At 42.0% G+C, this 72089-nt stretch overlaps 1 long non-coding RNA gene across 1 annotated transcript; it reads right to left on the bottom strand.

Moving 5' to 3' along the window:
* Nucleotides 1-48477: 48477 nt before the first annotated feature.
* On the bottom strand, nucleotides 48478-63134 carry LOC110146823 (uncharacterized). Its single transcript, XR_002316655.2, has 3 exons — nucleotides 63043-63134; nucleotides 54706-54739; nucleotides 48478-48681 (listed from the first exon to the last, which is right to left on the bottom strand). It is a non-coding gene; the product is annotated as an uncharacterized lncRNA (long non-coding RNA).
* Nucleotides 63135-72089: the final 8955 nt, after the last annotated feature.

The following is a 72089-nucleotide window of genomic DNA, read 5'->3' as shown; positions in this document are numbered from 1 at the left end:
GCTAGTGTGTGAGATGAATGCAATTTGTGGTAGTTTGAACATTATTTGGCATTGCGTTTGTTTGGGATTGGAATGAAAACTGACCTTTTCAGTCCTGTGGCCACTTCTGAGTTTTCCAGATTTGCTGGCATATTGAGTGCAGCACTTTCATAGTATCATCTTTTAGGATTTGAAATAGCTCAACTGGAATTCCATCAATTCCACTAGCTTTGCTTGTAGTGATGCTTCCTAAGGCCTACTTGACTTCACATTCCAGGATGTCTGGCTCTAGGTGAGTGATCACACCATCATGGTTATCTGGGTCATGAAGATCTTTTTTATACAGTTCTTCTGTGTATTCTTGCCACCTCTTCTTAATATCTTCTGCTTCTGTTAGGTTCATACCATTTCTGTCCTTTATTGTGCTCATCTTTGGATGAAATTTCCCCTTGGTATGTCTAATTTTCTTGAAGAGATCTCTAGTCTTTCCCAATCTGTTGTTTTCCTCTATTTCTTTGCATTGATTGCTGGGGAAGGCTTTCTTATCTCTCCTTGCTATTCTTTGGGACTCTGCATTCAAATGGGTATGTCTTTCCTTTTCTCCTTTGCCTTTCCCTTCTCTTCTTTTCTCAGTGATTTGTAAGTCCTCATCAGACAACCATTTTGCTTTTTTGCCTTTCTTTTTCTTGGGGATGGTCCTGCTTCCTGTCTCCTGTACAATGTCATGAACTTCTGTCCATAGTTCCTCTATCAGATCTAATCCCTTGAATCTATTTGTCACTTCCACTGTATAATTGTAAGGGATTTGAATTAGGTCATACCTGAAAGGTCTAATGGTTTTTTGCCATGTGGGGCCACCCAAGATGGAAGGGTCGTGGCAGAGAGTTCTGACAAAACATGGTCCACTGGAGAAGGGAATGGCAAACCACTGAAGTATTCTTGCCTTGAGAGCCCAATGAACAGGGTGAAAAGGAAAAAAGGTATTACACTGAAAGATGAACTTCCCAGGCCAGTAGGTGCCCAATATGCTACTGGAGAAGAGTGGAGAAATAACTCCAAAAAGAATGACGAGATGGAGCCAAAGCAAAGACAACACCCAGTTGTGGATGTGACTGGTGATGGAAATAAAGTCTGATGCTGTAAAGGATAATATTGCATAGGAACCTGGAATGTTTGGGCCATGAATCAAAGCAAATTGGAAGTGGTCAAATAGGAGATAGCAAAAGTGAACATCAGCATTTTAGGAATCAGTGAACTAAAATGGACTGGAATGGGTGAATTTAACTCATGATCATTATGTCTACTACTGTGGGCAATAATCCCTTAGAAGAAATGGAGTAGCCCTCAAAATCAACAAAAGAGTTCAAAATGAAGCACTTGGATGCAATCTCACAAATAACAGAGTGATCTCTGTTTGTTTCCAAGGCAAACCATTCAATATCATAGTAATCCAAGTCTATGCCCTGACTAGTAATGCTGAAGAAGCTCAAGTTAAACAATTGTATGAAGACCTATAAGACATTCTAGAACTAACACCCCCAAAAGATGTCCTTTTCATTATAGGGAACTGGAATGCAAAAGAAGGAAGTCAAGAGCTACCTGGAGTAAGAGGCAAATTTGGCCTTGCAGTACAATGAAGCAGGTCAAAGGCTAACAGAGTTTTGCCAAGAGAACACACTGATCATAGCAAACACCCTCTTCCAACAACACAGGAGAAGACTCTACACATGGACATCACCAGATGGTCAATACTGAAATCAGATTGATTATATTCTTTGCAGCCAAAGATGGAGAAGCTCTATACAATCAGCAAAAATAAGACTGGGCACTGACTGTGGCTCAGATCATGAACTCCTTATTGCCAGATTCTTCTAACTTAAAGTCATGCCTATGAAATATTGAAATGGGGAAATCCAAGATACTATAAAGGACAGGAATAGTTCATAATCCTGCTATTCTGAAATAACTTATGTTACCATAATATTTTAATGTATTTACTTACACAAGCATGTGTGTATTTACCCATAGTTACACACATACATTTTGGGAGGAAAATGTTTGTAGTATTATAAAAAAAATACTTTGTTTAAATTTTTAATTTAATTATATATTGTGAGTGTTGTTTTATAACCCAAAATGGTCTCTGAGAATGTTTTCTTAATGGCTGTAGAGACTTCTATGGAAATGATGTTCCACAATTTCCTTAGTGATTCTCATTTTGTTAGGCAATTTTGTTACTTTCAAATATTTGTTAATATGGATAACTCAGTGATAAACACTCTGGAATATGATATTTATTTTCATCTCACTTCCTTAGGATAAATTTCTAGAAGTATAAATTACTGGGTGAAGCAGTATAAATACATTCTGGGCTTCTGGCTCACCATATCAAATTGGCAGGGCCCACTGTAGACCTCCTGGTTCTTAGATGGGAGAAAGCATTTCATTTGGTGAGCTTGCTTCTGTCCCTGGGGCACCATTTTTGTGTCCTTCTTCCAATTTTCCAAACGAAGAATGGATTTCCCTGCCCCAAAATGTGTGTCCGTTTACACAGTTAACAGATCATAGAAGAGAACCACCTGGTGTGATGGATAAAGTAAATGTGGTCTATGCACCCATGGAATATTATTCAGCCATAAAAAGGGAGTTCTGACACTTACTGCTACATGGGTGAACTTGCAAATTATTCTGAGTAAAAGAAGCCAGACATAAAGGGTCACACATTTCATAATTCCATTTATATGGAATATCCAGAATTGGCAAATTTATACAGAGACAGAAAGTAGGTTAGTGGTTGTTAAGGGCTTTGGGGCCAAGGAGGGGAATGGGCAGGGTAGGTTAATGAGGATGGAGTTTCCTTTAGGGATGGTGAAAATGCTCTGGAACCAGGTGGATTTAATGGTGGCAGTGTTGTATGTATACTGAATGCCACTGAATTATATGTTTAAAAATAGTTAAGTTGATAAATATCATGTTATGTGCATTTTACCTCAATGGAAAAAAGCAAACAAACAGACAGACATGCCTGGTGTGTTTGATAGTTCAGGGATCCAGATAACAGAACTTACTTGGGACCCCAGGAACCCACTTCATCTGTTTCAGTGTTTTTAATTCAGGCCATTAGAGAAGCAAAGCACATTCCTTTCAGAAAGAGAAGAAACCATATCAAAACTTTGATTTTGGTAGATGACAATTACTTTTCTAATAACTATCCAGGTTGACTCATTGGAAAAGACCCTGACGCTGGGAGGGATTGAGGGCAGGAGGAGAAGGGGACGACAGAGGAAGAGACGGCTGGATGGCATCACGACTCGATGGACATGAATTTGAGTAAACTCTGGGAGCTGGTGATGGACAGGGAGGCCTGGCGTGCTGCGATTCATGGGGTCACAAAGAGTGAGACACGACTGAGTGACTGAACTGAAATTGAGATATGTTGCATTTCTCATAGCATTTGTTGTTTTCTTCGAAGAGTCTTCCTAAAAGGGCAAGATTTAATTTTGTCAAAATTAAATTAAAAAGACAGCTGGAAGTGTCAGCACGTTAATATGGTGGTAGGGTGCTATTTGATGTGAAGATTACCCCCAGAGCCCATGTTACCGACCAACTTGTAGAAGTTCATCTTTGTAAAACCTTTTCCTGGTTCTTTAATTACTCATTTTGTGAGGGAATGAGTTATTGACTATAAAGTTGGCCAGAGAGAGTCTCTGGGAGTTAAAACCTGAATGTAAATTAATAATTAGTTCACCTGGCCTCAATTTTTAGAAGTAAAATATATTCCCATATCTCTATAAAAGTTGTCAAATAGCTAACTCGTTGGAAATCTCCTAATTACAGGGAAATGGCATTAAATTTCTTTCTCTCACTATCCCCGAGATTTAAAATTTTTTAAATGACAGTTTTGGCTGTGGTTATGCATTAGAATCAGTGTTTCTGGAAGTTTAAAGATATTGATATAAAATAAAAATAGTCTTTTGTCTGAAAAAGTGAGGAAAAGTACCTTTAGAAATTTCCATTAGAAGGTAGTCATGGTGGAAATGAAATTTCCATTAGTCTTATTAACAAAGCCTAAGGGACTTTTGAAAGGTATTTTAATAGAAAAACCTAGCTCAAGAGACTTACAATTAAATCCTAAAGATGAAAAAAAAAATTAACTTCCTCATCTTCATAGTTACTAGATCTGTGATGGAGGAAAACCTGTGTCAAAGATGAGCCCTCCCAGTGACTCATTAATTAACTAATTAATTAACTCTTTCAATTAATTAGACCATCAATTAATTAGTTAATCCTTTAACTAATTATTCATTAATTAACTGTCTACCTTCCTTGCATCATGCTAAACTCCATTGAAACAAAGATTATAGGAGATCATTTTTGACATCTCAGTTCTTATTGATAATTCAAGGCATGTAGATTTAGTAATATCGATACAAAGTAGGATAGGAACATGCCATGTAATTAGCACAATAAAGTTCTACACAAGGAAAAAACATGCTTACTTAAACTGGGGGAGATTTGAGATTTCACAGAGAAAATGACTGTGGCATTGACTCTTGAAAGGGAGATGGCCTTTCAACAGGCAAAACGAGAGAGATGTGGGGCAAATTTGTGTGGGGCGAATAGCGTGCAGGTAGCAAGGTGAGTGGGCAGAGAGATTATTGGCTGTTTGAGGCACAACACGGAGGACGCAATGGCACCCCACTCCAGCACTCTTGCCTGGAAAATCCCATGGACGGAGGAGCCTGGTAGGCTGCAGTCCATGGGGTCACTGAGAGTCGGACACGACTGAGCAACTTCACTTTCACTTTTCACTTTCATGCATTGGAGAAGGAAATGGTAACCCACTCCAGTGTTCTTGCCTGGAGAATCCCAGGGACGGAGGAGCCTGGTGGGCTGCCGTCTATGGGGTCGCACAGAGTCGGACACGACTGAAGCGACTTAGCAGCAGCAGTGGCAGAGACACAACTGCTTTCATTTGGCTTAAGTGGAGTTCTCGAAAAAGTAGAGTGAGTTCTGGGACTGGGTGAGTAGAGATACAATGGTACCTGGGAACAGAAAGCAAAGTGAGGCTGGACCACAGATGGTCATGAGACAGAAGTGGAAACTGAGCATTGCTTTGGAAGAGGCTGTCAGATTGGGCATTCTGGGTCTTTTCCTCTTGCGGGGTCTGATGAGGACACTGGTTGTTCTCACGATCAAGTCACTTTATTATACTTGCCTCTCCTTTTCCTCTAACAAAAGTCCTTACAAGGAGGGAGAAATATTGTGTGTTCTAAGAGCACTTAGAAATCTTGGACTTAAAAGGCACTTCTTTTATTTAAAAATAAAACAAAGCACTTCTTATTTTGTTTGGGGCTGTGATGTTGTGATGAGTTGAAAGAAGTAAACTATTCTCAGGCAGGGAATTCTTCAGCATCTGATGATTTAAAGCCAAGTTGGGGAGAGCTACATTGACACCCAGGATATTTTATCTCAAACACCTTTTTTGGGGAAGATAACTCAAAGTGCCCAGGGTGGTGAAAATGTTCATTGGATACTACAGAATGTCTTGGGGTGGAGGAAGGAGGACCTCTTGAGACAAAGGAGCTGGAAAGAGCAGCCAGAAGACATGCTGAAGGCCCCAGTGAGCCTGGGCAGGGAGGAGGGTTGCCATGAGTAGTGGCAGCAGGGAGACCAAGAAAGCAGGCAGCCACCAAGTCGGGGGCCCAGTCCTTTGTTTCCAGAAAGGCTTTTGTATGAATTGTGAGTCTTTAAAGGCAGCGCTGTAAATAGTGTTAGTAATTGCCAGTGAGGTGCATGTGAAGACCCAGATTTAAAGTTTAGTTTCTCTGGGCCCATAGAGGATTACTAGATAGGTCCTTTTTAATATCCCTCCATCCTTCCTTCCATCCCTCCATCTACCCATCCATACTTGTCTGTCTCTCCATTTACTCTTCCCTCTATCCCTTCGTCCATCTATCCATCCATTTGTTCATCCATCCATCCGTCTCTGAACACAGTATATAATAATGCCATCCTCAAATCAAGGTATCACTGTGTGCTTGCTTATTTATTATTTTTATCTACTTCCCACACATCTCCTAGACTAACTTCCGTGGGAGTTCACATTTTCTCTGTCTTATTCACCCCTGTCTTCAATATCTAGGAAACTACCTGGCTCAGAGTAAGTGCTAAATAAATACTTATCAAAAATTCATTAGCTCATTATCATTCTTTAATTCACTCATCCAACATTATGTGCCTACCATATTCCAGGCTTTATGCTAGATTCTGGGCATACAATGAACAAAAGACACGTTCCTTGCACCCAAGAAACTAATATTGGGAAACAGGTAAAAAGAACATGATAAAGCATATTTGATAGTAGTGGTATAGATAGACAAGAGGAAACCACCTTATTAAATAGCTTGTATATACTCATTACTGTATTTGTTGTTTTCCATGTGATATAGTTTTCTTACCTCTGCAAGGCAGAATCTCTATCTTACTGATGAAAAAACTGAGACTTTGAGAGATAAAGCCACTTAACTTACTGCTAACAAAAAATGCTTTAAATTTTTAAAAATTTTATGTTGGAATACAGTTGATGAACACTGTTGTGTTTCAGGTGGACAGGAAAAATACTTTGAGAGTACAGAGAGGGTGTGGTTTATTCTGTTGGTGAAGGGATATAGAACTAGCCAAGGAAGACCCCTCAAAGTAGGTAGCGCCGGCACTGAGACTTGAAGAAATAAGCAAGACTGCACTCAGTGGAGAGAGGGGAGCTGGAGGAAGAAAGACTTTTTGGTATTTCTTCCCAGCAGAGACACATAAGAGCAACTCTCAAATAGGAAAGTCAGTAAACTTACGTGAATTATCAACAAATATGGCCCATGAACCAGTGCACCTGGAAATGAAAAATAGGATACCCATTCCCTGAGCGCCTAACATTTCTGTTTTCCATGGTGTTGTCTCCCACAAAACCAAGAAATGATTGACTTGCTGTTTGGCTTCTTTTTAAGGACAATAGTGATCGCGGGGAAGGGAAGATGTGTTTGTCTTCCCAGAAACAGATTACGGTCTTAAATTTAGCAGGCTGAGTCAACATTCTCAAGTGCTGATTCCTCCCATCAACAGATTCCATTTTCCTTAATGAAATCATTATCTTTCAGAATAGGAGGATGCACAAAATGTCCTTAATTCATTAGTTTCTTGTGGTTCCATCCTGCCTTAGATGGTAGTCTGTGTTTGGTGTTTAGCCATAAAATATACATTCAAACCATCTTTTCCCTCCCCCACCATCTCTAAATTATATGGGTCATTGCCTTGCCCTCAACTCCAATTTGACAATCCCACTCTGGTGTGAGAAGCAACTAACAGTATCAGGTTCCTTTGCCCTAAACAGTTAATTCATCTCACATGGTTGAGCAGTTCATTCCCAGGAAGTGCCTGCCCAGGCTCTGAACAGGGTCAGCCCCAACTGTCGCTGGGAGTGAAGGCTTGCGGTGGCAACAGATGCCTGCATCCAACCCCCCAACCCCCAACTTCTTCTCCGGAGAACACCAACTATGGTGGTAATTAAAAATAAATGTCTGTTTCACGTGTTTATCTTCCACAGTTCAAATACCTGATGCACTGTACTGTTATTTGTTAAAAATGCGAAGCTAATACTAAGAATCTGGACAGGCTTGAAGAAGTTATCTGGGCTGGATGATTCCCCCAAATTTAAAAGAGACAAATCCATGTAGAATTTTAAAAAAATGTGTTGTTGGTGTCAGATTGATGCCCCCCCCCCCCCCCCCCCCATATAAAACCATCTTTATAGTGTGCTCGGCAGATTCCAGCTTGCTACATAGACGGAGATCCTCAGATATCTCTCCGCTCTGGGCAGTGGCTCAAATTTTACAATTGTTTTACTGAGGTGTCCACTGGTATTAGGCCCTCCTGCTTTTGATCATTCTGACTAGCTTTCTCCTTCTGAACTGTGTTTCTGTAACCAATTTACAGGACTGCATATTCAATTTCAGCTGCCCCATGGCAGCTGATGCGGACAGCTCAGTTCGGGCGCTCCCTCTCCCCAACCACCTAGCTGGCTTTTGTGCCATCAACTGGCCTCTGGGGTCATTCGTAGGCTAGCTGATTGCAGGCAGCTGAAGGGCCAGATAAAAGGCCCCTGGGGGTCTTTCACAAACTCCTGTCTATTCACTTCTCAGGAAACCCCTCAGAGTCACCCCAGTGTCATTCTCTGGAGGTTTGCCCAAAACAAAGAAATGGGTTGGTAATACTTGAAAACTCTCAGGCCAGGGGAGTCAGCTGGCCTTGGATCAGTACTACAGTGAGCTCTCCCCTTGCCCATCAATCTTCTGGGTAATTGGACAAAGAAAATAAACTATTTTTCTTCTAGAATCAGCAGGAATTTTGTAACTTGATAAGTGATAAATATATATATATTTCTTTCTGATAAATACTTCTTTGCCAGGAGAGAAACTCTAGAGAACCAGTAAAGCATTTATTCCTAGTTAACAGTGGGGAGTTAGAAGGCTTTCAGGACCCATCTCTATTTCCAACTGTAATGTTTGTAAAATAGCAACCCAGCTGCCAACATCTGTGTCATACTCAACATTAACCTTCAAAAAGTCTTGTCCAAGAAGACTCCTAAACATGCCCCCTTTTAATGCTCTGTGCCCCTAAAGAAAGGTTTAATAGTTTTGCAATGATTTGTCTCCCATTCATAGGCTGGGTCCTCATTCCCACCACCCACCCCCGCCATTCAAATTCCTCTCCCGCTTTCTCTCATAAACCTCGAAATGGCAATAGGAGACAAAGTAGATTTCTGCTGCCTCCTCCAGTTGCCTGTCTCCACTGTCAGGACTTGTGGTTCTGGGCAAGACGGGAGGGAGAGGGTATCAATGTCTGTGTCCCCTCCCCGCTTCCCTCTAAGCTGCCACCTGGGAAAGCATGAAGCAAATAATAAAGACACCACTAATGTTTCGCCCATTTGACTGAACTGCATCCAAAGGGATGCAGACACCCGAGAACTTTATTTAAGAGCCTGCCACCAGGGCGAGGGCTTCAGGACAGTCTGGTTCTTTTCTTGTCTGATGTTCAGTCCTGCAGAGAGGGCGTTGAGCTGCCTGGACCTTTGTCTCCGAGAACCTAAATATCCCTCCCACGACATTATGCGGAGCGGATGCCTGAGCTTTTCAAAGACTGAGGGGCGTGCAAAGGGCATTGGGGGTCCTGCCACTTCAGAGAGAGCAGAGAGGGAGCTGCTGCTGGGAACAATGGGAGCCTGGGGCTTTGTAATTCAGAACCCCGGGCCCCTCTCAACTCTCCTCCTCTGACCTTCCCAAATTGGACCAAACAATGGAATTGTGGGAATGCCAACACCTAAGCAGCTTTGCCAGGGTTTTTGCGTTTCTGCTTGAAGTCTTGTTTCCAGATGGAAGAAAGTCACTGGAGGGAGGGGGCAGTCTTCATGTAGATTAATCCATGTTAGGCTGCGTGAAATGGGGCGACGGCTTTGTCAGGGAGCAGTGATCGCGATCCTAGAGTTTCTGAATTTCTTTGAAAGACTGGGGAGAGGACTGCCTGTTGTACCCAATGGCCCCAGCAGGCTAGGAAAGACATTGCTTTGAAGCTGTCTGCAGATCAGAAATACTTTCAGTCATCACTCCATGTTAGCAAAATTTGAGGAGTACTGGGTAGCCCCCAAATCATTCTTGTTATTAAAGAGCTGACACTCAAACTTCTCCGTACCAAAGTATTCGGGAGGGTGGAGGGATCCTACCGGGTTATCACTGTTTGATTTTCAGGGAGTTTAACTTTTCTCTTTTCACATCCATTTCTGATTGCAGAAATGTAGAGAACTGAAGTTTCAGATTAATTCCACTCATGCATCATACCGGTTAGCAAGGGAAGAGCCTCAGAGGTCTAACTTTATTTGGAGAAGTACACCCCAAAACTTTAAAGGTCTCTGCCTGCATAAAAGTACCCGACCACAGTGGAAATTGGGATGACACATATAGCCTTGCTTCTGATGTGTTTCCATTGCTTTTTGGTTTGGATTGAACAGAAAACCCAGAGCAAATAGTCTTTCTGAGGACATAAACTTCCACTTTTCAAATTTTTTTTTTTCCGAGCTAGAGAAATGCCAAATTTTTCCAACCTCTAAAGAATATTCTGATTTCATATCTGCTCAAAATTTGCTTGAGGACTATCAAAATTTCCTATCTTGGAGGACTTTCCTATTCCTGATGAGTAGCAAGAAGTCTATTTCAAATCCATGGGGATCACACTGATTGTGGGTTACCTATAGCAAGATGTTTAACCTCAGTGATAGTTTTTCTGCTTCTAGGCAGCACACATCAGCCAGTGCATGCTCCAAGACAAGAGATAGAAATTTGTTTCTCCTGATAGCCTGAATCTGGTGGGGATCAGAGGCTAAAACAAGAAGAAACCAGAGACTACACTCTGCCCTCTCCCATTGCTGATCTTTTTTGATGATTCACTATTCTCAATTTCTTTCTACTCTTATTCTTTAGCTCTCTTATTAACATTTGATTTAAAATTTCAGTTGCCTTTTCTGAAAGAAAGTAGTTGTGTTTTGGAGGAAAATTGGTAAACAAACCCAACTGGGTCTTGGGTTGAATATATTTGCCAGTGGTGAGACATAGTTGCCAACCGCATCCCCCCCCCCCCCCCCAAAAAAAAACAAACCAGGAGGATACTGCATGTGGGGAGGAAAGAATGTCTCCTCCGGGCTTGCCAGACACCATCTGGCTCAGCAGGTACCACACTGGGAACTGCATTTGAAGACGAGCCTGGCCAAGGTGGAGATGGTGGCAGAGAGTGCTTTCAGATGCCTGATGTGTTTTGTTTGACCTGCAGCATGATTTCAATATTGAATGCTTTTCATGGACCATGGACTCATAGAAGTGCACATTCTTCATTTTAGCTTTTTATCTAGTGCTCATCATTCATTGCTGTCACTTGTCTGACTTCTGAAGGCATCTGAGATTCTGCCAGGTATGATCGCAGGCACTGGGAATGTCCACCTGTGGACAGGGCAGGGGAAGTTCTGCCCTCTTGAAGCTTTTGCTCTAGGAGGGGAGATTGAAACAGAACAAACCCCTCCCCCAAATAACTTCCAAGATCCCTTTTGATAGTGATGTGTGACCTGTAGAAAATGGTAGAAGGTAACAGGGCAGAGGGTGCTAGAAGAGGAACATTACATGGAGTGGTGGGGACGGTCACTGTGAGGGTGACATTGAGCTGAGTCCTGTGACACTTTGAGGGAGTGGCAGTCCAGGCGCAGGGAATAACAAGCTCAAACTCAGGAGGCAGGTATAAGATGGCAGAGGTCCAGCGTGGGGGAGTGGAGTGAGGGATGGCCCGGGGATGACAGGGGAACAGCGGTCTTCGCAGGGGGAGTCAAAGTATGGAAGCCGTTGTCTCCAAGACATAAGTCGAGTTGCAGATGTGGAAAACAATCTTATGGTTGCTAGGAGGTAAGTGGAGAGAAGGTTAAGCTGGGAGAATGGGATTGACATGTATACAGTACTATATATAAAATAGATAACTAATAAAGACCTGCTGTATAGCACAGAGACTTTGTTGTTTAGTCGCTAAGTTGTGTCTGACTCTTTTATAGCCTGCTAGGCTCCTCTGTCCATGGATTTACCAGGCAAAAATACTGGAGTGAGTAGCCATTTCCTTCTCCAGGGGATCTTCCTGACCCAAACCAATGTCTCCTGCATTGGGAGGCAGATTCTTTACCACTGAGGTACCAGGGAAACCCATAGCATAGGGAACTTGAGTCAATACCCTGTAATGGCCTATAAGGGAAAAGAATCTACAAAAGAGCAGAGATATATGTATGTATGTATATATGTATATATATATGTGTGTGTATACACACACACATGCTGTGCTATGCTTAGTCGCTCAGTTGTGTCTGACTCTTTGTGACCCCATGGACTGTAGCCAGTCAGTCGCCTCTGTCCATGGGGATTTCCCAAGCAAGATTACTGGAGTAGGTTGCCATGCCCTTCTCCAGGAGATCTTCCCAACCTAGGGATCGAACCCAGGTCTTCCACATTGCAGGCAGATTCTTCATCATCTGAGCCACCAGGAAAACCCATGTATATGTATATGTATACATGTATATGTATATATGTGTATACGTGTATATATATATACGTATACGTGAGGAACAGGGAAGCCTGGTGTGCTGCAGTCCATGGGGTCGCAAAGAGTCAGACATGACTTGGCGACTGAACAACAAAATGTATATGTATAACTGATTCACTTACTGTACATCTGAAACTAACACAGTATACATCAACTATACTCCAACAAAAAATTAAAAAAAGATAACAAAGTTGTGGAAGCCGTTGGAGGAGCCTGGAATTGGCTATGGGTGTGGTTCCTAAGTTGGACAAGGCCCCTATTCAGATCCCTTCAATATATGATTCTGAACTCTGGTTGGTGCCTCCACGGGCTGTATGGAGACTGGTCGCCAAGCTTGTCATCCAATGAGAGTTCAGGCCTTCTAATAGAGTTCTTATGAGATGTGCACAAGTACTGCTGTACAAGCAAGCGCTCAGCCCTATTTTGCAGAGAAAAGGGGATGGGGAGGTTAAATGAATTGGCCACAGTGACGCAACAGGGCATGAGCAGCACCTGAAATAAAGCCCCACTGTGCTGCTTCCCTTTGCTCTAAGCTCGGTACCACGATTTCTCCCCTGTATCGCCTCATTATTATTCACTTACTCGGGTGTGATCTGAAAGAGAGCATTGTTTCAGAATCAATGAGGGGCTGAGTTCGCGTAGCACAGTGAGTGTCTGAGCTTCAAGTACCTCCTTATCACCAGCGCACAGCAGAGGACAGGTCCAAATAAAACACATTATCAGGCCCTGTTGAGAGTCCAAGCCCAGCAGCTGTATTAGTGGAGCTCTTTATATCCATTCCCTTTATGAACTGAGTTTTCTCACTTTCATTTCTCTGGGAACTTCTAAATAGAGCTCTTGCCGAAGAATGACAAGGGTGTTTGAGTTGGAGAGTTGAACAGAAACCATTTGCTCAATGGAGCTCATACTTGCAAAGTGGGGAAAAAATAGGTAAGAAAAGACCACCCCCATTCTAAGAAAGCAGGGAGGGATTCAATTGCCTGCTTTGTGGCATTCCATATTATGCTTAAATTTATGATGCTGGACTGATAGATTTAGCACTAACTTCATAAGTTTTTTTCTGAATCTACATGTCTGCAGCTAGACACTGAAAAAAAATTAACATGTTTTTGCACTTACAATCCTAATAATTGTCTATTGAATTTAGCCTGTGCATAGATATGATACTATAGTAATTTTGAAAAGACCTAGATTATCAGTATTATGCCTTCATTGAAAAATTATAGTAAAACTCTTTCTTGTTACCTACCTTCTAATATTGAATAACTTATTGTTATATCTGCTTGGTGGGCACTTTCAAGATAAGTGATAGGTTAGAATAATATCAATTCTATCAAATTCAAAATGAGTGTCCTTAGAGTTGGGTTTTTTTGTTTTTTTTTTTTTGTATCCCATTTTATAGACCCATCAGCCTGATCCTCCCTGTGAGTGTGTCTGGCTTGGTCTCTATACTGTTTAAATATTTTCTGAGTCAATATAGAGGAGATTTTAAAAATAAAATCTGGATTTCCAGCTTCTCTGAAAATAGCAAAAGATCTATCACACAGGGTTTATCCAGCACCAGTGCTTACCCCGAATTCACAGTCCCCACCACTTCCTATTATTCCTGCCCCTGAGGCTGAATGTCACTCTGTAATTTGTTATTACACTCTTTTTTTTTTCTTAAGAGTAGAGAAATATTGAATTGCCTAAAAAATTTCATTTGGGTTTTCTGTACAATGGCATGGAAATACCCGAATGAACTTTTTGGCCAACCCAATGTTTCTCTGTATTTGTGTCTGTATCCAAAATGGAAATTTAGAAAATTTACCCTTGGGAATTCCCTGGCAGTACGGTGGCTAGCCGGCTTCCCAGGTGGCTCAGTGGTAAAGAATCTGCCTGCCAATGTAGGAGACACAGGAGAAGCGGGTTTGCTCCTGGAGTGGGGAAGATCCCCTGGAGCAGGAAATGGCAACCCACTCCAGTATTCTTGCCTTGATAATCCCGTAGACAGAGGAGGCTGGCGGGCTGCAGTTCATAGGGAGGCGAAGGAGTTGGATGCGGCTTAGCCACTGAGCACACAGATGCACATAGTGGTTAGCAAGCTGCTTTTCCACTGCAAGGGGCACAGGTTTGATCCCTGGGCAGGGAACTAAAAACCCACGTGCTGCACAGAGTGGCCAAAAAAAAAAAAAAAAAAGAAAAAAAATTACCCAGATGGCTGTATGCCTGATGAAATGTGGAGTGCTTTGCATTTCTTATGTCGATAGATGTCTGGTGACCAGGCTCATCTACAGGGCTTGCTGAACCTTCAATTCATTTGTCAACTTCACACTTTTATTTCCTCTACAAGGAAAAGGCAACCTTCTCGACCTTTTCCTTGAGTTCTCAATTCAAATGTCACCTCTCCTTCCCCACCTTCCCTGATTCCTGTGTCAGATTAGGTGGCCCTGCTCCATGTCTGGTATGGGTTGACCAAAAAGTTTGAATGAACTTTCTAGCCAACCCAATCCTTTCCCCAACCTTTGCCAGGCTTTCTTGTAATTATAGTTTAGACATCATACTTTAAGTTTTATGAGGTTGAGAATTGTCTTTTCATTGTCAAAACCCCAATTCTAGGACATAGTAGGCATGCAAAAAATAAAAATATTTTTTAAAGTATGAATGATGTCACTACCGTCTGCAGTTTGAATAAAAATGAAATGTAGCCTCATTTCATTTGAGTCCTTGTCACAAGCTTTTAAACCTATTCATCATAGTTTCAACATACAGAGTCTGCTTCTGAGAAGAGAATTTTTTCCTCTTCTAAGTCTACAGCAGAAAGTTATTTAAACAACTGTTATAGCAATAATGCTATTCATGTGATAAGTATTAATTGATCACCTATTATGTACCTTGTGCTATTCTCATTGTTGCAGATTCCTGGATCTCTTGTGAAACTTTTATTCTTGTAGAGGTGGTGATGTGCATGCAATAAACATGTAAAACAGATGAGATAAGCTCAGAACTGCAGTTGATAAACACTGCAAAGAAGTTAAAATAGGCAAGTGGACTAGACAGCGACTGAGGTGGGGACAACTGGAAATGAAGCTCCGGCTGCTGATACTGTCAGGGAATGGCTTTTCCTTCATTTATGTTTGAACACAATTTGAATAACAAGAAAACGCCAGCTTTAGGAAGACCTGGGAAAAGAGTGCTCTAGTTGCAGTAGGGAGCAAGTGCAAAGGCCCTGGGGATGGGGAGCAAGCTTTGTGTGTCTGAGGGATGCATAGGGCTAATGAGGCTGGAGCTTGAATGAGGAGCTTGGTGTGAGATGAGGTCAGAAAAGAAGGCAGGATCTTATAGACACATTGTTTTTGTTCAGTCACTAAGTCATGTCCAACTCTTTGCATAAGAGCATGAATTTTAATTCTAAAGATTGGTGAGCCTCTCATAGACTTGCAGACTCCAGATTTCTCTTGGCAGACAGACTGGTGACCTGGAGACACTGTGGGCTTGAGAATGAAATGGACTTTGGTTTGAATCTCCTCTCCGCCTTTTACCAAACGTGACCTTCAACAGGTCTTTCCTTTCTCTGAGCTCAGATTCTAGCTGTGAAAAAAGATGAATGCTTTCAGTATAATTGATTCATGTCTTTGTCCATTCATCCCACAAACACTTACTGTACTTCTGCTGTGTGTTAGGCCCTGGAGGGGTGTGGTGTGTGTGTGTGTGAGCTGCTCAGTCGTGTCTGACTCTTTGCAACCCCACGAACTATTGTCCACCAGGCTTCTCTGCCTGTGAGATTTCCCAGGCAAGAATGTTGGAATGGATGGCCATTTCTCCTCCAGGAGATCTCCTGACCCAGGGATCAAACCTGCTTATCCTCTGTCTCCTGAATTGGCAGGTGGATTGAGCACGTGGGAAGCTCATCAAGCCCAGAAGGTAGATCCATTAATAGAACAGGTGGGGTTTTCCTATCTTCATGGAACTTATGATGTACTTAGAAGTGAAACTAGATTGATAATAAGCAGTATAAGTCAACTTGAGGTAGTGGCCAGTACGATGAAGGAAGGACACAGAACAATAATAAACAAGACTGGGGAGGAGTTACTTGGCCTGATAAGTTGTCCTCATTTTACTCGTGAGGACACTAGGGTCAGAGAAGTTAAGGGACTTGCTCAAGGTCACTGTGACCATAAGAGGCAGAAGCAGAAATCAAAGCCTGTCCTTCTGGTTCCACAGTCTTTGTTCTTTCAAGACACTACATAGTTGTTGGTTTTACTCCTAAGAAAGCTGAATCATAAATTACCCTTTTTTTTTTTTTTTGGATGACTTATATCAGATAATTGAGAACTGAGCTCTCCATCTCCACCCTAGATCTAGTTCAGCCCCCTTTTAGTGCCCGTGTAGTTCTGGTAGGTACATAGGTCTCTCCATTTCTGTCATTACCACCCTGGTCCAAGCTGCTCTAGCCAGAACACAACCTCCCCACCTTGCCATTACTGTCACCACCATCATCACTACCACCACCATCATCATCATGATCATCATGTTGCTCTTAGCTCTGGTGTCAGAGTTAGACAGTTATTTTCCTATTATGGGACAAAACCAGTTGTTCATTGGTTTCTTGGGAACATCTAGAGTTCTGATGAAGTTGCCACAGATATTTATATATATTTGTTAGTTATCTTTTTAATGTAACAAAAGTAGTGCTTTTGCTTCAGGTTTTAGAGAACTTAGGCATCTAGACTGGAAATACAAATCCTCCCAAAGGTAGGAACTGGAATCTCATTTATTCATGTAACAAATATTTATTGAGTGCCTAATATGTATAAGGCACTCTATCAGGGGCTGAGAATACCAGGCCCTCAGGGAATTTATAGTAGAAGGAAATAGGCAATAAACAAGTAGATGAAATATACAACTATTAGGAATATAAACTGTACTGAAAACAAGGAGAAACAGTAGAGGCCAAGGGGACTATTTTAGATTGCAAAGTGTAGTAGCATATTTTACAGTGTAATAAGCAGCCTTAAAATCTCAGTGGCTTATTTCAACAACAAAGGTTTATTCTGAGGTTCTTCCTCTGTTTATGGGTTCTTCATTCACTTGGACCTGTGATTATCTAGGCATATTCTTCTTAGCAGAGGAAATGAGTGAGTGGAAACATGTAATTGATCTGAGCACCTCAGCTCAGACCTGGCCCACAGTCACTTTCACCCACATTGCAGGACCAAAGCAAATCACATGATCCGTATCAGTGGAGAAATGTTCTCTGCCTACAGTGAGAGGCACTGGAAAGATACCTGCAGGAGTGTGGATATATAATCCTCTTACAAGGAACAAAGAGTTGGGAACCATGATCCTGTCTATCCTGGAGAGCTCAGAAGCTCTCAGTGGAGGTAATGTGCCAGTTGAGACCTACACAAAGAGAAGGAACCAGCCCTACACTCATCTCAAGAAAGAATTCCAGGCAGAGGGCCCAGTGGGGAGGAGGTCCATGGCAGGAACAAGCGTGGGGGATTGGATGAAACAGAAAGATTTAAGTATGGCCGAAGGAGGGAGGCAAGAGAGAGATTCAGATTCTGCAGAAGCTTGATCTCAGAGGTCTTGCAGGTCACAGTGAGGGTTTGGGTTTGCAATGAGAAGAATGGGCATGACAAGTGTACTTATGTTTTCTAAAGAAAACTCTGGCCGTGTCCGGTACCTACTGTCTGGCAGGTAGTCAAATAGCATAGATCAGCTTTGAAAACCTATAAGATGGATGACCAGAAACCCCCAAGGCTTTTTCTCAAGTGATTTGAATGCTAGCCTAGGAAACTGCAGGATAATGTAGCCTAGATTCTGGTTCTTCACCCTGGAGATGGGCATTTGTTATTCAGTCGCTAAATCATGTCTAACTTTTTGTAACACCATGAACTGCAGCAGACCAGACTTCCCTGTCCTTCATTATCTTCTAGAGTTTTCTCAAACTCATGTCCACTGAGTCAGTGATGCCATCCAACTGTCTCATGCTCTGCCACTGCCTTCTCCTCCTGCCCTCAATCTTTCCCAGCATCAGGGTCTTTCCCAATGAGTTGGCTCTTCGCATCAAGTGGCCAAAGTATTGGAACTTCAGCTTCAGCATCAGTCCTTCCAGTGAATAATCAGGGTTGATTTTCTTTAGGATTGACTGGAGATGGGCATGGATTCTCTGTTTCTTGCGGCTGTACCTTCCCAGGGCACCAGTGGACTTGTTAGTGAGAAAGGGAGTTCAGGGTGGGCCCCAGATATGTACACCATTCTGACACAACCTCCTAATTCAGAGCAGAAGCCTCAATAAGGAATCACTTTAGAAGAAAGGCTGTGCTTTAATTTATTGTTTTTTTTTTCTCTAAAGTTTAAACATTCTCTGCACTTGAGTGGCTGTTGCTTATGCATCTGACTTATTTAGGCAATTTGCTATTGTGTGTGTGGTCCAATCCAGCCTGTTTCAGTAAAGCGTATGTTAGACTCTTGGAAATTGTCCAGTGGGCATTTTGTGCATTTATAGATGTGTGTGTGTGTGAGACAGAGAGAGAGGTGGGGTGGGCGCGGGAGGAGAAAAGATGGCAAGAAAATTTTTGACTAGCAACCCAAGCATGATGTTCACAGATGAATAGTATACATTTAATTTGAAGAGTGAATTCTTTTTTTGAAATTTTGGCTATTGTCAGTCATCTTGCAAGCACATTGACATGGTTTAAATTAGCGTTGTGGAAGCAATATACTGTAAAGGAGTGCGTGACTAAATTATTAAGAGCAAATCTATGAGGACCAAGCACGAAAACATCTTAGCAAATAGAGAAACTTTATATGGAGCTTTTCACCAGCTGCGTCCCTGGTCATTGAGCACAACATGTAACAGTTTGCCCGGGGACTATTTTGGGAAAAACAGTCATTTCATCAAGGATCCAGCTTAGTTTGAAATTTTGTTTGGATCATTTGCCAAGAAATTGACGTCCAAAAATTCAATATGACAAACGTTAAGAGAGTTGGAAACTAAGGCAGGGAACTCAGATCACCAAGTTTTAACTCTTACTAACCTGTTGGAAAAGAATATTGCTGAGTAATTCTGTCACATTACTAATTTATAATTTGTTCCTAGCCTAGTATTTCCGTATGGCTCTGATGGGTAAGTAGAAATCTTGGAAGCTTTAAAAGTAAAAGGGCTGCTATGAAATCTTGGCTTCGTGACTTATGGATGGTATGAGCATGGGCAAGTCATCACAGTTTGTGCCTACGTTTACCCATCTGTAAACTGGAAGGGCAATGCACACCCCACAGGCTTAGAAGAATCAATAAGTTCATGTTTGCAAGAAGCCCTTTTTAAACTTGCAAGCAGGCACAAGCATGCATTCTAACTTTTACTGATGGCAAGGATAGGGGGTGAGGGTCACTACTGAGCACAGCGGATATGAAGAGTTCAGAAGTAATCTCAACACTTTTGAAAATTCCTGGGGCTCTTTCATTGAATAATCAAAAGAAAAAGTCAGAGCAAACATTTCAGCTGTGACTCGGGGGGCATGGACTTGGAAGATGTTGGGAAGCAGATTGCAACCAAAGGCAAAGAAAAATAAAATGAGAGCAAGTCTGCAGCAGGTTTTTGTCTGATGTTTGCTGAAGCTCATAAGCCAGTGGAGGACTGTGAGCCCCTCATCTTGTTTTCATTTCCTCGGATGATGGGCACATCAGCTTGGGATGATAACAGCTCTCTCCATGGAGAGAGAAGCATCCAATGATTAGGGGCAGCTCCAGGTGAGGGACTGGGAAGGGGCTTGGGGACCTAAGGCAGGTGTGAGGTCTCTAGGATAGACACCTTCCATCTCAAACAGGGGCCCAGCAAGGCTCCTAGCATGATACAATCACTCAGTGTCTCTTTATTGCACTGATGAACGAATGGACTCAGAGACAAAAGCAGGTGGTGGGGGCCTTGAATCAAATTCTGCTTCTTCTTGAAGTCCTAGCTGAAGTTCCATCTTGTCCGTGTGGTCTTTTCAGCAGGTATGTATCTTTACACCTTGGTTCTTATAGTCTCCCACTGGGGAGAATTCTTTGGGCCTTTCTTTACTCATCTCTTTCTGTCTGATTTTAAAATAAGAGAGTTTTTTTTTCCTGGGGTGTTTGCCATTACCAGTGGCTGCTCTTTGTACTGGAGACCCAAAGAAGTCCACTGCCTAGGAGGGAGGATAAGAGTCAATAACCAAGCCAACAGAAAAGCCAATTTCTCCAAAGAAGATACGCTGTTATTGTTGTTGTTCAGTTGCTGAGTCATGTCTGAGTCTTTTGAGACCTCATGGATTGTAGTCCCAGACTCCTCTGTCCATAGGATTTCCTAGGCAAGAGTATGGAATAGTTTGCATGTTGTTTCTCCAGAGGATCTTCCTGACTCAACGATCGAACCCACATCTCCTGCACTGGCCAGTGGATTCTTTACCACTGAACCACCAGGGACCCCAAAGAAGATACACAAATGATCAATAAGCACATGAAAAGATGTTCAATGTCTTTAGTCATTAAGAAACTGCTTGTCAAAACCATGAGATACCACTTCATACCCACCAGCCTGGCTATAATTAAACAGAAAATAACAAATGTTGGTGAGGATGTGGGGAAATTGTAATGCTTATGCAATGGAGTGGGAATGTAAAATAGTGCAATCACCACCATGGAAACCAGTTCAGAGGTTCCTCAAAGAGTTAACCATAGAATTAGCAGTTAGGGAATTCCCTGGTGGTTCAGTGGTTAGGACTCTTCGATTTTACTGCTGAGGATGCAATTTCCATCCCTGGCTGGGGAACTAAGATCCCACAAGTCATGTGGCACAGTCATCATCATCATCATAATAATAAAAGAATTAGCAGATGACCTAGCAATTCCACTTTTAAGTATGTACAATAAAGAATTGAATCAGGTGTTAAAAACTTGTACGTGAATGTTCATAGCAGCACTATTGACAATAGCCAAAAAATGGAAACATCCCAAATACCTATCAACTGATGAATGGATAAAACAAAAATGACTAAAGGTGTTGAACATCTTTTCATGTGGTTGTTGATCATTTGTGTATCTCCAAAAAACTGGTACATATCCGTACAGTGGACTATAATTCAGTCATAAAAAGGAACGGAGAACTGATGCTTACCACAGCACAGATGAACCTCAAAAAGCATTAGGTTAGGTGAAAGGTTTAAGACACAAAATCTACCTATTGAGTATTGATAATTCCACTTCCTTGAAGTATCAAGACTAGACAAATCCATAGAGACAGAGTCATTAGTGATTACCAGGGACTGAGTGGAGGACAGAAGGGGAGTGACCGCCTCACGGGTACAGCGTTTCATTTCAGAGGTGAAAATATCTAGTGCTGATGAATGCACTGTATTGTGAATGTCTTCAATGGCACCAAATTATGCACTTTAAGTGGTTAATTTTATGTGATGTGAATTTTACCCCAATAAAAATAAGTTAGTTAAACAGAACTTCAGTAACTATTCATGGCCTAACGAGGGCTATAAGAGATGTGTGGTCCTTGTACAGTGGGAGCATGGGTAGAGAGAAACTGCCCCTCTCTGGGGGTGTTGAATGGGACAGTGGTGTGGGAGGAGGCATCCTCATTTGGCTAGCAGCATCTTGTAGAGGAAGGGAGTGTGCTCCAGGTAGATGGAGTGATGCAGGTAAGATATGGAAGTCTGAACAAGTGAGATTTGTTTTGGGAACATGAAACTTCTTGCAGACTTGATGAGTAGGACAGGCTGGAAACTGTAACGGAAAGAAAGCAAGCACACACTTACTGAGCACTAACTTTGTGCCAGGCAGCAAAGCTAAGGGCTTTGCCATGAGGTCATTTAATCCTCCCAACAACTCTGATATTTTTTTCACTTTTACCTGGAATGAAACTGAGTGTTAGAGGAGGTAATTTGCCCAGTGTTGTATAGAACCTCCACCTGCACAACTACACACAGAAAATACACACAGTCAGGAGTTTGTAAGAAAGAGTAGCTTGACACTCTATTCCTCCTAGCTAATGCCATTTTATTAGATGTTCAAAGATGGATCCAGGGATAGCAGGAGAAGCTTTGTTCTTGGAACCAAATGTAAACTCACATTGTAATAGTCAGCATTCTCCAGGGAAACAAGACAAATAGGTGATATGTGTGTGTGTGTTTGTGTGTTAGTCACTCAGTCGGGTCTGACTCTGAGACCCTATGGACTGTAGCCTACCAGGCTTCTCTGTCCACGGGATTCTCCAGGTAGGAAGAAATTTAGTATAAGGCTCATGAAATTATGAAGGATGAGAACTCCCCTGATCTTCCATCTACAGCTGGAGACCCAGGAAGGATGAGGGTATAATTAAGTCTGAGTCCCAAGAGCTGAGAACCAGGAGCATCAGGGCAGGAAAGATCCATGCCACAGCTGGGGCATTTGGGCAGGAGGGGCCAGATTCTGCCCACTCCTCCTTTCTGTTCTGTTCAATCCCTCAGCAGATTGCATGATGCCCACCCACATGGGAAGGCAAATTGCTTTCCCGAGTCCACTGATTCAAAGGCTAATTTTATCCAAAAACACTCATAACACATCCAGAAATAATGTTTGGCCAAATATCTGGTTACCCCATGATCCTGTCAAGTTGACACGTAAAATTAATCATCACATGTGTGTTATAGATCTCTTGAGTATTAGATTCTGGAAAAGAGTCGTGATATTGTGTTGCTTTTCATTGCAGTTTTAAAAATAGTTAAAATACATTTAAGCAGATCTAGACCAGACTCTTGTGGGTCACTTGCTTTCAACAGAACACAGTTTGAAAACCACTGCTTGCCTGATCAGAAACCATTTAGCCCTATTTAGTCATATCATGTGTGCCTTTATGCCTTTGAATAGAATTCTGTCTCCTTGTGGCCCATTTTTTTTTTTACACGTTATGTGTAATATGTGGTCAAAAAAGTGCCAAATCAATAACAGGATTGATAGAACTGCTGTGACTCAGACTTGATGAATGATCATTTTTCCAGTGATTATATATTTCTGTAAAGTCTCTATATGAGCAATTTCATTTTTGACTTTTGTAGCCACTGGAAAATTCTTTAGAGTTCTCCTATATCCCCATCTCAATTTTTAAAGAAATAAATATCTTCTTTCAGAATACTTTTAGATTCACAGAAACATTGCAAAGATAATATATATGTATCTATGTGTATATATTTATATATATGTACATATATCCTACACCCAGTTTCTCTTCCATTCACGTCTTACACTGGTGTGGTACATTTGCCACAATGAACGAATCGGTACAAATACAGCGTTACTAAATAAGTCATGTTTTGTTCAGGTTACCTTTGTTTTTATCAAATGTCCTATTTCCATTCCAGAATTCCATCTGGGACACCACATTCCGTTGGTTGTCATGTCCGCTTAGGCTCCTCTTGGCTGTGACAGTTTCTCAGACTTTCCTTCTTTTTGATAACCTTGACAGGTTTTGGTTTTTTTTTTTTTCTTCTGTATTTATTGTTTTGGCTGTACCAGGCCTTAGTTGCAGCACTTGGGTATCTTCACTCTTCATTGTGGCATGTAGGGTCTTTAGTTGTGGCATGTAGGGTCTTTAGTTGTGGCTTGTGGAAACTAATTCCATAACCAGGGATCAACCCAGGCCCCATGCATTGGGAATTCAGAGTCTTAGCTCTGGACCAGCAGGGAAGTCTCACCTTGACAGTTTTGAGGGATTCTGGTCAGGTGTTTTGTAGAATGTCCCTCAACTGGGATTTTTCAGATGTTTTCCTCTTGGCAAGACTGGGGTAAAGGGCTTTAGGAGGTGGTGTCATTTTTATTGTGTCTTATCAGAAGTGGAAAAAAGTGAAAGTGTTAGTTGCTCAGCCCTGTCTGACTCTTTGGGACCCCATGGACTGTAGTTTGCCAGGCTCCTCTGTTCATGGAATTCTCCAAGCAATAATACTGGAGCCAGTAGCCATTCCCTTCTCTAGGGGATTTCCCCGACCCAGGGATCGAACCCAGGTCTCCTGCATTGCAGGCAGATTCTTTACCGCCTGAACTACCAGGGAAGCATCTTCTCAGGGTCCATGGTAAAGAACCACCTGTCAGTGCAGGAGATGCAGGAGACACGGTTCAATCCCATGGGGGAAGACCCCCTGGAGGAGGGCATGGTAACCCACTCCAGTGTTCTCGCCTGGAGAATCCCACAGACAGAGGATCCTGGCAGATTCCAGTCCATGGCGTTGCAAAAATCTGAGCAACTGAGTGACTCAGCATGCATGTACCAAAGTCCATAATGTCAACAGAGCTTCATCACTGTGGACGCTGAACTCGACCACCTGGCTGAGGCTGCGTTTGCCAGGTCTCTCTGCTGTAAAGGTACTCTTTCCTCTTTTCCATCTTGTACTCTCAGGAAGGAAATCACTATGTGATCTGCTCTGAAGGAGTGAAAGGTTACATTCCTCCTCTGAGAGCTTCACACCACCTTCTACTGCTCTCCTTTCTGTTCTCGGTGAAGGAGTAGAAAGTGGGAATTACCTACATGGGGATGACTGTGTTTCTCTTCAGCCTTCCATGAGGACAAGGGTTCCCCACACTGGTCCTACTGACATTCGGGGGAAGATATTTCTTTGTGGTACCATTTACCCCACCTAGTGGGCTTCCCTGGTGTCTCAGATGGTAAAGCATCTGCCTGCAATTTAGGAGACCCAGGTTCGATCCCTGGGTCAGGAAGATCCTCTGGAGAAGGAAATGGCAACCCACTCCAGTATTCTGGCCTGGAAAATTCCATGGATGGAGGAGCCTGGTAGGCTGTGGTCCATGGGGTCACAAAGAGTTGGACACGACCGAACAACTGCACTCTCACTTGCCCTAGTGAGGGTGTTTACCAGCCTCCCTGCCTGCTGGGAGCAAACCATTTGCAACCACCAAAAATGTTTCCGCACGTTTCCAAGTGTCACTTTGGCATGGGGCAAAATTCCCCACTACTCCTGGCACCATTTGAGAACTACTGCCTCAACACTCTGATGGCACTGTGAAGATCTTCCAAAAAGAAAAGAAAAAATATAATAATATAAAATATTCCTTCTCTAGGCACAAAACTATTATACCCCAGGAAGAATGCCCCCATTCATAAGTTTAAAGAACTCAGAAAATACATGCATTTTTTTCAGTGCCGCCTCATTCCAGGGGCAGAACGTAGAAGACAGATTGAATGGTGCTCTATGCTTGCAACGCCCATAGAATGCAGCTTGAATGGTGCCCCCTGCCAGAGTTGGGAAAGGCAAGGGCCCTGACTTTATGGATCCTGAAGAGATCTAGTGTGTGCCCCTCTTTAAGTTAGCCAGGATGGGCAAGGTTATGCTCTGGTAACAAACATCCTGAAAAATCTCTGTGGCTTAAAACACTGAAGCTTTATTTTTCATTCGCAGCACATTTCCTATGAGGGTCAGAGATGACCTGCTCTTTGGTATCACCCAGGACCCAAGATGCTAGGGTCTGTATCTCAGCATATGCTTCCCCAGTCCTCATGGCAGAGAGAAGGGGGAGCTGCCGTGCCTCACACTGGCAATCATGTTTCTGGAAATGACAGTCAACATTTCTGCATACTTTTTTGTTGGCCAGACCAAGTCATGAGGCCATGCCTAACCTCAGGGAGTTAGGAAAGGACAATTTTACTTTGCACCTGGGAGGAGGCATGTGAGAATATTTGTGAGCATTCCTAATAACCACCACGGGCTTCCCTCATAGCTCAGTTGGTAAAAAATCTGCCTGTAATGCAGGACACCCCAGTGCAACTCCTGGGTAGGGAACATCTGCTGGAGAAGGGAAAGGCTACCCACTCCAGTATTCTGGCCTGGAGAATTCCATGGACTGTATAGTCCATGGGGTCACAAAGAGTCAGACACGACTGAGTGACTTTCACTTTCAATGACCACAATAGCTTTGAAATACAAAGCATGGTACTGTTATGGCCAAACTGTCACTGAAGAATCAATACATAAATGATTCATCCATGCCTTGCTACTTTATGACAGGGCCTCAAAAATATTTGTTGGATAAAATGAGTATTTCCAAACATCCAGGTTTTCTTTTATGAAGATAAAGTTACATAGGAGTCATCTGTGTAGAAGACGTTCCAACCAAGTTTAAACCAAGATAAAGATCTGGTTGTGTATGAACTGTGCCTTGTCCATGTCTCTTACCAGGACCTACTGTCTGTCTGTGTTAACAGAGGGTTGTGCAATCAGTGTTTTTGTTTTGATTTTTTTTTTTTTTTTTGGTGTGCTCTGTAGCATGTGGGATCTTAGTTCCCTGACTAGGCATCAAACTCAAGCCATGCCCCCTGCACTGGAAGCATGGTGTTTTAACCACCAGGGAAGTCCCACAATGAGTTTTGTGTAAAGATTTTTGTATGTTCGTCTCTGGAAGATTGTAGTGACCTGTCCCCTATTTCCCAGCCTGGCTCTGTGGATCAAAAGATCTGAGCCTGTGGGAAGAGAACAAGCTATAAACGAAGAACTGAAGGAGCGGGTTTGACTTTGAAAGACTATGGATCTAAGTAGTGTAGTGTGGGTGACTTGATGATGATGGAACATTGTGGAGTAGGAAAGAGGAGATGCCTCTTCACGCCTCATGGATATCCAGTGGGGTCCCATCAACAGTGGAGTGACATCTTCCTGGCAGTGAAGGAGGAAGAATGATATGGCTTTTTCAGGTGGCTTAGTGTACAGTGGACAATGATAAGGAAGCTGGGGTAGGGAAATAGTTGAGCTGCTCCTGTGGTCTCCCAGGAGTAAGACCAAGGCAGAGGGCTGACCTCTTGCAAATAAGTGGCTGAAGTTTTGGAACCAGTAGAGTCTGGGCATTAACTTAATATAATCTCCTTCACATCCAAAGGCTTGTGAAGCCTGGGGGAAATTCTAATTACATGAGGATTTACGAACGATTTTAAAGATCTGTGAAATTGCAGTCTCTGAAAAGATTATAGACCTTTGATTTAAATATTGGTTCTCACTGAGCAAAACAGCTTTTGTGTGTCAGTAAAGCAGTAACATGGACAGTTATGTTTAATAAAATGAATGTTGACTAGCTTGGTTTGATCACTGTTTTCTGAAAGTGTTGTGTGTGTGTGTGTGTGTGTGTGTGTGTGCGTGCGCAGAAAACGCAGAACTACTAATGAGGTATATCTATATGTGAGCTTCCCTGGTGGCTCAGTAGTAAAGAACCCACCTGCCAATGCAGGAGATGCACGTTCGATCCCTGGGTTGGGCAGATCCCCTGGAGAAGAGAATGGCAACCCCCTCCAGTATTCTTGCCTGGGAAGTCCCATGGACAGAGGAGCCTGACAATCTACAGTCCACGGGGTCACAAAGGGTCGGACATGGCTCAGCGACTTAAAACAGCAACAGTGATATCTGTATGTGGTATACATGTGTGAAGTTATTTATTATGGGCACATCTTGGCTTATATACATTTGCTTAATGTGTACCTTCCATAATACTTAGAATCCTTTATGGTCATAAGTGCCCTGCTATTTAGAAAAGTGTGGTTTGGGAGTAGGGTCAAGTAGCACTCTTGGCTATCATCAAGCAATGAAATGGGATCGCTTATTCCCTGGGAATGGTGAAACATTCCCTTCTCACCCATGAGGTGTCCGAGGCTAACGTATTATTTATGATGATTTGATATTCATCCATGTGGTAAAGTTTATTTTTGTTAATTGCCTGTGAATCAACAACTACACCACGCTTTTCCAGGAGAAAGTAGCTCATTTTCTAGTGTGCACACTTTCAAGTTCTTTAAGAAGGTGGAGCCTAGAGAAGTGTTTTTGAAGTCATCAACTTCCAGCAGAGAGACTGATACATGTTCCTAGGACCCCCATCGTTGACTTACTTAACAAGACAGAATTATAATTTGATATTTAATGAACCTAGAGAAGATGGGCTGGGGGAGGAAGGTGAGAACAGAGGCAAGTGAAGGCATTCCATGGCACTTGTTTTGTTCAGGATAAGATGTAAATATTGATAAGGTTAAGCAGTGATTGGGGAAAATGTGATGGTGAATCTTCGTAAATTAGGAACAACTATCAGAAAACAAAAATGGGTCATGTAGTTTTCAAATAGTCCAGGAGTTTGATCAATCTAATGGAAGTCAGGAAAGGAGAAGTAAAAAAAAATGTTGAGTAGTTAGGATAAAATTAAAGTTAGATGGCAGAAATAAATCCTAATGTAGAAGTAATTACAGTAAATAGTAACTCACCAATTAAAAGGCAGAAGAACTCAGATTAGATGTAGAACATAAAGTCTGGCAATATTTTGTCAATAAAAGAGTACTGAAGGAAAGAAATTGGTTAGACTAATGACAAAAGGATGAAAGAATATATATCCCAGACAAATGTGAACCAAAGGAAAGTTGGAAGAGTAATATATATATCTGATGAAACAGAATTAAAGGCAAAAACCACTAAGGGCAAAGAGGGATATGATATACCTGCAAATACAACCATAGAGTAAGAATGTGTGTGTGTGTATATATATATATATATACACACACACATATATATTATATATATATACACACACACATATATATTATATATATATATAATGAACATAAACTCACCTGATAATATCATCTTGAAATACATAAATGACAACTGATAAAACTATGAGAAGGAATAAATAAGTCAACAAAATTACTGTGGGTAGAAGTTTTAAAGCAGCTCTCTCAAACTATTTAAACAAGCCAAATATAAGCAAAGAAATGGCAACCTGTTCCAGTATTCTTGCCTGGAGAATCCCATGGACAGAGGAGCCTGGCAGGCTACAGTCTATGGGGTTGCAAGAGTTGGACACAACTTAGCGACTAAACCATAATAGGTGTGAATAATACATTAAAGTGAGGAACTAGTAGATATGTATAGAATTCTGTATCCAACAAACAGTGAAGGCCTTTTTTTCAGACTGGATTATTTTTTTAAAAATGACAATCCATCAAGGAAGGCTTCTGATTACATAGAAGTCTATTTAATGGAGAGTTATGTTGTTTAATAAAAATGCAATAAAAAGAAATCAATATCAAGAGAAAGTTAAAATATAGCTCATATCTGTAGTCTAACTAACTCAGAAGTCATAAGGGAAGTTATGAAATACTTAGAACTAAATAGAACTAAAAACTGCTTATCAAAATTAGTTAGCTAAAGTGGCACTAGAGGAAAATAGAGCTTTAGATATGTTTATTTGAAAACAAGAAAGATTGGAGACACAGTATCTAAGACCTCAAGAGGAGAATTGGAAAAAGAATAAACACAAAGAAGTGAGAAAGACAGCTATAATACGCTTAAGATAAGAAATTTAAAGACTACTAAAAAATAATAGAGAAGATTAATGAAACCAAAATCTTGTACTTAGCAACAACAACAGAAAACTACAGTAGAGACACTCTTCGGCTGAACTGATCAGGATGAGTAGAGAATGAACAAATAGCAAACTTACAGAATGAAAAACAGGGAAATAAAGTAGACATAGCTGAAAAAGTATGAAAAATTATTATGAATGACTATCAATATACTTGAAAACTACATGTATAGACAAATATAAAATACAAAAATAGTGTAAGAGAAACTAACAATATTGAATAGATCAATAATCAATAAAGAAATTAAAATGATATTCAGACTCTTTTCTCTCACTTTAGCTCTAGATCCAGTGGTTTTATTAGTAAGTTCTACCAAAATAAAAATAAATAAAAATAAATAGCTCTGGGAAATAGAAAAGCATAAAAGCATTAGAAATGACTTTATAAAACTAGCACATTATTGATTCCAAATTCTGTAAGAGTCAATACACAAGGTCATTTGGCTTTTACACATAGATATGAGTGCACAGAGAAATATTAGCTATAAAACAAAAGGATAAAAGTAGCAGGTGATCATGGAGAGTTTAGCCCAGAAAAGCAAAGATGGCTCAACCTCAGAAAATGCACTGCTACATAAATCCAAGGGAGAAAAACCACTCAATCATCTCAGATATAAAAAAGCCATCTTAATAAATTTCAACATCAATTTGTGATAAAAATATCTTGCAAACTATGTCTAGAAGGGAACTTCCTTAATGTGATAAAGATTTATGCCTCCAACCTACAGCAGACAACATACTTCAGAGAAACTCTGGACCAGTCCCCTTTATGATTAGAAACATATGCTGCTGTTTAACACAGTGCCAAAGGTCCTGGCCAACTCTATAAGAAAAAAACCAAGTCAAAACAAAACAATACAGTCTAATGATTTGAAGGGAGGGTACTAAATTGTCATTTGTTGATGATATGATCTAAATAAAAATCTATAAGAATCAACAGGAAAAGATTAGAATAGAGAGTTGAGGAAATTTGAAACACATAGATAAACTTAGAAAAATCAATTGTGGTGGTATGGTTGCTCTCCGTACCACCAGCAAACAACTGGAAAATGAAATAGAAAACAAGATGCCTTCAAAATGGCAATAATTATCTAGCAATGAACAAAGAATATACATCATATATATGGATAAAGTTTTAAGAAAATATGAAATGGTGAGCTTCTCCATGCTTATAAATGTTGTGCTTTAACATTATAAAGATATCAGTTTTCTTTGAATTCACATACAATTTCAGTGTGATCCAAAACAAAGTTCTAATTAGTTTTTTTAAGGGATGAGACAAAGTTATTCTATATACAGAAAAATGTAAATCCATGAATAAATATGGAAGTTTGGAAAAGAAGTTTAGTTTGGAAAAGAAGAGGAAGAAAGCAGACTTCCACTACAGATATTAAGACACAGTACAAAGAAAGAAAGAGAGAGAAAGAAAGAAAAACAATGTGCTATTGGTAGAAGAACAGAGAAATAGACCAAATGAACAGACATAATTTACATTGGTATGATAAATGTCAGTGAGCTATCAGACAATCATTTAATAGAAGGTGTTGAGAAAACTGGCTCCTTATACAGAGAAAGACAAAGCTAAATTCCTACCTCACACCATATAGAAAGTACATCTCAGATAGATGAAAATGTTTAATGTGAAAAGTAAAACTAGGATGTTAATAGAAGACGTAGGACTGATGGGACCTAGGGGGAATGAGGGATTTCTTCAACATGGCCTATAGAACAAATCATTAGATGATAATTAATGTTTCTGATTATACACAAAAAGAGTTCTGCTTAAAAAAGACAACTTAGACAAAATTTGTAGATGAGAGATGAGGAAAACAAATCTGCAATGTGTAATACCAATGAGAAACCAATATGTAGAATACAAGGAACTATTCCAATAAATAAGAAAGAGAAAAGTCTATAGAAAAAAATGGACAAAGGATGTGAATAGCAATTCATAGAAGGGGTAAACCTAAGTAACTAGCAAACATATAAAGAGATGCTCAAACTCAGCAATATTCAGAGAAATGCAACTTAAAATAAGAATAGAATAACCTTCTATTCCCATTTTAATTGCAAAATTTATAATCAATTTAACTGGCTAATGGATGGGTTGGATATGGGATGCTAGGAACCCTCCTAACCTATTGGTGGGAATGGAAACTGGCCAGTCACCTGGGAGAGTAACTGGGCAGGGCTTACTTAAATGATTTGTGTGTAAGGATGTAGAGACTCAGAAACCCACTTGTGAGTGTTTTCAGAAAAAAGTCTCTGCATGAATCCAGAGGAAGACACAGATGCAAATGCTCAGGACATGGTGTTTGTGTCATCCTACACATCAGAGGGGAAATAGTTCAGCACAGCGAGGTGAGCAGATAATGAAACCTGTGCAGTAGCTGCAGGACACCAAATCGATGTGTTCTCAGCAACAGGGACCAGACTTGAATACACAGAACTCAACTGAAAAAGGAGAAGTATGTGGTTCATAGCCCAATGCTATTTATGTAAATTGAAAAATGCATATACACACAATAAACAATTCTACACCTTATAGAGCTATGGTTTTTCCAATAGTCATGTATGGATGTGAGAGTTGGACTGTAAAGAAAGCTGAGCCCCTAAGAATTGATGCTTTTGAACTGTGGTGTTGGAGAAGACTCTTGAGAGTCCCTTGGACTGCAAGGAGATCCAACCAGTTCATCCTAAAGGAAATCAATCCTGCATATTCATTGGAAGGACTGATGCTGTAGTTGAAACTCCAATACTATGGCCACCTGATGCAAAAGGTCAACTCACTGGAAAAGACCCTGATGCTGGGAAGGATTGAAGGCAGGAGGAGAAGGGGACGACAGAGGGCGAGATGGTTGGATGGCATCACTGACTTGATGGATATGAGTTTGAGCAAGCTCCGGGAGCTAGTAATGAACAGGGAAGTTTGGCATGCTGTAGTCCATGGGGTCACAAAGAGTTGGACACGCATGAACGACTGAACTGAATTGAAAATCTTGCAGGGATACCTACAAATTTGTGGATACATATAAAGTGCATTTGAACTGTTGCCTGTGAGCGATAATGGGAGTGGGAACTTTTTTTTAAGGAAGTCAATAAGTAAATAAAATAAGAGAGCAGACTTGCCTGGATTGATGAAGAAAATAGGCCATGAATGAGATATAAGATAAATTCAACCATCTGTCTCTGAAATCCAGAATGCCAGGAAAAATAACTCTATGTGCACACATTTCTGCCCACGTATATTTTCTTTGTTGCCTCGTTTGCCACTAAATACAGAGAGCCTAATACGAGAGGTTTTAAAACTAAGTCATCTTTGAAAGGAAGAACTAAATTTCCGGCTCCTGCAATTTGGAGGAAACAAGTGGTCTCCATCCTTAATTTAGAGTGGTTCAGTCCAGTGTTCATCACCTGTTCCTCACACCTGGTTTTACTTGGCCTCCTGTTGTAGCCTACAGAAGAATTCCAGGGAGACCTTCTGTTTTCAAAATCAAGGCTTTAGAGCAGGCATCTCTGCCTGCCCCCCTATTTTGCCTACACAGACTTTCTAATTGATTGATGCTTTCCCGTCCATCAAGCTGCATCAGTTATATTAGCAGCTTTATGGTCTGATATCTGATCCCTTGGCAATCCCACAAGGCGAACATAGGTTGTTACAGGCAACCAAGTCCTCAGACAATGTCCAGGTTTCCCAGATAATAACTTCTCAAGATTTATTTTTTTTCATTAAGAGTCTGTTAGATTCTCTAAATTTTATTTGTAACACAGTACAAGGAGAATTAATTGAACGTCAGGGACTTTTCCTTCTGAGGTGGCCTTTATGCTTGCCTAAAAGTAAAAAATAAACCATTACAGGGCCCCAGATAGACTGGCTCAACTGACTCCTGCCTTCAGCTTTGGTTACAGCTATCTTGGTTTATTGATCCTATTTTCAGAAAACTCTTGGATGTAATATTTTCCCACCTCCACTTGGCCTCCTCGTGAGGGAATTCCCCTTTATAGTGATTCCCACATCCTCCACGAGGCTGGTTTCAGCTTCAGTTATTATTTTGTCCAATGAAGACGGAGCATCTGGAAAATATCCTTTGTTCAATAAATGTTCGTGAATCTAAGCCTCTTAATAGTTCCCCAAGCAGTCTTTATTTCTCTCCCTAATCAATTTTTGTTATAGCAACCTTTCTAATGGTGATAATTCTGAGGAAGGCTGTAATTCTAGGTATTTAGTAGATTTCCTATTAATGACAGATTTCATTATTATGGGCATACATGGAATCTGTCACAATATAGAGCTTATCAGAGGAACCCAATGTTCTTCCTGTAGATTTGGTGTTGACTTAGTCTGTCATTCAAGTAAGGTTAGTAGATGGCTGTTTCTCCATAAATTACCAGTCTCTTGAGTAGTAGAAACATGTCATTAATGTAGAATACTCCATTTATTAAAAGTATTAAATTTTGCTATTTCTCGGTATGACAAGTTCAGGGGTCACAGAGGTCAAGGCCTTTAGTGTGCACACCTGTGCTGCAGAAACTCTGGGTAGCATAATTGGGAATCTTGACAGTTTCCAATTCCCTTGATCTTGAGCACATCTCTGTGTCTAATTAAACTTACAGAAACATATCTGTGTTTGGAAGGCGATTTTACCTCTAATTAGTTGGATGGCCTTGAATATATTAATTCCCCTCCTTAGCCTCAGTGTCCTCTCCAATGAGATGAGAATTCCTTCATTCATTTAGCAAGCACTTATTTTGTTAGTTTTGTTTTGAATTTATTTATTTTGAATTGGAGGGTAATTGCTTAACAATGCTGTGTTGGTTTCTGCCATATGTCAACATGAATCAGCCTTAGATATACACACGTCCCCTCCCACTCATACCTCTCTCCCTGCCGTCTAGGTTGTCCAGAGCACCAGGCTGAGCTCCCTGCGTCACACAGCAACTTCCCATTAGCTGTCTGTTTTACGCATGGTGATGTATATGTTTCAATGCTACTTTCTCAATGCGTCCCACCCTCTCCTTCCTCTGTTATAAGTCTGTTCTCTAAGTCTCTATTCCTGTCCTGCAAATAGGTTCATCAGTACCATTTTTTCTAGATTCCATATACATATGAGTGTGTGTGTGTGTGTGTGTGTGTGTGTGTGTTATACTATATTTGTTTTGTCGTTGTTCAGTTATTCAGTTGTGTCTGATTCTTTGCGACCCCATGAACTACAGCACACCAGGCATCCCTGTCCTTCACTATCTCCCAGAGTTTGCTCAAACTCAGGTCCATTGAGTCAATGATGCCATCCAACCATCTCATCCTCTGTCACTCCCTTCTCCTTTTGCCCTCAATCTGCCCCAGCATCAGAGTCTTTTTCAATGAGTTGGCTGTTTGCATCAGGTGGCCGAAGTATTGGAAATTCAGTTTCAGCATCAGTCCTTCCAGTGAATATTCAGGACTGATTTCCTTTAGGATGACTGGTTTGTTCTCCTTGCAGTCCAAGGGACTCTCGAGAGTTTTCTCCAACACCACAGTTCAAAAGCATCAGTTCTTTGGCACTCAGCCTTCTTTATGGTCCAACTCTCGCATCCGTACATGACTCCTGGAAAAACCATAACTTTGACTATTCTGACCTTTGTCAGCAATGTGATGTCTCTGCTTTTTAATACACTATCTAGGTTTGTCATAGCGTTTCTTCCAAGGAGCAAGCATTTTTAATTTCATGGCTGCAGTCACCATCCACAGTGATTTTGGAGCCCAAGATAACAAAGTCTGTCACTGTTTGCATTATTTCCCTATCTATTTGCTATGAAGTGGTGGGACCAGGTGCCATGATCTAAGTTTCTTTGAATGTTGCGTTTTAAACCAGCTTTTTCACTCTCCTCTTTCACCTTCATCAAGAGGCTCTTTAGTTCTTCACTTTCTGCCATAATGGTGGTGTTGTCTGCCTGCATGAGGTTATTGATATTTTCCCTGCAGTCTTAATTCCAGCTTGTGCTTCATCCAGTCCGACATTTCTCATGATGTACTCTGCACATAAGTTAAATAAGCAGGGTGACAATATACAGCCTTGACATACTCCTTTCCCAGTTTGGAACCAGTCTGTTCTGTGTCTGGTTCTAACTGTTGCTTCTTGACCTGTATACAGATTACTTAGGAGGCAGGTAAGGTGTTCTGGTATTCCCATCTCTTTCAGAATTTTCCACAGTTTGTTGTGATCTACCAGTCAAAGGGTTTAGCATAGTCCATGAAACAGAAGTGGATGTTTTTCTGGAATTCCCTTGATTTTTCTATGAACCAGTGGATGTTTGCAATTTGATCTCTGGTTTGTTTTAGCAAGCACTTATTAAATACCTACTATGTGTGAAGCAATGTTTCAGAAGCTGTGTAAAGAACTGCAAACAAGACAGGCAAGTTTGCCCTTTTGTGGAGTTCACATTCTGGTTGAAACTTAAAGCACAAACAAAATACAAACAAAAAATATAATAGTGACATAGTGCAAATATAATATGTACAGTTAACCCTTGGGCAATTCAGGGATTAGGGGCACCAACCACCAGCACATTTGAAAATCCATGTACAACTTTGATTCTCCCCAAATTAGCTACGAATAGCCTAATGGCACCCCACTCCAGTACTCTTGCCTGGAGAATCCCATGGACGGAGGAGCCTGGTGGGCTGCAGTCCATGGGGTCGTGAAGAGTTGGACATGATTGAGTGACTTCACTTTCACTTTTCACTCTCATGCATTGGAGAAGGAAATGGCAACCCAATCCAGTGTTCTTGCCTGGAGAATCCCAGGGATGGGGGAGCCCGGTGGGCTGCCGTCTGTGGGGTCACACAGAGTCGGACACGACTGAAGCGACTTAGCAGTAGCAGCAGCAGCAGCAGCCTAATCTTTTATTTAAAGATTTTTTTTTATGTAGACCATTTAAACATTTTTGTTGAATTTGTTACAATATTGCTTGTGTTGTTTATGTTCTGGTTTTTTGGCTGTGACACATGTGGGATCTTCACTCCCCAACCAGGGATCGAACCCACACCCCCTGTACTGGAAGGTAAAGTCTTAACCACTTGGGACAGCCAGGGAAACCCCTAGCCTATTGTTGACTGGAAACCTTACTGATAATAGAAACAGTTGATTAATACACATTTTGTATGTTTTGTATATTATATATTATATTTGTCAAAGTAAATTAGGGAAAAAATGTTATTAAGAAAATCATAAGGAGAAGAAAATACATTTGTAGTATTATACTGCATTTTTTAACTTATTTTTTTGTATTTTTTAATAGTATTTATTGATACTGTAAGTTTATTTTGTTCCTTTACAAAATGAATCATCTGTCAGTACTTACATCAATACTGCTTTATAATATACAAAACATTAAGATGTTATACATATTACTATCACTAGACATCAAAAGTGAAAAGATAATCTGAGAGAGAAATTCATATTTACGGGTATGACTATTCATGCGTTGAGAATGAAGGAATAGCAACACAATTATTTCATGGTAGCCTAGTGTAATCCATATAATTGCTTCACAGTAGCCTAGCCTGTACACTAATAAAGGAATCTATATACAACTTTTATGACGTACAATATTGCAGTCATATTCACAATACAGAATTGGAAACATTTTTACATTAAATATCCCCACTTAATGTGATCATAGGCTGATATGCAGTTTTTCTAATTATAATCCAATTATGCGAGAGAGGCATACTGTATGATGATGTAGTTCTTTGAAAGCAAAGTTATAAAATAGTAAGAAAACTACACATTATTAGTTTTATATTAAATATCACTCATCTTATGCCTTTGTAAGGATAGTCTAGTCCCTCTCTACCTCTATTTTACCTTCACGACATAACTAAATTTTCTTAATTTTTTTGGTATTTCTAGGCAGCAGGGTTTGTCTGAAATTTTTTTTTCAAGTTGTCACAAATCTCCAAGAAATTTTTCATACATTTATTGAAAAAAGTCCACATATAAGTGGACTTACCCAGTTCAAACCCATGTAGTTCAAGGGTCAGCCGTTCTTACCTTATAGAGCAATAGAGCTACTTATTCAAGGGACGTGTTACAAGGACTAAATGAGGAAACACACTTGTGTAACCAATTAGGTATTGGGTTGGCCAAAAAGTTTGGGTTTTTTTGTAACAACTTACAGAAAAGCCAGAATGAGCATTTTGACCAACCCAACAGTCAGCTGAGCAGAATAACAGTAGTCTAAAGGCCATTGCTTTTTCTGTCCTCTTGGAGAGACCAGTGGGTGTGGTGGTGAAGATGTAGTAAATACTCTTGAAATGGGGCTAACATGCCCATGGAAACTTTTTTCACGGAAAAAATTGTTGCAAAAGAAACACTAGTGTCCCTTGGTTTCTTAAAACAGAGAGTGTGGGGGATGCATATGGAGGTGGGTATAAACTCCAGTCTGTGTAGCAAATCTCCTGCCTGGCACCTCCCTTCCCACCCCATGCACTTCACTCTACCCAGAGAAGGCATTGGAATTATTTCCCAGCAAGCATCAGAGCAGACAGACCTTGGCTCTGATTTGAGGCTCACTTATAATTAAGTTGCAGCACCCATGCGTGCATGCAGTTGGGTGGGAGGGAGGGAGAGGGGGGCAGCCTCCCCAGGCCAGTGTTCTTCCTCTCTTGTCTTCCCTGTATAATCATTGAGGATTTTTTTTTAAGTCTCTAATGAATTTGTTACAATATTGCTTCTGTTTTATGCTTTGGTTTTTTGGCCCTGAAACATGTGGGATCATAGCTCCCAGACCAGGAATTGAACACTCACCCTCTGCACTGGAAGGTAACGTCTTAACTACTGGCCTACCAGGGAAGTCCCTTCTCATTGAGGATCTTGCAATTTTTTTTTATTTTTTTAATATCATGGCCCAGCCTCTGTTTCCTTGGACCAAATAGGGGATGTCCTAGGACCTCTCCAATTGAGACACGTTCTAAATTCTACGTGGTTCTTGTCTTCTTCATCCCTGTAGGACTCAAGCTTGGAGAAGAAGCTACTCTATCTGTTGAGACTGAGCTGGTCCTGGCTTTGCGCAGAGTGGCCTGTCTTTGTGCAGCCCTGACTGTTCCTCAGCATTGTTCAGAAGCCTGGCTGAGGCGCCCGGCTTCATAAAACCACTTAATATATAATCACTTGACAGACTGAGAATATCTCTGGTGCTATACTTTGTGGTCCTTCTGGAAGGGACTGTGAAATATGATTGAAAGGCACTTCGGAGGAAGGAAAAGAGAAGTGGGGTGGCTAAACAAGTCAGCAGAAATCAAGTTTGAATTTGTGAACCATTCAGCAGGGCACAAGCCAGGACATTGGAAATAAATCAAAATGAGCCAACACATTTTTATGTTATTCTTATTCAAATATTTGTTACATCCATTACAGCACTGAGGGCTATTGACCTTTCCTTGGGGACGTTGATTCTCAGGTTGTTGGCTTTTGTTTCCCTAAAGTAAGTAATAATCGCTTGAACTCCCTGGCATTGCCATTGGCCATGAAGCCAGCGGGATATATGCGGAGAAACAAATGCTTTCTCTGACTGCCCATCTCTGCCTGAACTGGCTAAAGCTCTGAGCCTTGAAGGCTTAACAAGCCAACACAAACATGCTGATTCCCCCAATCTGGTCAAAAAGAGCCTGATCGGGTTACAGTGAATTCCACTTCTTGCTCCTGGAAAATGCAGCCAGGTCGAACAGGTTCAGATATGTTACAACAGTCTGGATGTGAGCGTCCCTTTTAAAAGACAAAATGCTGACTTGCTTGTAGGAATTTGACACGATACAGATTTGAAAATATTCTGTGCAAAGATTTTCATGTTGGGTATCCTGGCTGGTACCTGGTAAGGTAAATTCATTAACCAGATTATATTTCAAGCCCAAAGAGGTATGTCCTAAGTGAACATGATTTAAGAGCCCAGGGCCACGTGGACTTCTTGAAGGAGCTGTGTTAGACATTCAAGTTAAGTTGGGGCATGAGGGACCTCTAACATCTAAAGGAGCATTTATTCCTTGTAAGTTTATCTTCCAGTTTTTAAAAAATAGTGTTTGCTGACATACAGTCTTCATTAAGCTACCAGAGACTTAAGATAATAGCAGGAAGTTGTGTACAGATAAACCCAATGTGATTGTCAGGGAAGAATGGGACTTAGTCAATTAAAATCATTAAAGGATATTTGAAATGCCTTTCTAATAGGGTGCCTAAGCAGTCCACACATTCAAATAAAGGAGAAACATCTTATCTCATTCCACACTTCTTCTTGGGGCCAAAAGATTCTCCCTGAACTTACTCTGTTTATAGATGGCAAGGAATGAGGTTTATTTGAACTGATTTTGTTTTGAGTTTGTGTGGGTTTTTCCTCTCAACTGCAGAATGTATTCTTTCAGTTCCTGAGTCTCTGAGCCTGGTTTTTTTTTTTTTTTTTTTTTTTTGTAGCAGTGCCAGAGTTTATCACCACTCACTTCTGGATAGTGTTAATGCAACAGTCACTTCCTGTCTGCAAAACAATCGTAACATTCACCAGAGTTCTGGGTGTTAAGGCCACGTGGGGGATTGTTACCTGAAATGGCTAAAAAAAGTTTTTAAGAAGTTAGTGCAAGATGCTGACACTGTTGAGGGAGAAATATTGTTCTAGGTTCAACACGTGCCCATCAAACACATGGCAAGGATAAAGCAGACCCGAGAACAGACCAGAGGGGACCGCTTTGTCAGTGTTTACTTAAGAGTGCCTTGTGGAGCCATTGCTCTGGGCGTCACTGCATCGAGAATTTGTCTGCAAGTAGCGGGAATTCCAAGGAAGGGGGTCTGTTAATACAGAGCAGGGGTTCTCATTCTTCAGCCAGTGTCAGCGTCCCGGGGTCACTGGGAACATTGATGAAAACGTGCACTGGAGAGCCCATTTCCAGAGTCTACGATCAATCACTCACAGCTGGTGGTGGGGGGCGGTGGAGGGGGTGGTGGGAGTGTTCTTGAGAACAAGCATTTCTAACAAGTCCCCAGGTGATGCTAATGCTGCTGGTCCAGTGAGCACATGTAGAGAACCACGGCCCTGGAACCACAGGGAGGTCAAAGGGGGATGAAACTCCACGCTGGACTGAATGTTGGCTTGGCTCCAAAATTCTTTTGGGTGTTTTCAGAATATCTTGTGGAAAAACCCGAACAAACCCTTTGGTCAACCCCATACTTCAATTCTTTGTCCCATTTAATGGCGATAACATCTTACAAAAGATAATTTTGTCGTGGCTTGAAAGGTGAATACAGTCATTCCTGGTTTCATAGAATAGATGTATTGTAACAAAGCAGCATACAAACAAATAAGGATAAGGAAGCTGTGGTACATATACACCATGGAATATTACTCAGCTGTTAAAAAGAATTCATTTGAATCAGTTCTAATGAGATGGGTGAAACTGGAGCCCATTATACACAGTGAAGTAAGCCAGAAAGATAAAGACCATTACAGTATACTAACACATAAATATGGAATTTAGAAATATCGTAATGATAACCCTATATGCAAAACAGAAAAAGAGACACAGATGTACAGAACAGACTTTTGAACTCTGTGGGAGAAGGCAAGGGTGGGATGTTTCAAGAGAATAGCATGTATATTATCTATAGTGAAACAGATCACCAACCCAGGTGGGATGCATGAGACAAGTGCTCCGGCCTAGTGCACTGGGAAGACCCAGAGGAATTGGGTGGAGAGGGAGGTGGGAGGGGGGATCGGGATGGGGAATACATGTAAGTCCATGGCTGATTCATGTCAATGTATGACAAAACCCACTCCAATGTTGTGAAGTAATTAGCCTCAAACTAATAAAAATAGATGAAAAATAAATAAATAAATAAAGTAAAATAAAAAAAATGAATAAATGCACGAAGTATAGATGAAGCCTATTCGCTTGCTGATCTTGTCAATCAAGTCAGGGACAGAGTCCCTTACGCGGGATTTCCCTGGGAGCTGTAAGTAGGAGCGCTTAGTTAAGGAAGGGGCTCCGGGGCTCATGGCATCCTGGGTGTAGGATTCTGGGTTGATACTGTACCATTTTCTCAATTCTGCAAGCGTTCTGGCCAGCCTCTTTGCTACTTATCATTCTGCCTTAACTCTTGGCACTCCCCTCATCAGCAGAAAATTCTCCTGTTCCTGTAGATGGGATGATTATATATTTCGCACTCTTGGAATTTAGCTTTCCAATTGTCACCTGAGCATTTTCATATCCGATGTTAGCAGACATTTCAGAAACTGTCACCTAAACCTTCCACTGTACCCCGAGACTGCCTTCAGCTGATGTCTTCAGGGTTATGGAAAGTAAACCACGCACCCAAAATGAAATCATATGAAATCAAGGTGAAACATGTCAGGTCTTCCACTTTGTAGTATTTTTAAGCGGGAACAAGTAGCAAAATTGACTCGTCATGAATGCAATAGAGAATTTCACTGCTTGACCATCTTTCTCAATTGAAACCCTGTTTTTACTGGGGAGAAGTAAAAACAGGAGCGGTCTGTGCTTCCCAAACTGGGGGCAGCACTCAGGAATGATTTCTTTGGGAAAATTCAAAAGGAATTTGCAGAATGTGAATGATCCATTATTTTCATGATCCAAAACATGGCAGCCAGTGTCAGGCATACGTATCCTATGCTAGGCTTGTAGTTCAGTATCAGATAAGCTACAGATAAAATCACATGTGTTGCTGCCTGAGGCTTAGAAATTGAAAAGGAAGAGGAGAGGTGGTTTTAGTTGGGGAATAACTCTTCGTGTACAAGGACAGGGGTAGGGGGAGAAAGGAGGGGGAAAATAAAAAAGACTGTTCCATCTCTTCCGAGTTATCATTTTGGCCTCCCAGGCTTATCCATTTTTGGAAGCCGCTGGCACTTCTAAAGAAGTCAGGATTGTCTTTGCCTTCCTCCTTTACTGTCTCCTCTTTCATCTCCTTTCCTCCCTGCCTCTGCTCTGCTCTATCCCTTTTATAGCAGAGCTTTCATGGAACTGGCCTTCTGGCTCCTTTTCCCTTCCCTGCAGGGAACCACATGTGAAAATCCTCGCTCATTGCCCCAGTCCACCTGCTCTGAATAGTCTCACCCATAACGCCTTGGGCGCCCCATGCTTCCTCATAAATGTGCTCCAAAGGATAATTGCGGTTTCTCAGTTACAGGCTCGATATGAGGCGACAGTTTAGTGGTCAGTCCAGCTGTACTGGGAGTTAAAATTATCCACGCTTGTCTGCACTCTGCTTACCGAACTGTACGATTCCACCTTTTTCCGGTTGATTTAGCCTTCTCTCCCCTGTGGAGTGTACAGCCTGGATCCTTTTGCCTGCTCAGAAATTGGCTCCTGGGGTCTTTAGGAGTTTGTCAGACCGAGGGGATAATGAAGAGGTCTGGTGTCTGCAGATTTCTCCCTTTGATGAGTTGCAAGAGACTATTGTTTTTAAAGTGGCAAAATGACTAGTTGTTCCCCTCCGAGGAGGAAAAGGATTACTAAATTATATTCTTTCCCCTGTGCTGGTTCCTTTTCTATTTTGTCTCTGAATTTTGCTCCAGGTAAATTTTCCATCTTTGAGGAGCCTTGTTGTACAGCCATCATCTAGTTAAGAAATGGAAATACCATGAAGGGTCCATGGATCGTTTGGTTTCAAACTTTGTGGTTTCAAACACCATCCTATGGATTTCAAGAGAAGCTGTGCTTAGGATCGACATGGACTTTTCTCTAAAAGACTCATCCAGGAGGCATATTTTCGGAAGTTAGTCAAGTCCACCTTTAAGCGCCTTCCTTGTATGCCATCTGAATGGTTTTCCCTTACCTTCCTCGTTCATCTGTCCTGCCTGTGTTTTCCTTCTGGAAATCCCGTGTGCACTTTAATCAGGAAAAGAGAAGGAACAAAAGAAACAGCCCATCGATTAAAGCTACGCCGTCATTAGCTTCCTGGGTAGGGGAATGTTTATGATTTTACAGAGTGTATTTTCTCTCTGGCTTTATCAGAGCTTTGTGTACAATATTCTGGACTCTCTAGATGAAATGCTTCCGAATGTTTTTCAAGGCAGCACTCCTCCAGTGTTTTCTCACTTTCTCAAGTAAAGAAATCAAGTCAGCTCTTATAATATTCATTCCTTTAGTCATAAAATGTACTGGAAGTTCAATATTGTGCTAGAGACAGAAATGAGTCAGACAGCTTCTACTCACCAAGGAATTTGCTTTCTAGTGTTGTGGGTAGAAGGAGGTCCAGGGTACAGTGAAAATACTAGTTAAAAAAAAAAAAGGTTGGGGGGGACAAGTCAAGTTCCCAGTGGAAGAGTTTGGGTGGAAAAGTTCCCAGAGAAGATGCTCCACAAGCTGTGTTATAAATGATGAGGTCCTGTTGACCTGGAGACAAGAAGAGGAACAGGTATCTTGGTGGGTGGGAGGGCAGGGCCAGGATGAGCAGACGCATGGGATCATGAACCCAGCTGGTGAGCTTAGAGGCAGCCTGGGATGCCATATGCATGAATCTTTCCTGCTATTTAGGTTTGGGCAGCTTCAGTCATGAGCAATTTTGCATGCACTTAAGGGCAGATCTTCCTCCCAATAGAGATTTGTATCCTCTTTCTCCTAATGAAACCCAGAGTCTCTTTTGGGCTCATCTGTAAACTAGAGAAAACACAAAGTCAGGACTCGTCTCATCCTCCTCCACACACCCTGGAACTCCAACACAGAAACCACTCTCTGCTGGATTCTCTGTGCTCCCAGCACCACCAGCGTGTGGGGTGAGAACTGTGTGCGGCTGAATCAGGGGCTGCAATTATGATGAAAGTGGATGACTCCTTCGTGACCTTAATCTCAGCGTGCCTTGATGGAGCCCAAGTCGGTCTGTCTCTCCACAGTTGGAGCCTGGCCCCGATTCCAGCAGATTTAATAGCTCCTCATTTATTTTTCCAGTCTTCATCAACATGCTTCTAAGTAATTGTCTTCACATCCCATTACCATTTTCTAGAATCTTCCCTGCAGAGGAAAACCAACACACCAACCCGCCACTCTGGTTAAACGTTGGCAGATGCCTTGTAAAGTTTTCATAAAACACACATTAAGCAATTCAGAGAAAGCCTGTTGTAACAAGCCATTTGATTTTCATGAGCTATCTGCACTGAAAGTGTGTTGTCATATTTACACTGTCTTTCACTTACTAGTTTCCTTTTAAGCTAAAAAAGAAAAAAAAAGAGAGAGGAGAAATAAAAAAGGTGAGTTCCTGTTCAGGGTAAAGACAGAAATTTTCTTGTTCACAAAGTCTTCCTGTAGCCATGTGGTCTATGCCATATATAACAGACACATGAGCCCTGAAAGACGAACCCTTCTCTGCCCCCAGGAGTACTTCCTCTTTTTTTGTATAATAAGATGTTATTAAGATAAATAAATAAGAACATTTTTTTTCTTTTTTTTTAAAGTAGCTACTTTTGTGGAGGTTGAGGATTGGCCAAACCTTGGCACCCAACAAGAGGTGAAACCAGAAATGGTTGGTGCTTACCACAGGTTGCTGTCTTGTCAGTATGGACTTGAAACTACTCAGTAACTCCCTGCCCAAGGAAAATAAAATAGTCATTCAAAAGCGAAAATCACAAGTTTTAAGCTCTTTTTAGACAAGATAGATGCTTCCTGGAAGACCTGTTCACCCATGGATCATCCGATTGTCAGTCAGTGGCAGCAAAACCAATGGTACAACTCAGTGACCCGACAGTTCTGGGGTTGAACGTAGTCCAGGGATGGGTTTCTTATTTACGTGGAAAGGCAGAGGTTCTGATGTGGACGTTGGGTCATAATTCTTGTCATGTTTCCTATCAAGGTGTGCATCTCAGCAAGAGCCATCGATCTCTCTCTAGTTTATACGAGGGACAGCATTCCAGGCAAGCAGCCAATTGAATAAGGGGTCTGTGTTATACAAAGTTGCAGCACCCGGGGAAGCGTTTGTGTATGTAGGTGCATATTTCTGTGCGTATATATTCACAAGCTTTGTTCAGCCTCAGGTCCCCTGAAAGCAGAGCCTGAGATGAAGGCTTGCACACAGATGGTTTGTTTAAAAAGTGATCCTTCATGGCAAATTGATAGGGGGAAAGTGCAAACAGTGACAGATTTTATTTTCTTGGGCTCCAAAATCACTATGGACAGTGACTGCAGTCACAAAATTAAAAGATGCTTCTTGGAAGAATAGCTATGACAAACCTAGATAGTGTATTAAAAAGCAGAGACAACACCTTGCTGACAAAGGTTCATCTAGTCAAAGCTATGCTTTTCCAGTAGTCATGTATGGATGTAAGAGTTGGACATAAAGAAGGCTGAGTGCCAAAGAATTGATGCTTTTGAATTGTGGTGTTGGAAAGAGTCCCTTGGACAGCAAGGAGATCAAACCAGCCGATCTAAAGGAAATCAAACCTGAATATTCATTGGAAGGACTGATGCTGAAGCTGAAGCTCCAATACTTTGGCCACCTGATGCTAAGAGCTTATGCTGGAAATGATTGAGGACAGGAGGAGAAGGGGGAGACAAAGGATGAGGTGGTTGGATGGCATCACTGACTCCGTGATCATGAGTTTGAGCAAACACCAGGAGACAGTGAAGGCCAGGCATGCTGGCATGCTGCAGTCCATGGGGTTGCAAAGAGTCGGACGCGACTGATTGACTGAACACCAACAAGGCAGCAGGAGTGAAGGATGGAGGGTTCAGTAAAGAGATGTCTAACTGAGTTGACCACTGTATGGACAACTGGTGCTGCCTCCTGAGAGGCCTTTTGAGGAGCTTAGGAAAAGCATTGCAGGTGTGTCTGTACAGGCAATGCAGAGGGATGCACTGGCATGCCAGCTCCCACCCGGCCCTGGCCAGGGTGGCCCTGGGAACTCCAGCTCAATCGTACCTCCTGGATATACTTGCGAGTCCTAGATCAGACCCCAAGGCCTTGGAGAAGCTCTGGGGCAGAAAGTAGAAGCTGTGAGGTGTAGGGCATGATTTCGCAGATGTTAAGTGTTTAGTTTTATCAGTTTTGATAAATGCATAAGCCTGTGCATGAGATCCCCACCCTAGCAAGATGTAGTCTACTTCCATCTTCCCAGAAGTATCTTTGGATGCCTTCCTAATCAATCCCTTGCAACTCCAGAAGCAATCACTGGTTTGATTTCTATTAGCATATATTAATTTTCTCATCTAAAACTCCATACAGATGTGATCATCTGCTGTGTACTATCTTATATGTGGTTCCTTTCACTCAACATGATGTTCTGGACATTCACCCATATGGTTTCATGTCTCTGTGTTTTGTAACTTTTTATTCCATGTAGTAGTCCGGTGTATAAATCTATCACCATTTGTTTATTCATCCTTGTATTGATTGACACTTTAGTCGTTTCCAGTACATCACTATTATGAATAAAGCTGCTACAAACAAGTCTTTTTCTTGACCTCTTAGACTCCTGGGTCATCAGATAGCTGTATACTTAACTATATAACAAAAGTGGTTGTAACTTGTTACACTCCCACCAGCAATGTATTGGAGATCTGATAGCTCCATAGCCTTGCCAATATCTGGTGTTTTCAGCCTTTTTTCACTTTAGCCATTCTAGTGAGTAGGTACCATGATTTTGTTGGAGTTTAATTTATATTTCCCTGAAGACTAATGACGCCGTGTGCTCTTTCAAGTGTGTATTGGCCATTTGAATATTTTCTTTGGTGAATGTCTGTTCAAATCTTTTGCTCATTTTTTATTGGGTTGTTGTCTTTTTATTATGGAGTTCTATGAATTCTTTACATATCCCAGAATCAAGTTCTTTATCAGATATATGTGTTGCAAATGTTCTTTCCTGGCTTGCCCTTTTATTTTCTTAACAGTGTCTATTGACAAGCAGAATTGTAAAATTTGACTTCGTTCAATAATTGTTTTTTTCTTTGAAGTTAAGGGCTTTCTGCGCCCTCTCTAAATCATCTTTGCGTATTCCAAGGTCGTAAAAAGGTAGTCTAGGTTTTCTTGTAGAGGCTTTGTAGTTTTACAAGGAACATGCGGGATTGTTCTCTGTAGTGTAGGCCAACTTGTATTTCTTACCAAAAAAAGTTGGTAGTCAGTACTTTTTATGAGGGCTTCCCAGGTGGCTCAGTGGTAAAGAATCTGCCAGCCAATGCAAAGCACAAAGGAAACATGGGTTTGATCCCTGGATCGGGAAGATCCCCTGGAGGAGGAAATGACAACACACTCCAGTATTCTTGCTTGGGGAATGCCAAGGACAAAGGAACCTGGCGGGCTCTAGCCCTCTGGGTCGCTGAGTTAGTCATGACTGAGCAATTGAGCATATGCACTTTGTATAACTTCTGAATATGGATGGAGGCATCACCTTGCAGACTGATGGATTACAGAGAGCTTTAAAAATCCCCACTAAGTTCCCCATGTTTACATCCTGATCTGCCCCTGTGATGGTATGTGAATCAGGTTGGGGATGGAGGGATGATTTCTGTACGGTCCTTGAATTTACTTTGGGTGATGCTGTTTGCCTTATCCCAGCCCATATATGCCTGTCACCATACACAGGGTCACTCTGCTGTTGAAACCTGACATATGTTAAATGCCCGTGTTGACACTTCTTTTTTTAAATGAATGGGCTTTTTATTTAACTGGTGGCTGCTGAATTTGTGGGGGCTGCCAGGTCATTAAAATGATGTTTGTTTGAATTTGGCAGAAGGAAAAATTGGACTTATATTTACTTTTTTTTTGTTCCCAAGGCTGTTCTCACCATTCACCACTAACAATACTCTTTTGATTTTATGAAGAAGCCTTTACAGAAAAAAAATGAAGTGCAGAAGAGGTTCATGACATGTTCTAGGCTTCATCGGTATGTGGGGCCTCTCTTCTCCAGTCCCTACAAGTGAAGAAGTGAAGAGGCCCTGGATTATACAAACAAATTAGGAAAGGAACTGTCTTTTCTGAAATTGCATATTAATTGTACAGATTGTCATTGGATCCCAGATGGTCAGTAATTTATGCATTCAGGGAACATCTTCATTTGGGTCTCAGGGGGAAAAGGGTTGGAATCAGAACGCTTGAATTACATTCTGGGTCCTGCTACTTGTTATCAATGTGATCTTCAATGGGTTGTCTTCTCTGTGGGTCTGGATCTTCTTACCTGTAAGATGGAAACAATAACTGCTAGTGCGTCCATCAGAACAGGCTAAACTCTGCTGAGGTCACCACTACCCCTCCAAACATTTGTGCTTTTGTCATAAAACCTATTTTTTTTTTCTTGAGTAAAATTTACGTATTTAATTCTTGAGCGTTCCCTGCGGGTCTTTAGGGTCTCTTCCATGTGGTGACTTAGAGATTAAGATCTCTTTGTATTTTCTTTGTCATCTCACCAAAGGACTCCCAAAGTCACAACAGGGCAAAAAGGGTTATGGAAGAATCTCACTGCCTGGCACCTGCCTTGCCTTGGAAGTGATATTCATCATCTGTCACAGGAGCAAGTCACACTCCCTTGCCCCCACCAATGGGAGGCTGGGAAATGCAAGAGGGCTCACAATGCACTCTTGGCTGAGTTCTTCCTGTTTTTGCTGTGAGTGCATGTATGTTCTGTGATGCTCAAATGAAATCACAGATTAAAGTGCTTCATCAATTTTTCACAGTATTTATAACAGGATTATATTACTTTGTATTTCATTCAGGTTGTGCTGATTTTGATATGTTTGTTGCTACTTGTATACACTCCTCCCCCCGCCGCCCCCCAGTTGCCTCTCTTCAAAGTAGAAACAGCAGCCCTGAGGTTTCTTAAAGGCTGGTTGGCAAACAGGTTCTTCCACTCTACCTTTTTGCACCTAAACACTTGGTCACCCATCACTTGATTAGAGTAACAGAGTGAAAACACATTGGAATGAGTGGAAGATTTGAATTTTAGAAGAAATAAAAAAGACCTGTAGAAATTTGAACTAGCTGCTGACAATGCTGCCAATTTTGTTTTAACAGCAAAAACGCCTCTACAATGAGCCGCTGGCATGGCATGCAAATCATACATGGAGACCTTCCTTGAGTAGCTTCAATAGGACCCCTATCAATCTTGTTTGTGTTACTGATTTGCTTAGGGAAGCCACTTCTCAAAAAGAGTACAAAGGCAGGCTTCAATGCAGCTCGAGCCAAATTATAATTCTGGAATGAGTGGAATCTGAAATAATGAGGTTTTATTTTCCTTTGCCCTGGGGGTTTCTATGTAGTATTGGAAGAGGAAGAAATATTTGTTTTATTTGAAAGACACACAACTTTCATTGTGTTCAAAGCAGAGTTAGAAAACAAGTCAATAAAACAGCCTCCTAGTACAATGGGACTTGTTCTGGTATTAATTTCACTGTTCAAGGCATTTAACTCAAAAGATCTGGGGTTTTTCCCCCTCACTATTTGGCTCATTTAATTTTGAACTCGGGGCTCATAAACATAACTGCAAAGTCACTGTCTTTGTTATGAGTTTTCTTTGTTTGTTTGTTTGATTTTCTAAAGTTCTGAGCCACGGATTCTGTGTGTGGTGGATATACTCAAAGTCTTTTCTCAGGAGGGGTGACCCATGCATATGGCCGTAATCCAGAGAAGCTTCCATAGACCTGATAATAACTCTTGCTCTTGTTTTCTTTCTGCACCGCATCTGTATAAAACACTGCACGTGGAACATGTGTTCTTAGGCTTGGAATAAAGAAGGGCTATTGGTTATCTTCCCACCTTGGATCCATTCCCCCTCTTCGGTGACATCCTTTCTTCATTATATGCAATCTTGGTGGGACTTTCACTTGAGATGCTCTCCCCTTGCTCAACCAGGATAGGAACACATGACCAAGCTAAGCCAATCAGAATTCTCTCTCCTGGGAATCTGCATATTGACTTTAAGGATGGAAGCCATTAGAATGGACTCGTCTTGAAAGTTGCTTCCCGAAGAGGTTATCATTACTTCCTGCTACCTGAACTCCCAAAGGTCCTCTGAATCTTGGTTTCTGACACTTGATACTTCATCCTTTTCTTTAGTTCTGTGTGCTCCCCAAAGCTTCCCAGTAGTTTTTTTTTTTTTTCAATTATGCTTAGATTAATTCTGATTGGCTTCTATTGCCTGCAAAAACAAATTCTGTTTCAGCATATTATTTATTTGCCTTTGCCATAGAATCACAGAATTTCAGTAGGATGGAAACTTAAGCTCAAAATGCATTGAAGTGGAGTCTGAAAGGTTGGCCAAGCTCCTTCATGACATTATAATTTCACTTATTAAAAGTGCTCAAATGAAAGTTATCTGAAGACTGAAAATATTTTTCTCTCCTGGATTGTCCGCTGGTCATGAGTTAAAGTTGAAAGAATCCTCTTTATTGTAGACTTACAGTCTCAATCACTCACTTGGCATTGCTACTTGTGATTCTCAGGCACCTCAGTCACAAAATGCCTAAAACCAGATGCAATTTCCTCCAAACCTGCTCCCCAGGGAGCCAAACAGAGGAGAGATCAGGATGAGAAATGAGTCCTCATTTTCATTCCATTGCAACTTCTCATCTGGTGTCCTTACTAGAAGGGTGATATCTCATAGAATAATTTAGGATTGTATTTTTTCCAGAAGCTTCTAAAAACTCTTGTCTATCTACCTATATTCTTCATTTTAAGTACATTACTAAGTTTGGAATATAGAGAAGAAAAAAAGATGGCATCCAATCCTAGCATGCAAAGAAAACTCCTATTAACATTTTGATCTGGTTCCTTTCCTGTGGATTTTAATGCCATGTGGCTAATAGAAAAAAAAAATGCATTTTTCATCTTGCTTTTCACTTAGCATTGTATAATAAACAGTCTCTGTATGGCAATATGGCTTTCATAACCATCTTCCAAAGGGGACTACATATTATTCTAATAAGTGGCTATTCTGTATTTACTCAGCTTTTTCTCTTCTGGACATTTAGACATGTCACATAAATATAGAACACTCAAGTTTTGTACTTACACTTTCCCTGGTTGAAGAACAATTCAGACAGCTCCAAAGTTTGCCATGGTGGGGGATTTGTAAAACATTTTCAATTCATTTGGTTCCTTTACCACTAGAGACAGTCCTGTCTCTAGGACTGCTCAGATATGATTGCTTATCACAATATAAGTATCTGTAGTCACAGAACAGTGGGAAACTTTTATAATTCACATTTGTTGCTTACCCATGAAAGTTTGAAAGCACAAAGGACTCTTTTTACTCCTAGGCACTAGTGTTGGTAAAATTTTAATAATTTGTATTTAATTTCTACCATTGAGTTTATTGGGTTTAAGTTTTGGATCTCAACCTCTTTGGATTTACTTCTGCTCCCTCCCCTATATTTCAGCAGCGAGTGATTATGTTTGGGTTTCCACTCTTGGAGGGCAATCCTTGGTCTGAACTGTTTTCATTTATTTTATTTTAAAATTACAAAGACATTTCCAGTTATATTTGGTTTTGCAATTCATTCCTCCTCTGTTTCACAAAAACCATAAAACCCACATTGTCTGAAAATGCTGTGTTGAGCAAAATGGATTCAGTCCTCCTTAGAGAACAGAAAAGGATGGAGCCAGTATGTGTTATAAACATTTCCAGGGAGATAGTCTCTTTCCCAGAATTGGTTTTAGTCAAAGGCTGCTGACCAGTTGTGTGATTTCATTTGGGGTTGCTGACCCTGGACTTGAACTCGGCTCTGGATGTCATGTAGGCATCTACCCACATCGTATCTGTGTCCTCAATCTCCATTCCTGCTGGTTCAGCCCCTGCTGTTATTTTTTAAGGACCCGAGCCATGTAAAACCAAGACTCTGGATTTCTGAATGAACGCTTCTAATGTTAAACTTGGTGGTTTCCTGTCACAGAAGCAAAGACTCAGTGAATTCTGATCGTTCTGCAATGTGGAGCTTTCTTTTCCGGTTAGATTAAACATCCTCATTCCCTTCGATTGCAACATTTGATCTTCCATGCTCAGAATCTGCAAATTCTTTGAACAGTTTACTTTCAGTAGATTACAACTGGCCTTTCATTTTCCAATCTGAGGAAAACCAAGTGGAAAGTGTGGGTTTGCTGGGGGATTGTTTTTCCTGTCTGCCCTCATATTTAGTTGAGGACTGTGATAGATGGAACTCAGATGGAGGACTTTCTCATGCAGACCCTTGCTTCTGGTAGGCACTTATGTTCCAAACATGGAATCCTACTTGCTCTGGGTCCGATCACAGGTATGAGTATCTGGCCATTGTGGTGGTGCTAGTGGTAAAGAACCCATCTGCCAATGCAGGAGACATAAGAGACATGGGTTTGATCCCTGGGTTGGGAAGATCCCCTGGAGGAGGGCACGGCAACCCACTCCAGTATTCTTGCCTGGAGACTCCCCATGGACAGAGCAGCCTGGTAGGCTCTAGTCCATGGGCATGCAAAGAGTCGGACTCAACTGAAGTGACTTGGCGTGCAGGCATGCATTGTGTCAATGGCATTTGCAGTCTCAATCCAAGACTTGAAAGAGACTTTTGAGAGAATGTGAGACTTGCTCCCCCCACAGAGACCACTTCATGGTCTTCCCTGCAGCCCCCAGCCCTCTTTCCCTTCCCTGAGTGAGGAAGGAAGAAGAGGGAGTGATATCTGGGAGGCACATTGCTCATCATGCTGGTATTCTTGGTTGTTACTGTTGTGCAGTCACTAAGTTGTGTCTGACTCTTTGCGATATTCTCTCCATTCCTGATGGGACTTGAGGGGACAAGTGTGCCTGCTCTTCTTTTTGGTGCACCTTTGAAATCTGAGCATCCCACAGTAGTCTCCCATACATTTTGTATCCCCTCTGGTGCTTACTCACACCACTCTTGTTTTCACAAAGCCTCTGATCTCTGTTAGATCATGAACTAGTTGAGAGTAGAGAGACAATTGATCAGCAAAAGCTTGCTGAGTGAATAAATAGAAGTCATTCCTTGTGGTCTCCCAGGGCCTCTCTGCTGAGCAGAATCCTAGTTGGACTTGAGGAGGTTCACAGATGCTCCATGGACCTTCTTTCCCAGCAGTGGCCTATATCGGTTTCCTGTGGCTGCCATGACAGATTATCATAAACCAGGTGACTTGAAACAACAGAAACTAATTCTCTTACACATCTGGAGGCTGGAAGTTAAAAATCAAGATGTTAGTGGGGCCCCCTCTCTGTCTGAAAGTTCTAGGGGAGAATCTTTCTCTGCTTCTTCTGGGTTCTGGTGGCTCAAGTGTTCCTTGGCTTAGAGCTGCCTGACTTCAATCTCTGCCTCCGTCTTCACACAGCTTCTCCTCTCCTCGTGTCTTCTCCTTTTCTGTCTCTTATGAGGACACTTGTCATTGGATTTAGGAGCCACCTATGTAATCCAGGAGGACATTATCTTGAGATCCTTAACTCAATTACATCTACAAAGATGCCTTTCCCCAATAAGATTACATTCACTGGTTCCGAGGATAAGGATGCAGATATAATGCAATATATGGATATAATGTAATGTAAGATGTGATATCTTCTGGAGGACCACTGTTCAACCTAATACAGCCCCAGTCTGAGCCGTGCAGAAGGGGATGACTGTCTCATGCCCCCCTTCAATTTCACCCACGCTTCCCCACTTTAAAGAGAAGATGGACACCTTTGAAGTTTCCTCTGCTTTTACTTCCTAGGCTGTGCCGCTTGTTTAAACATGGAGCCTCTTCATTAAGCAAAAAGGCCAAGCATCCACATTAGTTGGTAATTACTTGTGAATATGCAACTGAAAAATGCATTCTTAGAAAATTCCATTTCATTACTTAATAATATGTTAATCATTTCTGAAAGGCTGTTTGGAAGATGTCCTTTTGACGTCAGTCAGCATTTGAACTTCCTAAGCACTGATGAAAGAACGAAATCCTTCCCTGTTTCAAGGATGGTTCTTATTTGTTCTGTGTCAAGTCACAGTCTTTTCAGCAGTGAGATTCCAAGTCCGGCTCAGATGTAAGGCAGGCAGCTTCTTGAGAGAAGCTATTACCTTTTGTTTATTTCTCTCATCACTTGACTTAGTGATTTTTGTTTGGCTTCAGTCAAGTCCTGACAGTATAGAATCAACCATTAAATAGGTTTTCAAAGGCATAGTTCTTGAAAGATCCCCTAGAACCACCTGAGGCTGGCTTTAGAAATAAAACAGAGGTGAGTCGACCATCTCACTTTCACTGAAGCATCTAGGCTTTAGTCCTTGAGTCTAGGAAGGGAGAGGATAGATGTGATTAGGGTCAGAAAATAAGAGCTGCCGGCCCCTTTGCTCCTCAGGGAGTGACCTCAGATATGTCACTTTAACTTCTATTGTCTCTGCTTCCATACATCGGTCTAACACTGTCAACCTTTCTTAGTTCTGAAAATCCAATGCTCCTTCTGACCCTCAGACTCATTTTGAGCTCTAAAATAAAGTTTTTACAATTGATATCTTTATTTAAATTATTTTGCAAAACTAGTTTGGAATTTGGAAATAGATAATCGACAAAGTAACCCATTACTTTCTGTGTGTAAGCAAATATATATGCTCACACACACACACACACACACACACACACACACACACATGATGTTGGGGCTTCCCTGGTGACTCAGTGGTAAAGAATCCAACTGCCAATGCAGGAGATGCAGGTTCAATCCCTGGGTCTGAAAGATCCCCTGGAGAAGGAAATGGCAACCCGCTCCAGTATTCTTGCCTGGGAAATCCCATGGACAGAGGAGCCTACAGTCCATGGAGTTGCAAAAGAGTTGGACAAGACTTAGCAACTAAACAACAACAACATGTATGATGTTACAGAAAAGCCCAAATGGACGTTTTGGCCAACCCGTTATATACAGATTGCAGCTTAGAGTTCCAAATTGCTTTAAGAGGGGAAAATCTTGGATGTCCTTACTCAGGTCTTAGCTAATACCATCTATACACCCTTGTCTTTCATAACTGAGAAGGTTTTCTTAAATAGCAATTGTCTAAAATTTTAGTGGAAAAATAGTTATATTAACCAGTATATGTCATGCCAACAGCAGTCCCCATCTCAATGACTTAACACAATATAATTGTATGACTTGTTCACACAAAGTGTAATGTCGATCAATGGTCCTGATCTGGAAGCTCTCCTGGGAGGAAAGCTGCTCCTCCAAACTGTGACCTAGATTTCCCCCATCGTTTGATTTCATTTCAGAGCCCATGCCTATGGCCTGGAAGAAAGAGGGGCGGGGGTGCGGGGGAAGCCAAAATGAAGGCACCAGAAATCGTGTGATCCCAACTGACCTGCAAAGGATGTTGGGAATGCCATCTTCCTGTGTGGCCAGAGAGAGGAAGGAGGTTTGGCGAGCACATGGTAGTCCCTCTGCCATAGTCATTCTTTGTCCTACTTTGGAGTGATGAACAGGCAGAGGCTGAAGGATTAGCATGAGCTCTCATGATATAGCAGGGTAGATCTCAGAAGAAAATTTGTAATTTCCATTGCACTCCTGAGACATTGATCCAAGCTTGCCTTGTCATCATTTTCTACCACAGAAACATTATTTAACCCAAGACTGTGGTTTTATTCTTTAATTTGCATCATATGCACCCAATGCCTCATGGGAATAAAATGGGAGGTCCTGTGGGTGACGGACAGCCTCTATTCACTGAGGTTGATACTTCCTTGTCAAAGGGCATCCAACCACATCTTAAGAGGTCAGAAGGGTAATAATCATAATAATAGCCAACATCTATTAAGTGCCTACTATATACTTAGCACCATGATGGGCATGCTTTAGATCTATCTTCTTTAATCTTCTCATTTAATCTCTAAGTCTTACTTTTACCCAATGACATGGAAACTGACTAATTTCTAAGGATGGATCTCTAAGTGATTTTGAGGAGGAGAACAATTCTAATTCCTTTTAAGGTGATCCCCTTGAGAACAGCAATCGTTTGGATGGATAAGTTCTGACAAGTTTGTGAAAACATCAGTCACATGACCATGGGGTCCCATCTTGAGTGGCTTGGTGGGGGCTTAGTGCTGGCCTGTCATCACTCCTGCTAGTAGATGAGGCTGCCCATCTGCTCTTCATTTTCGATGTTGCCTGCTCAGCTGGCAAGCTTGCAGTCAGAATGTTGGAGAGATCTCCCTGTCCATCTAACTGGACAGAATTGCCTGTCAAAAGTGGAGAGTGTCTTGGGGGTCTCGTGTTTGGGGAGCTGTGTTTCAGGGGACACTGATTGAAGAATAACTGGAGTGGTTGGGAAAGGTGATATTAATGGATTCAGACACCTTTATAGATAAAATTAACATCTGTAAACAATCCTTCTTTCTCCTAGAGGTAGTGGCTCTTTGTCTAGCAAAAATTTGGACTCCCTATGCATTATTCAGATTTATCCTATACAAAGGTATGAGGTTGAGGGGGTGTCTGAGTCCTTCCTTCTTTCCTCCACAGCTCCAGAGTTGTCCCTGAAGACAAATTTCACAAGGACTTTCATGGGAGTGGGGCAGAGTTGAAGGCCAGAAAACTGTTAGAATGAGCACCTAGTCTTTAGACAACAGGTATCTCCAGGCCAAAGGATGTTTTTATTTGAGATGGACACTCAAAAAGAATTTCAGAACAGGTTTTCAAGGGAATTTCATGCCACCAAGACAATGGGAGACATTTTTTTCACACTGGAAGAACTAGGTCTAATGACGTTTGCCCTGCTGTGCAAAGGTAATCAGAATCTGGGCCTATAGGTTTGTAAGTTACAGCCTCTGCTTCAATAAGTCATAAGGATTTCAGATGAAAATCAGTTCAGTTCATTCTCTCAGTCGTGTCTGACTCTTTGCGACCCCATGAACTGCAGCATGCCTGGCCTCCCTGTCAGTCACCAACTCCCGGAGTCCACCCAAACCCATGTCCATTGAGTCGATGATGACATCCAGTCATCTCATCCTCTGTCGTCCCCTTCTCTTCCTGCCCTCAATCCTTCCCAGCATCAGGGTCTTTTCAAATGAGTCAACTCTTCGCATGAGGTGGTCAAAGTATTGGAGTTTCAGCTTCAATATCAGTCCTTCCAATGAACACCCAGGACTGATCTCCTTTAGGATGGACTGGTTGGATCTCCTTGCAGTCCAAGGGACTCTCAAGAGTCTTCTCCAACACCACAGTTCAAAAGCATCAATTCTTCAGTGCTCAGCTTTCTTTATAGTCCAACTATCACATCCATACATGACCACTGGAAAAACCATAGCCTTAACTAGACAGACCTTTGTTGACAAAGTAATGTCTCTGCTTTTTAATATGCTGTTTAGGTTGGTCAAAACTTTCCTTCCAAGGAGTAAGCATCTTTTAATTTCATGGCTGCAATCACCATCTGCAGTGATTTTGGAGCCCCCCAAAATAAAGTCAGCCATTGTTTCCACTATTTCCCCATCTATTTGCCATGAAGTGATGGGACCAGATGCCATGATCTTAATTTTCTGAATGTTGAGCTTTAAGCCAACTTTTTCACTCTCCTCTTTCACTTTCATCAGGAGGCTCTTTAGTTGTCCTTCACTTTCTGCCATAAGGGTGCTGTCATCTGCATATCTGAGGTTATTGATATTTCTCCCGGCAATCTTGATTCCAGCATATGCTTCCTCCAGCCCAGGGTTTCTCATGATATACTCTGTATATAAATTAAATAAGCAAGGTGACAATATACAGCCTTGACGTACTCCTTTTTCTATTTGGAACCAGTCTGTTATTCCATGTCCAGTTCTAACTATTGCCTCCTGAACTGGATACGGGTTTCTCAAGAGGCAGGTCAGGTGGTCTGTTATTCCCATCTCTTTCAGAATTTTCCACAATTTATTGTGGTTCACACAGTCAAAGGCTTTGGCATAGTCAATAAAGCAGAAATAGATGTTTTTCTGAAACTCTCTTGCATTTTTTGATAATCCAGCAGATGTTGGCAATTTGATCTCTGGCTCCTCTTCCTTTTCTAAAACCAGCTCGAACATCTGGAAGGTCACAGTTCATGTATTGCTGAAGCCTGGCTTGGAGAATTTTAAGCATTACTTTACTAGCGTGTGAGATGAGTGCAATTGTGCAGTAGTTTGAGCATTCTTTGGCATTGCCTTTCTTTGGGATTGGAATGAAAACTGACCTTTTCCAGTCCTGTGGCCACTGCTGAGTTTTCCAAATTTGCTGGCATATTGAGTGCAGCAATTTCACAGCATCATCTTTCAGGATTTGAAATAGCTCAACTGGAATTCTGTCACCTCCACTAGCTTTGTTTGTAGTGATGCTTCCTAAGGCCCACTTGACTTTGCATTCTAGGATGTCTGCCTCTAGGTGAGTGATCACACCATTGTGATTATCTGGGTTGTGAAGATCTTTTTTGTACAGTTCTTCTGTGTATTCTTTCCACCTCTTCTTAATATCTGCTACTTCTGTTAGGTCCATGCCATTTCTGTCTTTTATGGAGCCCAGCTTTGCATGAAATGTTCCCTTGGTATCTCTAATTTTCTTGAGGAGATCTCTTGTCTTTCCCATTCTGTTCTTTTCCTCTATTTCTTTGCATTGATCGTTGGGGAAGGCTTTCTTATCATCCTTGCTCTTCTTTGGAACTCTGCATTCAAATGGGTATATCTTTCCTTTTCTCCTTTGCTTTTTGCTTCTCTTATTTTCACAGCTATTTGTAAGGCCTCCTCAGACAGCCATTTTGCTTTTTTGCATTTGTTTTTCTTGGGGATGGTCTTGATTCCTGTCTGCTGTACAATGTCTCAAACCTCCATCCATAGTTCATCAGGCACTCTGTCTATCAGATCTAGTCCCTTAAATCTATTTCTCACTTCCACTGTATAGTCATAAGGGATTTGATTTAGATCATACCTGAATGGTCTAGTGGTTTTCTGAACTTTCTTCAATTTCAGTCTGAATTTGGCAATAAGGAGTTCATGATCTGAGCCACAGTCACTTCCTGGTCTTGTTTTTGCTGACTGCATAGAGCTTCTCCATCTTTGGCTGCCAAGAATATAATCAATCTGATTTCGATGTCGACCATCTGGTGATGTCCATGTGTAGAGTCTTCTCATGTGTTGCTTGAAGAGGGTGTTTGATATGACCAGTTCGTTCTCTTGGTAGAACTCTATTAGCCTTTGCCCTGTTTCATGCTGTACTCCAAGGCCAAATTTGCCTGTTACTCCAGGTGTTTCTTGACTTCCTACTTTTCCATTCCAGTCCCCTATAATGAAAAGGACATCTTTTTTGGGTTTTAGTTTTAGAAGGTCTTGTAGGTCTTCATAGAACTGTTCAACTTCAGCTTCTTCAGCATTACTGGTCGGGGCATATACTTGGATTACCATGATATTCAATGGTTTGCCTTACAAACGAACAGAGATCATTCTGTCAGTTTTGAGACTGCATCCAAGCACTGCATTTCAGACTCTCTTGTTGATTATGATGGCTACTCCATTTCTTCTAAGGGACTCCTGCCCACAGTAGTAGATATAATGGTCATCAGATGAAAATAGGCTAAAGCAAAAATATCTTTAATATGTAAAATTGTAGCTTTCAGTTTCTGAAATACAGGTTAAAAATTTGTTAGTTTCATTCACCTGTCTAATGGGAGGAGGGAAGAGGCAACAGTTCTCTTGGGATTAAACAGTGGGTTTGAAAGCCAGCCCTTAATTGCACACTTTCATCCTGTTCCATGGCCTTTTACTCAGATGTGTGAATTTGGCCATGATGACTATAATGCAGCCTCAAAAGTGGAGCTGCCATAGGAGGTGAGTGTCCTCTTCCATCCATTTGTGAGTTGGGCTGCTCAGCTGGGGGTTGTGAACATCTAGTAGATGATTAAATAATACAAGATTAAAGAAATACCAGAGCAATTGATAGTCACTCTTAAAGAAGGGACTTGGTCAGTGACCTTGGCTTTTTAGGAACATGCTCTCCGTGAGAGTAACATAGATCTTTCTCTCTGTTTTATGGTCAGGGATTGTCTTTGTCTTTGCTCTCAGGCCTTGCACTCTTCTGCTCTGATAGGGCCAACAACACCCCACCCCCTCCATATGTATATCCTGGGCATGATATTTATGGGATAATCAAATTTTTGTGGTTGTTCAATCTCTAAGTAATGTCTGACTCTTTGCAACCCATGGACTGCAGCACACCAGGCTCCTCTGTCCTCCACTATCTCCCAGAGTTTGCTCAGATTCATGTCTATTGAGTCAGTGATGCTATCTAACTATCTCATTCTCTGCTGCCCCCTTCTCCTTTTGCCTTCAGTCTTTCCCAGCATCAGGGTCTTTTCCAAGTGAGTTGGTTTTTTGCATCAGGAGGCCAAGGTATTGGAGCTTTGGCTTCAGCATCAGTCCTTCCAATGAATATTCAGGGTTGTTTTCCTTTAGGATTGACTGCTTTGATCTCCTTGCAGTCCAAGGGACTCTCAAGAGTCTTCTCCAGTACCACAATTCAAAGACATCAATTCTTTGCTACTCAACCTTCTTTATGATCCATCTCTCACGGTGACTACTGGAAAAAACCAAAGTTTTGGCTAAATGGACCTTTGTTGGCAATGTGATGTCTCTGCTTTTTAATACACTGTCTAGATTTCTCCTAGCTTTCCTTCCAAGGAGCAAGTGTCTTTCAATTTCATGGCTGCAGTCACCATCCACAGTGATTTTGGAGTCCAAGAAAATAAAGTATCTCACTGTTTCCATTGTTTCCCCATTTATTTGCCATGAAGTATTGGGACTGTATGCCATGATCTGTGTGTGTTTTTTAATGTTGAGTTTTAAGTCAGCTTTTTCAATCTTCTATTTCACCTTCATCAAGAGACTCTTTAGTTCCTCTTCACCTTTGCCATTAGAGTGGTATCATTTGCATATATGAGGTTGTTGATATTTCTCCTAGCAATCTTGATTCCAGCTTGTGATTCCTCTTGATTCCAGCTTGTGATTCATCTAGTCCTGCATTTTGCATTATGTACTCTGCATATAAGTTAAATAAGCAGGGTGACAATATACAGCCTTGTCATACTCCTTTTCCAATTTGGAGCAAGTCAGTTGTCCTATTGTAAGATTCTAACTGTTCTTTCTTGACCCACATACAGATTTCTCAGGAGACAGGTAAGGTGGTCTGGTATTCCTATCTCTTTAAGAATTTTCCACTGTTTGTTGTGATCCACACAAAGTCTTTAGCATAGTCAGTGAAGCATAAGTAAATGTTTTCCTGGAATTTTCTTTCTTTCTTTATGATCCAATGGATGTTGGCAATTTGATCTCTGGTTCCTCTGCCTTTTCTAAACCCAGGTAGAAGTTCTTGGATCACATACTACTGAAGCCTAGCTTGAAGGATTTTGAGCATAACCTTACTAGTGTGCGAAATGAGTACAATTGTATGGTAGTTTGAACATTCCTTGGCATTGTGCTTCTTTGGGATTGGAACGAAAACTGACTTTTTCCAGTCCCGTGGCCATTGTTGAGTTTTCCAAATTTGTTGACGTACTGAGTGTAGCACTTTAACAGGATGATCAGATAGAACCACCAAACAAGTATGCAGTCTATCAATAGGGTCTGCTTTGAAAGTCTTTCTTTAAATAGACATAACAGCCATAAACTTCAGGAAATAGGCTAGTGATGATTATAAAATTTACTATTGAAAGTATCTATTATTTTCCTGAGAGATGACCTCTCTTATCCCAGTTGGGCTGATCACATTTCCATAGTTAACATTTCACTATGGCCTGTGTTTTGCTCAGGGTCTCTTAACTTGCTGAGAGCTGAAGCCTGTCAGCTGGGAGCTCTTTTGGGGAATTTGATTTTATTAATACTTTACGGTTAGTGGCCTTTAATTAATGTTACATGAAAATGGGCTTCTAAAAGCGTTACAGAGGACTTGTCACTGGGGTGTCAAAATAATTTACAGTGATTAATAAGCTTTAAATGACCATCACCAGAAATCATTTGAATTCCATTTTGATGGTAAGGCTTTGCCAGGAAGATGTTTATAATTTTTTAAAAAAAATGTGTCCTTGGGAAAAATTTATATCTGATCTTACTAGTAAGAAATGTAACATTTCTCCTGACAAGGAGTATGTCCTTAGTGGGGTTGGGGGGGGCGGTTGGCTGTTAGATCAACATGCAAGAGCTATGTTGGTGGCCTGCCCTGTGCTATTATGGGATGCCTAAGCCAGGTTTATTTATTCATCACTGTTTCCTTCTACCCACCCTGCTCAAAACACACACACACACATTCACACTTCTATTCTGGAGAAAGGTGGAGTATAAACAAATAAAAGCTAACATTTACAGAGAGCTTGTTACGTGTCAGATGGTGCGGTATTTATAGGCAGTATCTCATTTAAATCTTATAGTAACTCCCTCAGGTCTTACTATTCTCCCCATTTCATGGATAAATATACCAAGGCTCACAGTGATTAATGACTTTTCAAGATCCTCAGCCAGGAAGTGGCAGAGTAGGATTTAAATAAGGCCATTTTCAGAACTCAGAACCAGTTTATTATAATTTTTCATGGATAAGCAGGTGAGATGTCAAACCCCTGCTCACCTGTGGGCAGGCCTGGAACTCAGGGTGGGTCTTCACCTTTACAAGGAAATACGGCAAGTCAGGGGACCAGAGCAGAGGCTCTGTGATGCATACTAGGCACACTCAATGGAGGGAGAGGCTACATCACAGTGGCTACCATGGTACCCAGGGCCAGCGGGTGCCCCCTCCTACCTGGGTCTGCTAGCCAAGCAGCTTCAAGGGGGATGCTAGCTGCTGGCAGAGGGTTTTATTGAGAAAAGATAGAGGCTTGACTCCACTAAATTTCATAAGAATTGTTCAACATGTTTACTATAATGGTCTCCTTTCCATATTTTTATATAGTGCATTAAAAATGAGCCCGAAGAGTTGCCTAGAAGACTTGAGTCAGTCCTGGATCATCCAGTGCCAGATTTTAGCTCAGCCTGTTCTGTCCCAACTCTAAGCCCTCCCTTGGGGAGCTTGGCCCCTCTCCCACCTTCACTGTGAGTTCTTTTCTCTCTAAGGAATACAAACTTCTTTGCTGGAGACCTGGAGCATAACTAGGACACTGAGTGATCACGTGGCCCTGAGCCGGCTACTTTTATCAGGCAGCTTCCAGGTTCAGGCACCGTGTGTGGTTTGCGCATTCAGCATCTGGTATATCCCTCACAGCAACCTGTTTCTCCTGTATTGGCTTCTCCTGGGATAACCACGCGAAGGTGTTTGCAGCCACACACACACACACACACACACACACACAGACAAACACACACACTCCCTCCCTGAGTGGGAGTCTTCAGATGATTTGAGTCTGTTTCTCTCCAGGATCCTGGGTATTGGAGAACTCAGTGGCTGTAATAAGGAAGCTAATGTAACTGAGTCCCTGTGTGGTTGGACTGTCTGTAGGTCGACTTGTATGTCCATTCTGTGTCACCCTGGTTGTTGCCCAGCAAGTGGACTGGGGCCCTTATCACAGTTATTTCCCATCCCTGTGTGTGAGTTTCAGATCACTGTCTGCCTCCACCCACAGCTGGAAGGACAGGGCCCTTTCTCCTTGCTTCACTAAGTGCCCCAGGGCTAGGCGCACCTTGGGTCCTGCCTGGTCCTCGGGGAGTAGGGCCTGAGTGAGTGAAGGGGAATAGGATGGTGGGCCCCCGCGACAGGCTTGGAGGGGTCCTGGCTGACCTCTCAGGTGCTCTGGGTCAGCAGATGCCGTCTCATCCCCTTGTTTAGAAGAGACGCTGACTGCTCACCTGTGGACAAGAGTCCGGGAGTCTGCAGGGCCTTCAGCTGGCCACGAGCTGACCACAACTTGCACTCCAGTCCTATCTGCCGGGACATGGGAGCTGCCGAACTTCAGAGCTGAGAAAAGTAAACGTCGCCATAGAAACTGTCTGCTTAATTGGTTGAACTTTATAATGGGCCCTCCTGGAGAGGCCTTGTGATCAGGAGCTGTTTTCTCTCAGGTCCTGGGGGTGGGGAGTCTGCTATGACAGCTCAACCTCTGATATTCTTGCCTTTCCTGCAGGGAGGACGTGGCCTCCTGCTTTTCCCTTTCGTGTGTGTGTGTGTGTGTGTGTGTGTGTGTGTGCATGCGCAACCATGTTTGTGTTGTGAGGGTGTGTCTCTCTATCACTGTGTGTGTTGGATGTGAATAAATGAATCTGTTCCTAGCTGAATGTAGGTCTGTGTGTGCATGGATGATTGTGCGTTTGGTGTGTGTTCATGGCTGTGTGTTTGCAGAATATCCGTGTGTGCACATGGATGTCTGTACATGTGAGTGTGTGTCTGTGTGCACACATAGCTGTGTGTTGGGGAGAGTGTGTTGGTCAGTGTATGCCCATGTGTGTGTGCCTCTGTTGGTGTGTGTTTGTGTGTGTATTCCTGACTGTGTGTGCACTTGAGTGCTTGCAGAAGTGTCTGCATCAGTGTGTGCCCACGAATGTCGGTACATGTGAGTGTGTGTGTCTGCGTGCACACATAGCTGTATGTTGTGGGTAGGGTATTGATCAGCGTGTGTCTGCATGTGTCTCTGTGTGTGCATCTCTGTGTGTAAGTGTGCTTGTGTGACCCCCCCACCCCCGCCCACAGAGAAGATGATGGTGTGTTGCACTCCCCACCACTCCGCATGTTGATATTATCACTTCTGCTTCCCAAGTCTGGCAGGAGACGCAGAATTAAACACAGACGCTCTGGTGCCAAAACAAAATCGTGAAAAGATTTGAAGCCCTCGTTCCCTAAACTTGCAGCCTATCAAACTGGGAACAAGCCTGGCTTTGTTTTATTTCCTGCATTGAATGGGGGTAGAACAGTCTGGAGCCACATTGGTTCTGATAGAAGAGCTGACTCAAAGCCAGGGAATTTAAAATTGCTGAAACCCAAGGCAGCATGGAGACAGCAAAATGTGATGAAGGGAAAAAAGCTTATATGGGGGGGGGGGGTGGGGGGGGGAGACATTCTTACCTCGGGGTAGGAATGAGGAGAAGTGGCAGTCCAGTTTTTGAGAAACATAGAAGTACAAAGAGGAAAAAAAAGTTGGTTCAGGCAAAGAAACCCAGCGAAGGTCGGCACTCTGATCTTGATTTGCCCTGCATCCAGGGCCAGCTCAGTGGGTGGTACTGACAGTGAAAGCTGGCAGAAGGAACCGGGTCCATTTAAAATTGTTCTCTTGTCCAACCCTTCATCTCACCTCTGGGGAGACGACGTCTAGCTGGGAAGCCATGTCCTTGGGTCACAGAAGTCTGGGGTGTCTGGCTCCCAGCCCAGTGCTCCCTGCCCCTTGGGGTCCTAAATGGAAGGTGAGAGCTGGCTTCACCCAGGATCTCTCCCAGCTTGCTTTGCTGGCTCATTGCTTCTCTTTCTGGAAACAAGTTTTTATCTTCTATTTGGAGCCTCTAATCTTGCACTGGCCTCACCTGAGTTTTCTGGTTTTTACCTTAATCATAAGGTTCTGCAGTACTGTATCAACCAAGTTGTGTTCTCACCAACAACTAAAGAGTCTTTTTAATCCCTTTATCCTCTCCAAGGGAATTGATGACAATGGTTCCCCAAACCTACGGATCCCAAGGTGGCTGACCTCCAGGTCAGTGAGAAGGAAAGAAGTTTGTGGAGGGTCAGGAAAGGCCACAAGAACAGAGTGTGTGGGGGGGAGGTCAGGGGTTAAGGGAGAATAATTCTATTGCCGGGGGTGGGCATACGGGCCTGCTGGAAGAACTTGTCAAAGGCTCATCACCAACTCGTGTATCGCAGATGGTTACCCCTGAGGTTTCACTGGTGGCTCAGCTGGTAAATAATCCACCTGCCAATGTAGGAGACCCAGGTTCAATCCCTGGTTGGGAAGATCCCCTGGAGAAGGAAATGACAACTTGCTCCAGTATTCTTGCCTGGAAAATTGCATGGACTGAGGAGCCTGGCAGGCTACAGTCCATGGGGGCACAAAGACTTGTATATGATTGAGCACACACACCTAAGAGAGTATCCCTGAGACCATGTCTGGCCCAGAGCCAGGTTCCTGCTATTGGGCTGGGCCTCTCTCCCTAGAGGTCATCAGGCCAGGGGCATGGGATTTCTCCCACTCTGCTCCATCCCTTCCTCCAGGCTCACCCTCCTGGAGCGGCCAGCTCTGTATAGAAGCCTAGCCCTTCCCAAGAAGAGGCCCTTGCTCTGTTCTGAGAGCTGCAGGCTGTGGGTGTTTTAGCCATGACCACATCAGCTGCTGACTTCATCACCCAGACTCCATCCCATGGGCACCCCCAACAGTTGTTAAAGCCCAATGTCTAATCTGTCCTGCTTCAAATGATAACTCTTCCCTCTGTTATCTTTTGCCAAGAAAACTTTGAATTATAAATCTCCTTTATTGGGGCTTGTAAAATGAATTGGGATATGTTCATGGAGGAGAATAGTCTGTAGCTGCTAAAAAGAAGGGGGTGGATTTATGTAAAGGATGACATCCACAATATTATTTCTGATTCTTTTCCTTTGATAAGTGAAAAAAGCCAGCTGTAGAAGAGCAGGGATTGCTTGATCCTGTTTTTTTTTTTTTTAATTACATAATGAGTATATGTAGACAGAAAGCCTAAGTTGTTGGCAATAGTGATTTTGGGGAGGTGGGGCTTGGGAACTCGTAATTTTTACTTCATGTATCTGTTCTCTTCTTCTCCCTCTCTGCTTCAATAGATTCTATTGAGCATAAATAGTTTTCAAATTAAAAAAAGTCTCAGTCTGAGATGGCTGGAGTTCATGGTAAGTCCACCCCTTCCCCCGTTTTGTTTGGGTGGCAGCATCACCAGGGTAAAGATTGAGGAGACCTGGCTTTTCTCTTAGCCAGGGGTTTTAAGTCTTTTCTTTGTGTGAGCCAGGGACCTTTCTGACAGCCTGATGAAGAAAGAGGATTCCCTTCTTAGGACTATGCTTTAAATACCTAAAATCAAATAGAACTACAAAGGAAGTCAAATATACTGAGATATAGTTATCAAAGATGTTTGAATTTAGGATATCATAATATATGTGCTCCTTCTTACATTAAAATACGAGAGCTAGCTGCAGGTCTCATAACCATTATAACTTAGAATTAGCAAGAGAATACATGATATTTTGAGAAATCTGTAACCCTTGACTGTTACATGCAAGTATCTATAATTGCCATCAGTGACAGAGTCAGATATGCTAACACTACTCTGGCCTGGAGTTTTCCTTCTTAAGTGAAGGAAATACTAAATTATTGTTGAAGTGACATGAAGTCGCTCAGTCGTGTCTGACTCTTTGCGACCCGTGGACCCACCAGGCTCCTCTGTCCATGGGATTCTCCAGGCAAGAATACTGGAGTGGATTGCCATTCCCTCTCCAGAGGATCTTCCCGACCCAGGGATCGAATCCAGGTCTCCCACATTGCAGGCAGATGCTTTAACCTCTGAGCCACCGGGGAAGCCCAAATTACTGTTAGGGGTGCTAAAAATGAAGATGTAAAATGAAATATTTTTCCATCCTGTATCACAAACCCTTATTTGAATTTCCCAGGCTGAGAACGCCTATCTTTAATTGGCTGTGAGACACTGAATCACATTATTCCCTCTCTCAGAGTCTCAGTCTCTCTATCTGGGAAATGAGGACTTAGCTGTGGCCAATGTGTATTGTCTTCCACGTCGCCTGTAACTGATTGATAGCGACTTGGTTAGGCGCGTGGAAAATGCTATCAAGATCACCTCTGAGATCAGTTGGAAAGAAGGCTGGGAGTACTTGGTGATGTCTGCCATGGGCACTAGATGGGAGAAGGGGAAAAGCATGCTCAGCACAGATTTCCATCCTTGAGCCTGAAGAGTCTATGGTCCCTTCCAGCTCTGATACTCTACATTCAGTCTGAAATGAACTATTCTCTTCTGACTCCAGTAAACAGTATCTCCTGTCCAAGAACACTAACAACATCAGCGATTGTTATTAGTAGTCCTTCCTGAGGAGTGTGTGTGTGTGTGTGTGTGTGGCATGGTCTCCCCCAGTCCATGCATTCCCCCCCCCCCCCACCTTCTGATAGACTTTCCATGAAATGAAATTGTAAGCATTACCTCAAATTTCAGTGATAGAATGGTTACTGGGAACAGATTGTCTAGAAAGAAAACAAGAATTAGTAAACACTGTCTTACAAATGAGCCATCTGGAGATTTATTTACATAAGAAAAGAGGGAAGACTTGGTATTTTCATGCTGGAGTTTGTTTCCTCTACAAGTAGCCACAGGGGTGTATTTGTCATGAACACACATTGAGCTTTTTAGCAGAGATTGCTGAAAGCATGAAAAAGCAATGCTCATTTGGTTGGTTATTTGGAGAATGGGAAGGAGAAGAGAGAGAGAGTGGGAAAACCACCAAAAAACCCACCATAAAAACCCCACGCTTTTTGAATGAAACTTAGTATATAGGATTTCAAAATGCTTTTAATGCATTCACACCTTAGTTTTAAAATTACGTATTATCGCCAAAGTGTCAAATAAGAATGATTTTTGTGTAACAGGGTCAAATTTGGAGGCATTGAACAATCCTGCCAATGCAGAAAGACCGAAGACTAATGCTAAGGGGTCAAAACCTTGACACAGTCTGAATCAGTGTGAAGAGTGATCCTAGACCCCAGAGAGACCCCTGGGTGTCAGCCCAGCTTTGCAGAACTACTTAACCCCCTCCTCTAGCTTGTCTGTTTACCACTGTTCCCTCAGGAATCACACATTGAAATAGTCATCTCTTCCTAGGAGACCAGGCACGGGCTTCCTAAGTGGTTCAGTGGTAAAGAATCTGCCTGCAATGCAGGAGATGCAGGAGACTCGGGCCTTAGCCCTGGGTCGGGAAGATTCCCTGGAAGAGGAAATGGCAACCCACTCCAGTATTCTTGCCAGGATAATCCCATGGTCAGAGGAGCCTGTCAGGCTACAGTCCATGGGATCGCAAAAGAGATGGACAAGACAGAAGGGCCTGAGCATGCACGCCTAGGAGACCAGCCTCAGAAACTCTTCTATTCACTCAGGAGTTCATCCTTGCAGGGTGGACAATACAGAGTAGATAAGGGATGGGTGGGGAGGATCCCATGGGTAATACACTTTCTAAGCCCTCCATCCCTCAGTTGGATGACACCAAAGAGAACAGGGTTGCATTGCACGGGACACCTGCAAAGTGATAGTCTTGGTAAAAATAGCCCACTGTGTCTGGACAAGCACTGTTTGGCCAATAAAATACAAGTTAATAAGACAACAGTTGGACTGACTTTATAGAAAGATAGCTTTCTGCTCCTGGACTGGGCTGGGTTGTAAAGTCTCTTACATTTTTGCTCTGGAAATTGTATAGCTCAGGGCAGCAGCTCTTTAGAGGGGCAAGAAGAGGCAAGATTGAAAGGGCTGAGCAGGTCCGTCGCTGCCCTGGGGCTCCTGGAGTCAGAAACAGATGCAAGGAGGACGGGAAGTGAAGCTTGGAGAGTGAACACAGCTGGAAGGCACCCAGCAATTCAGAGCCATCAGCATGGAAGATAATTACCTGCTGACAGGTTTCTGATATGTACCTGAATGGATGTGTTTGTCTGTACGTGTATCTTTTCAGGGTACTTAGGGGCATATTCCATCCTCCATACCTGGGCAAGAGGGGAAAAGGCTCATAAATAAAGACTCAGAACCCCTAAGCATTGTATTGTGAACAAATCTGCAATTAAGCTTGAAAATGTGGGAGATGTAAGGAAAAACAAAATTTGAAATATGGGAAGGGCCTGAGAGAGGAAGAGCCAGAGCAGAGCTTGGGGTCAGTGTCTGGCCTGGAGATGTTTCAGAAATGGTTATGAAGCAGTATATGATAAATGGGCCACCTTGATTGAAGGGAATTATAAGAAGAAAAGCAGTCAGTATGGATGGCACACACTTGGCCTGGCTATGGGATTTGGACCCTTCATGGCCCATCTCGCTGTAGACACTTTTTGTGGATCCATTTTCCAGAAGAGCATCCTGAGGCTGAGAGAGGGTAAGTGAGTTGCCCAAGGGTATACAACTAGCAGGAGGAAGGGTAGGGATTTCAAGCTATATAACCTGACCCTGGGTTTCCCTGATGGCTCAGCTGGTAAAGAATCCACCTGCAATGCAGGAGACACAGATTTGATTGCTGGGTCGGGAAGATGCCTTGGAGGAGGGCATAGAAACCCACTCTAGTATTCTTGCTGGGAGAATCACATGGACAGAGGAACCTGGCAGGCTATAGTCCATGGGGTTGCAAAGAGTCTGAGATGACCAAAGCAACTGAGCATGCACTGCAAACAGCCTGACTGCTAAACCTGCCTTCTTAGCTATTACTTTCAGTTCAGTTCAGTTCAGTCACTCACTTTAGCAAAGGTAAACTTGACCTTCTGGAAGTGACAAATGGGAGCCAAGTGAAGTGGGAGGAGCACTGGAGTAGGAGAAGACTCCAGCTTATGAACCTAAGACTCTTCAAAATGTTGGGCAAAGTCATCATTATTTTGGTATGTTCCTCCTGCAGGATATCATTATTTTGGTATCCTCAGTATAATATCACCACCAATATGTGGAATAGGGCAATACAGTTGTAGCATATTGGATTTTATTCTTCAGACTCTTAAAAGGATGTTTATGGGGTTCTGAAAGTGATGCCAGACAGTAGTGAAATTGGATAGTTTTCCAGTTCAGTGATTCAAAACATGGAGGAACTACTCGTGATATCTATAAGTTGTGCAGATTCTCACAGACTGTACTTGTATATTTAGTATCCGATGTTGATGAAATGCATACTATCAAAAACTACTGTAAATTTAGAAATGCCTATAAATGAATTTATTTGTTATTGTTATGATACCACCTACACATATTTGAAAACATCATGTATGCATGGAAGAGACAAAAAGATTGCTTAGAACCCAGACCAGGCTTCCTGAGCAAGGATGGTTAGGAAGGTATGTTTCTATCCTAAAATGAGAAATGAAGGGGTCCTTTTCAAGTAGCACAAAGTAGTGTTCACGTCTTTAGCACCAAATGAACCTCTTGACTTTCTATAAAATCCAACATGATGCCATGCATCCTGAATGATTTGTTCAAGAATGAAAGTTGATTTTGAGGAAACAGTGGCCTAATTTGACCATTAAGGATGTCAGGCTGAGTCTGACTCTTAGATGAAGTAAAGGGTGTGACTTGTTCCATCAAAGTCATCCCTGAAGGCTTGATCTCCAAGTCAGGTAAGGGAAGCCATAAAGACCCATTTTCCACTTCTGGTTCCTACTGTTGAGAGTCTCTGCTGATTCCTTGGTGATAGCAATTGGGGGAAGTGTGACCTATGGAATAATGAAGCCTGCAGCTCTACTGATAGAGTCTGTAGATGTCTCTCCCCCACTCTGCCATTTCCAATGGCAGAACTGGCTCTATATAATTCATCCTTTTTCGGTCCTGATGCCAGAAGCAGCACATTCCACAGGCACTTGGTAGAGTTTTATCTGATTGTCCCTTCCAGGGACTGACAGTGGAACTCATTGCTGATGGAAAGGAAAGGTAACATAATACCGATATTATGCTACTTTTCCATGGAGGCCCATAAGGAAGAATCGGGCTTGTTATCCATTCATCTTT

The sequence above is a fragment of the Odocoileus virginianus genome, chromosome 7 (assembly GCF_023699985.2).
Source record: "Odocoileus virginianus isolate 20LAN1187 ecotype Illinois chromosome 7, Ovbor_1.2, whole genome shotgun sequence".
NCBI classification, from domain to species: domain Eukaryota; kingdom Metazoa; phylum Chordata; class Mammalia; order Artiodactyla; family Cervidae; genus Odocoileus; species Odocoileus virginianus.
The sequence above is the reverse complement of the archived record's forward strand: the minus strand, read 5'-3'. Positions and strand labels throughout refer to the sequence as shown.